The sequence below is a fragment of the Vicia villosa genome, linkage group LG6, assembly GCF_029867415.1.
Source record: "Vicia villosa cultivar HV-30 ecotype Madison, WI linkage group LG6, Vvil1.0, whole genome shotgun sequence".
Classification (NCBI taxonomy): Eukaryota; Viridiplantae; Streptophyta; class Magnoliopsida; order Fabales; family Fabaceae; genus Vicia; species Vicia villosa.
In genome coordinates, this window is record NC_081185.1 from 57,311,041 (window position 1) to 57,383,129 (window position 72,089).

Below are 72,089 nucleotides of genomic sequence, written 5' to 3' on the forward strand. Positions count from 1 at the left end.
GCTTTCAAGGAGAAGTATGGAAAACTTCTGCCTCTTCTCAGCACTAACATTGTGGATGGGATCCTTCCCACTTTGGTACAGTTTTACGATCCAACGTATCACTGCTTCACCTTTCCAGATTATCAACTCATGCCTACGTTAGAGGAGTACTCTCGTCTGATTGGAATACCCGTGTACGCGCAAGATCTGTACTCCGGTTTGGAAAAGAGTCCTGACGACATTATCATTGCTGCAACTACTCCTTTGAACATAGTCGACATCAGAACTCATATGGTGAGTAGAGGAGGAATTCAAGGATTACCCTCCAAGTTCTTGTTAGACCAAGCTCGGTACTTCGTCAACATCCAAGATATGAGCGCATTTGAAGAAATCTTAGCATTGCTTATCTACGGATTGTTTTTGTTTCCTAACATTAACGACTTCGTCGACATGAATGCAATTAAGATCTTTTTGATTGGAAATCCAGTTCCAACCTTGCTTGCAGATGCTTATCACTCTGTGCATTCAAGTGTCATACCCTAATTTTTGACCCCCCTGAGATGACATATCTTCAGGATTTTCATCAAGTCAAAGCAAGTACCCAGAGCAGCCTGACATTCAATCGAGGGTATTCAAAGACAAGAAAACTCAGGCAAAGGATCAATCAATAGAGGGATTAGTCTCTAATACAATCATAAGACTCAAAAGCCTCATTATTACACCTATGATTGATTAAGACACCCAGTCATCTAAGCACAGGATTACTCAGGTCAACAGACTAGGGTTTGGAGCCTATCAAGGACTAAAATCAGGGATCACTTTTGGGAAACCCTAAAAAGCCCTAGGGAACCATTCAAAGACATCAATCATCTTCAAATAACTCATATGACAAGATCCACTGGACATTACACCTCAGTTCAAAGTCTACAGTCATCATTGTCCTCTGGTCGACAATTAGGGTTTTTGACCTAATTCACCAAGATAGTTGACTTTTAATCAGGGCATGAATCCAAAACTCAAGACATGATTCAAGAATCTCTACTACCTCAATATAATCCATTTACATCATTCATTTGAGGATAAGATCTTGTTTCTACACAAAAGTCCAAAAATTCACTTTGTCAGGCAAAAGTCAACTGTATGGGATCACCTTTGACTTTTAAGGTTTTTGGTCAAAAAATGACTTTCAAAGATCAATATCATCAATATATGGATATTAAAGTCATTTGACCAAAGAAATTCAAAGAAATTCATCAAGGAGCAAAAAGTCGGGAATTAGGGTTTTTGAAGGCATGGTGAGAACTCAAAATTTCACCTACACAACTCAAAAAACTTCCAACATGAAAGTTGTAGATCTTGCAAAATAAAACAACATCTTACAAAGGAACTTTTTTCAAAAGATCAATCATTTATGAAGTTTTGGAAATTTTGAAGTTTAGGTCATAAACACTTAGAAATTTTTCTAAGTGTTTTAACCTAGTTTTCATCCAACTTTGGGCTCATTTTTCACAAATTTCCCAAATGATTATGAAGAAGACATAAACTAATGATTTAAAGTAGATGTTTAGGGCTTTCCAAATTGTGTTCAACCTTCTCCAAATTCAATTTGAGCTAAGAGTTATGCTTGTTCAAAGTTGGCCTCATGAAGTAAAATTATAGGTCATGGACACTTTTGGACTTTGCAAATTTTGTGCAAATAACCTCTCTTATGGATGTTACACGACCCATAACACATCTGAAACCATGCCATGCATTCATTTTCACCATGCCATAAGAATTGAGGAAGATTCCTAAAACAAGAACATGTGATTATGTAATGATTACATTTGAGAATTTATGGCAAATTGATGAATCACCCAAGGAATCTTCTCATCAACCAATTAGAGCTCACTTTGCATCTGAAATGTCCCCTAAGATCAGATAGAATCAATGGATAGGGGAAGCTAGCCCGAAAATGCATCATTGCATTTTGGAGATTCTTTGAATTTCTTCATGGCTAAGAAACCAAACTCACTACACTAAGCAAGCTCACCACAACCAATTGATCTGCATCCATTTGCCTATAAATACAGAGGCATTCCTCATTCAAAAACACACCAAAGCAACCATATTCCTTGCTTTCTCTTTCTCTTCTCATGTTCATTGTTTTTCAAAGTTCTTTGGCAAGAAGAATCGATTTCTTCAAACCAGAGCTCATCTTTGGGAAGTGAACATTCTAACATCTCAAGGGAGGTCATTTGAGGTGATCCAAGCACCTGGATCACTTCTGTAAGTGGAGGAACACCATTGTTGCTCTCACTTTGGAGCATTTGCAGTTGGAGGTCCATGGAGTAATTCAGGAGGTTCCGAGCCAAGCCAATCATCCAGGCACACTCCTCAGGTCATAGTGAAGCTAACCAGATGGCTGCAGCTCATCTGTAACTCAAGAATCAACACCCTCCATGTTCACTTGAAGCTGAAATCGAGGGAGGTCCATAGAACAATTCAGAAGGATTCAGGCTGCAATAAGCATTCAGTTAGCATCATTGAGTCTCAGGGAAGCTATTGAGATCATTCATTCAAGCCCAGGTGCTCTCCATCATCCTCACGACCTCCATTTTCAGAGGTAAGTTTCTGAACTCCACCTCTTTAATTTAAGCACTCTTTGTGGTAAAGCTCGATTCTATCTTGTTCAGCATCATCAGAGGATTGAAAACCCTCTATCATCATTCATTTATTCATCTTGTGCATCATTTAATTTTAAAATTAGGGTTTATGTGTTCTTCGTGTTCATAATGAAATTCGTTAGTTACACTTAGAATAAATGAATTCTGAGCCCATAATCATGTTCCTTGTCCAAAAACGAGTGAGATTGATGTTTACATCATGCCATTTAGTTGAGAAACCAGAGAGTTAGGAATTTGAAAATCTGAAGCTCGAGGAAGAAGATGAACATGGCGCGCGTAAAATTTGAATTTCCTGGCTTATCTGAAAATATAATATATTGAGTGTATATAGTTAACAAGCTGCGCGCGCAGCTCAGTTGGTTAAGTTTTGAAATGTGATCATGAAGGGCGTGGGTTCGAACCTCTCTAGGGCCAAACCAATTTTTTAGCATCCATTTTCATTCCTTTTTTATACAAACTTCACACAATTAATAAACTTATCAAATTAAATCATTTTCACTTCATTTTTCACACACTTGCTATTTAATATACCTACTTTGTGAATAATCAAAAAAATCATAAAAATATTATTTATTTCATGTATTTTAATTAGGTTTAAAATAGTATGTTTTAAATGTTCTCTTAAATACTTTAAAATATATATATTCATTTTGTTTTAACCTAATTACTTTGTGAATAATTTTATGATAAAACCCTAATTATTTAGGTCTTAATTGGGTATAGATTTCATCTTTGCCTTAATTAAGTTGACTTTTGTCAATATTCAAAACTGTTTTCAATCTCTGATTAAACAGATGATTAAGGTTTTCAAACAACGAAACCTTGCATCATTCCAAATCATTTTTCAAATTGCTTTTACACCAGTACTGTAAAGTACTGGGCCTCTAATAGAGTGTAAGTCCCAAAAACCTTCTCTTCTTAGCTTGTTTTCAAAACTGTATTTTCAAAATCTTCTTTCTGTTTTCAAAACATTCTTCTGGTATTTGAAGGGCATTATTCCCGGTGAAACTCTTCAGATACCTATGTGACCTTTGTCCATCTTCACTTCTTCTGTTTTCAAAAACCATTAACTGTTTATCATATATATATATATTCAACTGTTATCAACAAAACAACAAAAATTACTGTTGAGGCTCTGTACATACTTCTTCAAAGGCCTCCACTCCATCCAGGTTAGGCTTTACAAGCTTTCAATTTACAGTCTTTATTTAAATTACTGTCAAATATAAACTGTGCATATGTTAGTTTAGAACTACGTTTGAGTATAAACCTTAGGACAGTTAAACTATATATATATATTATAGGAATATGACCTAGGATTGAGAATGTCTTCCCGGTGAAGGCTCTTTCCTAATTAGAGATCTGTAGTTCAAACCCCCAAGATGAATTATTCCCGGTGAAACATCTTGGCAAAAACCTTAGAATCCAAATAATAGGACACATCCACCCAAAGAGGAATTATTCCCGGTGAAACCTCTTACCCATTTGCTTAGAGCCAAAATAAGTTCAAAACTATATAGCTTTCTCTTGTGCTATAACAAGGACCCTCGATTAGCCTCCTCTTGGGCTTTGTACAAGGACCCACAGGCTTCTTAAAAGCATTTCCAGCTTCCTCTTGAGCTTGTATACAAGGACCCATCAGGTTTCTTATAAACATAGGAACAGGTCTTTAGTCACCTTTTAGCCTACCCTGGTGAGTTTCTTCCAATTTAAACCAGACTTTAAACAAGCTAAGTTTGTCTCAATTCTACATTGAGCACATTTTTGGAATGAGAGACATGGACAGTCTCTGTCACCCTTATCTTCATCAATCTTCCTTAGCAGAGTCTAGGATCTATGTTTATTTTCTCCTCAGCATGTGTCAGCCTTCATCTTGGGCTTTAAACAAGAAGTCTCCATTAGATAATCTTTCTGCCATCATGTTAATAAAAACCCCTGGAAAGGGTTAGCCTCCAACACATTCCATCATTTCAATAAAATTCCCTGGAAAGGGTTAGCTTCCACACATTCTTTCATTTTTAATAAAAACCCCTGGAAAGGGTTAGCCTCCAAATCAATCCATCATTTCAATAAAATTCCCTGGAAAGGGTTAGCTTCCACACATTCCTTCATAAATCCCTGGAAAGGGTTAGCCTCCAAAGTCAATTAATAAAAAAATGTCAAAAAAATAAAGATTCATTTCTCTTAGGAGATAATTTCCCCAAAAAAAAAGAGTCAAAACCCCTGGAAAGGGTCAGCCTCCAAAAACATGATAAAAGTCAGTCTTTTAACAGACAAATTCACCAGCTGAGTCAAAATCCCTGGAAAGGGTTAGCTTCCAAAGAAAAAACAGTCTTTCAATAAATAAAACCTCCTCAGTAGAGTCAAAACCAACAAAAATAGTTAGCCTCAACCTTGGGCTTCATACAAGGCACCCAAACAATAAAACTCCCCTGTCAAAAGTCAGCCTCAACCTTGGGCATTGTACAAGGCAGATAATAGAGTCTCCCCAGTGAGTTCTTCATCATTCAGTAGCCACAACCTTGGGCTTTGTACAAGGCAGATAAACCATATTTTCATGTGTCAAAGATTCCTAACACCTAGGATCTTTTCCCTATAGAGTCATCCATACTTAGTTTATTTAAGAGTCTGCCACAACCTTGGGCTTTGTACAAGGCAGAAAATAATGTTTTCCCTAGCTAGAGTCAGCCACAACCTTGGGCTTTGTACAAGGCACATAAAATAGAGTCATTCATTCAATTATCCTCAACAATTAGCCACAACCTTGGGCTTTGTACAAGGCACACAAATAGAGTCTCCCTAAGTAGAGTCAGCCTCAATTCTGGGCTTTGTACAGAACACAAAAATACCCTGTAATTAATCCCCAGTAGAGTCATCTCCCAGAGTCAATAATAATTAATAAGTCAATCAAAAAGCCTCAAGCTTGGGCCTCATTCAAGCCAGCTAAAGTCAAATCTTTTATACAGTAGATAGACATAGCTTATCTCTATAGAGAGATATTTTTACTACTCTACCACATTCAAACAAACAAACATTTCAATTTCAATTTCATTCAAAGTCTCCCATTTAGGACTCTGAAAGACATGCTCTGGCACATCCCCAGACTTGTACACTTTCCCTAATTTGGATGAGCATCTTTCTTTCATTTTAGAGGCACGATGGCTGTCATACTTGATCAACCAAGTAGACTCCCCTCTTAATGAAACATCATTTTTTTTTAGCTTTTCTGTCACTTTCAAAATGTTTGTGGTAGAATAGTACTAATACCTCTCTGTAGAGATGATTTCATGTCTCTTTACTGTAAACAGAGCTTTAATTCCAAGCTTCAACCTTGAGCTTCAAGCAAGGCACGAAAAACATTTAATTTCCCTAGTTAGTTCCCCGAACTACATTAAGCTCTGACTTCCACTAGGGATATGTAGGCATGAGGTTCACAAGGAATCTCAGCGAGCTAATAAAATACCAAAAATAGTCAGTCTGTCTGTCTGTCTTTTCAAATCAATTCAATTCTCTCTCCTAACACAAAGGAGAAACTTTCCCAATCATTAGCAGCAAACACAATCACAATGACACAGAGAAGGTTCTTGTAGAGTACTACAGATATGTAGGGTGTTTAGACACTTCCCTATGTATAACCGACCCCCCGGACTCCAGAATTTCTAGTCTAGGTGAAATCCCCACACTTAGCAAACTCCTAGGGTTTAGTTGAGATCTTTTTTCCCCTTTCCTACTCGTAGGACCAATAAGAAAGTTCGTGTGATATCGTAGGAAGAACTGAAACAAAATTCATCCCACCACGGGCGCATTCTCCTTCCAAATTTCGCGTGAAGGGTCTAGCGTGTCGTCCTCCCAAGTGAAACGGGGAGGTAAAGAAAACGACACCACAGAAAAATGGCGACTCTGCTGGGGATATAAGTGTTAAAAACCTTGGTTTTTCATCCAAACCAATGGTTGACCTGTTGCTGGTCCAGCCCCAATGAGGAATTAGGGATGCCAAATTCCCCCTCAAACAAGAGAGGTCCAGCCTAACCTCTGTGTCATATCATGTGTTTGTTGCATATATATTTGTTTATTTTGTTTATTCTGTATCGGGAAAGGGCTTGATTCCCCCTTGTGGTGAGAAATCCTATACCCGGATTTGAGTGCAACATAAGATAGGATGGAGGATGTCTTCCCGGTGAAGGCCCTCTAATTTTGGTTTCCAATTCTACTCTTGGGATTTGCCTGGCTGGTTGTGATTAACTGCGCCACTGCATTCCGAGACTGATTTGTACCAGGAGGACCTAGAAACACATTAACCCCACTTAAAGCCTTTTTTTAGGACGTAGAGCGGTGATTATGGAAGTAATTGTCACGCAGATACTACACTCAGAGAAAACTCTCTTATAGATACCAATCAACGTATCTTTAAGGTTGAGCAAAAACTCTGAGACCCCTAGAACCCGTTCTACAGGTACAAAAATCCTTAACCTTAGTTTACCATTGGGGCGGGGATTGCGTTTGGACTTCATGACCACTATACCCTTCAACGCCATGTTTGTTTAAAAACTCTTGTGTGTGCATTCATGCATTCATGCATCATTCATTAATAAACAACTAAAAACAAAAAGAGTCTTTTTCGAGTCGTTTTTCAAGGAAACTAAATAACGAACGTTTTGAACTTCATAGAAAGAGAGAAACGGAGAAAGGACTTAAGGATCTATATTATGGATTACGGAAGAAAGAGAGCTAGGAAATACACCTTCAAGATTCCCCAGGTCGAGGAACTGGGAAAGCTCGGAAAACTGGTGGTCAACCCCCAGGCTTTCAAGGAGAAGTATGGAAAACTTCTGCCTTTGCTCAATACCAACATTGTGGATGGGATCCTTCCCACCTTGGTACAGTTTTACGATCCAACGTATCACTGCTTCACCTTTCCAGATTATCAGCTCATGCCTACGTTGGAGGAGTACTCTCGTCTGATTGGAATACCCGTGTACGCGTAAGATCCGTACTCCGGTTTGGAAAAGAATCCTGACGACATTATCATTGTTGCAACTACTCCTTTGAACGTAGTCGACATCAGAACTCATATGGTGAGCAGAGGAGGAATTCAAGGATTGCCCTCCAAATTCCTGTTTGATCAAGCTCGGTACTTTGTCAGCATCCAAGATATGAGCGCTTTTGAGGAAGTCTTGGCTTTGCTTATCTACGGATTGTTTTTGTTCCCTAACATTAACGATTTCGTCGACATCAACGCAATTAAGATCTTCTTGATTGGAAATCCAGTTCCAACCTTGCTTGCGGATGCTTATCACTCTGTGCATTCAAGAAACCTGCAGCGAGGAGGATTAATCACATGCTGCGTACCGTTGTTATACGAATGGTTCGTTTCACACCTGCCAAAGTCTAGCACTTTCTGGAATATGAGGGATGGCCTTTACTGGTCACAGAAAATCATGTCTCTCACTCATACAGACATTGATTGGTGTAGTCCTGACAACGACGAAACCAAGATCATCTTCAGTTGCGGAAGTTTTCCCAATATACCCCTTATTGGAACTAAGGGAGGAATCAGTTACAATCCAGCTTTAGCCCGTCGTCAATACAGCTATCCCATGAAAAATATACCAAGTAACATCCAATTGGAGGGTCTGTTCTTCAAGAACATCGACGATCATGGCAACATGCTGAAGAAGGAAATTGTCCAAGCCTGGCGTCTTGTTCACAGCAAAGGGAGAAGATTGTTAGGAAAACATCTTTGCATCTCCCTGGATCCTTACCTTCAATGGGTACGCGTCAGAGCATTCAAGCTCAGGATGCCATATCAACATCAAGAACCTATTCCCCTAAGGGAACCAATTTACCTTTTCTCCACTGATGTTGAAAAACTGCAAGCGGCATTAAACAAGGTATGCCAAGAAAGGAATGCTTGGAGGAACAAGTATCGAATTGTCAACACGGAAAATGTTGAAATTCAAAACATCCTAAGAAGGAAGGATGAGTTACTTGAAGTACTCAATCGACAAGTGACACAATCATCACTTTCTCATCATATCCCTCCTGCTTCCTGGATTATCGGTCAGCTCACGTCAGAGAACACTCAGCTCAAGAAACAGAAGAAGATGTTAGAACGTGAAGTCGGCTCATCATCAAAGTTTTAGAGTCCTTTCTCTCAGTTTCTCTGTATTTCCATTTTCAAAGTGTGTAAAAAACGGCGTTTTCGCTTAATTAATAAAAGTTTGATGTTTCATAACGTAATTATGGTATTTCCTTGAAAAATAATAACTTAATTGCATATCATGCATCGCTTTAGTCGTACGCACTGACACGAGAATTGTCGCGGATCTAAGAGTCACTTTCCTTTCTCCAGAAAGAGAGGAGGAGAAGGAGGTGAACCAAGACTTTCAAGCTGTCTCATCAATACAACACTCGTTCAAGTCGCAAGAAAAGAATGGAAGACTTTGAGCAAGAGAATGAAGAACTCAGAGAAGAGATTAATACTCTCAAAGGTACTGTTGAAAGACTCAATAGTATGGTAGAAGCCCTGGTAGTTGCGCAGAATCGACCAACGCCAGAAGAACCGCAAAGGACTGTGGTTTCCGAGATTGTTTCTACTCCTATTCCTCAGTATACCATGCCGCCTGATCGACCTTGGGGCATGCCGTATAACTTTACTCTAGAAGGGTACATACCCCCAGCTTCTGAAACTCCAAAAGTCACCATGGATATGCGTCCACCGGAGGGTTACAAACCTCTGGAAATTGAAGTTCCAAGAGCAACAGCAATGGGTTTCGCACAACAGAATGCTGAGATACCAAGATCTGCTGTCATGGCTTCTCCACGACTCATTATGCATACTTTTCCCCCGCAAGGCGGACAAGTATATCATCACGCTCCAAGTGAGGATGCTGGCGTGTATGAAAGATTGGACGAGTTCCAAGAACAGTTTCAGCAAATGCAGAAGGAACTCAAGACTCTCCGAGGACAAGATCTATTTGGAAAGAATGCTGCAGACCTCTGTCTGGTTCCAAATGTTAAGATTCCTCACAAATTCAAAGTACCAGAATTCGAGAAGTATAAAGGGAATTCATGCCCACAAAGTCATCTTGTGATGTACGCTCGAAGAATGTCAACTCAGACTGATAATCAACAATTACTCATTCATTATTTTCAAGACAGCCTGACTGGTGCTGCACTCAAATGGTACATGAACTTGGACAGTTCAGAGATTCGTACTTTTCGAGACCTCGGAGAGGCCTTCGTCAAACAGTATAAGTACAATCTGGATATGGCTCCCGACAGAGATCAACTCCGGGCCATGACTCAAAAGGATAGAGAAAGCTTCAAGGAATACGCTCAAAGATGGCGTGAAGTTGCTGCTCAAATTTGTCCACCACTTGAAGAGAAAGAGATGACAAAAATCTATCTCAAAACTTTGAGTCCATTTTACTACGGACGAATGGTTGCAAGTGCACCAAGTGACTTTACCGAGATGGTAAACATGGGTGTACGTTTAGAAGAAGCAGTTCGAGAAGGACGCTTGAACAAAGAACCAGAATCTTCTGTTGGTCCAAGGAAGTATGGAAGTTCTTTCCAGAAGAAAAAGGATCAAGATGTCAGCAATGTCTTGCACAAAATTAAGAAGAAATTCCAACCTCAAGTTGCAACAATAACTCCGGTTGTTAACTCAGCGCTAGCTTATCAACCTCAGGTCTCGCAACAACAAATTCAACAAAGGTCGCAGCAACCTCAGCAGCAGGTTCGACCTCCAAATTACAACAATCGGGCTCCAAGGTATCCTGCCTTTGACCCTGTACCAATGCCGTATGCAGAATTATTTCCAACATTACTGGCAAAAGGACTCATTCAGACAAGGAGTCCTCCAAATCCTACAAACAGTTCCTCACCATGGTATAAGGCTGACCAATCTTGTCCCTATCATCAGGGGGCACCAGGTCACAATATTGAGAACTGTTTATCTTTCAAGATTGACGTCCAACGATTAGTGAAAAGCGGAATGCTATCCTTCAAAGATACTAATCCAAACGTCCAAGCAAATCCTTTGCCGCAGCATAAAGAAGCTTCAGTAAATCTGATAGACCAACACCCCAACGTCATTCAAATCTACGACATTCGTCAGATAGGGGAAAATCTTGTCAAGATGCACGCTAGACAAGCTGGGTACGGTCATGTACCACCTCACAACTACTTCACATGTGAAATTTGTCCAAGGAATACTCAAGGATGTGCCGTAGTTCAAGCTGCATTACAAGAACAAATGGACTTGGGATGGATTCAACATATCCGAGTCAGAACTGAACATGACATCAACATGGTTCAAGGATGTCCAGGAGAATACAAAATCTACCAAGTTGAAGACCTTGAAGGATCGGTAGTCAGGTTCCACAAAACTTTAAATGGACTTGCCTACTTTGGCACAGATTTCCACGCTTACAGTAGATGCGAAATCTGTCGAAGAAATTCACGAGGATGTTTGCGTGTTCGCAACGACATTCAAAAGCTGATGGATGACAATACCATTACTGTTCTTGCCAACAGAGAAGATGACGAAGTCTTTACCGTATCTCCTCAAATTAATCAAGATGAACCTATGCAAGTTAAGTATGATAGCAGGAAGACAACAGTTGCACCACTAGTCATCTACTTACCAGGTCCTGTACCGTATGAGTCCAGCAAGGCTATACCATACAAGTACAACGCTACATTCATTGAAAATGGTAAGGAAATACCATTACCGTCTGTTGTCAACATTGCTGATGTTAGTCGAGTCACCAGAAGTGGACGAGTCTTCAACAGAACAACAGAAAATATGGAGAAACCTTCGGAGGAAGTACCACATAGGCAAGACAACCATCCGACCAATGCTGTTCAAGCGAAAGAAAATGATGAGATCTTGAAGTTAATCCAGAGGAGTGAATACAACATTGTAGACCAATTACTACATACTCCATCTAGGATTTCTGTTCTTTCCCTGCTATTGAGTTCTGAAGCTCATAGGGAAGCTCTACAGAAAGTTTTGGAACAAGCTTTCGTAGAACCAAGTGTTACTATAAGCAAATTCAACACCATCGTTGCCAACATCTCCGCCGGAACTAACCTAAGTTTCTGTGATGAAGATCTTCCTGAAGAAGGAGTGGACCACAATCTTCCACTTCACATCTCAGTTGGCTGCATGGGTGATACACTCACAGGAGTCCTAATAGACAATGGATCCTCACTCAACGTCATGCCTAAATCAACATTATCAAGATTATCTTTCGAAGATTACCCTCTAAGAAAAAGTCATGTCATCGTCAAAGCATTTGATGGATCAAGAAAGTCAGTTTTCGGAGAAGTAGATCTTCCCATAACTATTGGACCTCAGACGTTCAAAATCACTTTCCAGGTTATGGACATTCCAGCACAATACAGTTGTTTGCTAGGTCGCCCATGGATTCATGAGGCTGGGGCAATTACTTCAACACTTCATCAGAAACTGAAGTTCATAAGAAATGACAAATTGGTAACCGTATGTGGAGAACGAGCTCTGATCGTCAGCAACCTGTCATCATTCTCCGACATAGAACCAAAAGAAGTTGTTGGAACTAAATTCCAAGCACTTTCCTTGGACAAAGGAAAGGAGAAAGCAACGTCTATCTCTTCATACAAAGATGCAATCCAAGTTGTAAAGGATGGCACTACCAGTGGTTGGGGACACATTAATATTCCTACCAACAACAAGAACAGAACAGGAATTGGATTCTTTCCGACATCATCAAGGGCTATTCCAGGGATTGAAGTAGTTCTCCCTATTCAAGAAACTTTCTGCAGTGGAGGTTTTCTTCAACCTGTTCAACAAACAGTCAATACCATCGGTACGGAAAACACCGATGAAGAGGAATGGTTATCCTATCTTAACAAAGCAGGATATATCTCCCTACCAGAGTCTGATTCACCTTGCTGTTATCCGACTAGAGGATCTGAAAGTAAGACTCAACCAAGCAGTGATGAAGTTACTGACAGCTTCACCACCAGAAGTCATGGTTCATCAGAAGAAGTTCCTCCTATCCCCGAAGAGACTTGGGATACATTAGGAGAACCAAGCGGAAAGTTCGACTACATGGTGAAATACTCCGCTCCTGAAAGTTCAAGAATCTCTCTTGAAGACATTGTTCCAACTGGATGGAACATTGATTATGAGTACCTCTCTCAGCCAAAAGAGATGTATATGTTAGAACAAGATTTGTTCTGATCAATTATCTTAGTTTTGATGATAACAATAATATGAATTTTGCTTAAGATAATATGGTACTCTAATCCAATGCAATTTCCTTTTTAGGAAATATATAAAGAGTACGCATAATTCAGCGCTCAGAAGCTTTGTCTCAAAGGGTTCAGCATGCAACATCAGAACATGGTCTGGCAAGACATCAGAAGATGGTCGAAGCAGAATCAGAACATGGGTCTATGGAAGCATTAGAAGAACAAGAGAACAGAAGCACTGAAGTTCTGATGGTATCACGCTCAGAAGCACTTCAAGGTCAGAAGATCAGAAGATGCTATGCACCAAGCTGTTTGACTCTGATGATATTCAAACGTTGTATTCACAAACATCAGATCAGAAGGAAGTACAAGTGGCAAGCTACGCTGACTGACAAAAGGAACGTTAAAAGCTATTAAAGGCTACGTCAGTAGACACAGCGTGAACAAGGCTCGAGGTAGTTGACAAAAGCGTATAACATTAAATGCGATGCTGTACGGAACACGCAAAGCATTAAATGCACTCAACGGTCATCTTCTCCAACGCCTATAAATATGAAGTTCTGATGAGAAGCAAGGTTAACGATTCTGCACCAAAACAACTCATATTAACTTGCTGAAACGCTGTTCAAATTCAAAGCTCAGAATCTTCATCTTCATCAAAGCTCACTACATTGCTGTTGTAATATATTAGTGAGATTAAGCTTAAACGTTAAGAGAAATATCACAGTTTGTGATTATCGCTTTTAAGAAGCAATTGTAATACTCTTAGAATTGATTACATTAAGTTGTAAGGAACTAGAGTGATCGTGTGGATCAGAATACTCTAGGAAGTCTTAGAGGTTATCTAAGCAGGTTGTAACTAGAGTGATCGTGTGGATCAGTATACTCTAGAAAAGTCTTAGAGGGTATCTAAGCAGTTGTTCCTGGAGTGATCAGTGTGTGATCAGAAGACTCTGGAAGACTTAGTTGCTGACTAAGTGGAAAACCATTGTAATCCGTGCGATTAGTGGATTAAATCCTCAGTTGAGGTAAATCATCTCTGCGGGGGTGGACTGGAGTAGTTTAGTTAACAACGAACCAGGATAAAAATAACTGTGCAATTTATTTTTATCTGTCAAGTTTTTAAAGCTACACTTATTCAAACACCCCCTTTCTAAGTGTTTTTCTATCCTTCAATTGGCATCAGAGCGCCGGTTCTAAGGTGCAAGCACTTAACCGTGTTTAGAAAAGATTCAGGAAGAGAAAAACGCTTCAGTAAAAGATGGTTGATGAAAGTGAAAAGTCTACACCTGCATCTACATCTGGCTCTGCTGAGCAATACAACGGTAACAATGGTTATACTAGACCGCCGGTATTTGATGGTGAAAACTTTGAATACTGGAAAGATAAACTGGAAAGTTACTTTCTTGGTCTAGATGGTGATCTATGGGATCTTCTGATGGATGGTTACAAACATCCAGTAAATGCCAGAGGCGTAAAGCTGACAAGGCAAGAAATGAATGATGATCAGAAGAAGCTTTTCAGGAATCATCATAAATGCAGAACTGTTTTGCTGAATGCTATCTCTCATGCTGAGTATGAGAAGATATCTAACAAGGAAACGGCCTATGACATATATGAGTCCTTGAAAATGACTCATGAAGGAAATGCTCAAGTCAAGGAAACTAAAGCGCTAGCTTTAATCCAGAAGTATGAAGCCTTCAAGATGGAGGATGATGAAGACATTGAAAAGATGTTTTCAAGAGTTCAAACTCTTACTGCTGGATTGAGAGTTCTTGACAAGGGATACACCAAGGCTGATCACGTAAAGAAGATCATCAGAAGCTTACCCAGAAGATGGGGTCCTATGGTGACTGCATTCAAGATTGCAAAGAATCTGAATGAAGTTTCTCTGGAAGAGCTTATCAGTGCCTTGAGAAGTCATGAAATAGAGCTGGACGCAAATGAGCCTCAAAAGAAAGGTAAGTCTATTGCATTAAAATCCAATATCAAGAAATGCACTAACACTTTTCAGGCTAAAGAAGAAGATCCTGAAGAATCAGAATCTGAAGAAGAAGATGAACTGTCTTTGATCTCCAGAAGGCTAAATCAACTCTGGAAGACCAAGCAAAGGAAGTTCAGAGGCTTCAGAAGTTCAAAGAAATTTGAACGTGGAGAATCTTCTGATGACAGAAGATTTGACAAGAAGAAGGTCATGTGCTATGAATGCAATGAGCCTGGACACTTCAAGAATGAATGTCCAAATCTTCAGAAGGAAAATCCCAAGAAGAAGTTTCATAAGAAGAAAGGTCTTATGGCAACCTGGGATGAGTCAGAAGATGATTCAAACTCTGAAGATGAGCAGGCCAACTGTGCGCTGATGGCGACAGAAGATGACGGATCAGAATCTACATCAGAATCAGATTCTGCAGAGGTATTTTCTGAACTTACTAGAGATGAGTTAGTTTCCGGTCTAACTGAACTTCTGGAACTCAAGTCTCAGATTAGTCTCAAATACAAAAAGCTGAAAAAGCTATTTGAATTTGAAACAAAGAAGCTTGAGTTGGAGAATTCTGAATTAAAAGAAAAACTTTTAAAATTATCCAATAATGTTGGATCTCCTTCTGATTCAGAAAAATCCACTCCTAGTCTAAACCATATTCTGAAAGAATATGATTTAAGTTTCAGGAAGTTCTTATCTAGAAGTATTGGCAGAAGTCAGCTAGCTTCTATGATATATGCTGTGTCTGGAAACAAAAGAGTCGGCATTGGTTTTGAGGGTGAAACCCCATACAAACTTGAACCTGTTGATGAAATGAAATTCACATACAAGCCATTGTATGATCAGTTCAAGTATGGCCACTCCCATGATATTAGGCACACTTCACATGCTCAAAGTTTTCACATAACACACACCAAAAAGCATGTGACACAACCTAGGAAATATCATGAAACTCACATTAAAAATTATCATGCTGTTCCTCCTATTGCTTACAATGTTAAACCCAAGTTCAATCAGAACTTGAGAAAATCTAACAAGAAAGGACCCAAGAAAATGTGGGTACCTAAGGATAAGATTATTCCTATTGCAGATATCCTTGACTGCAAAAAGGACAAAGCACAACATGTCATGGTACCTGGACTCTGGATGCTCACGACACATGACAGGAAGAAGGTCTATGTTCCAAGACCTGGTGCTTAAGTCTGGAGGAGAAGTCAAGTTTGGAGGAGATCAGAAGGGCAAGATAATTGGCTCTGGAACTATAAAGTCTGGTAACTCTCCTTCCATTTCTAATGTACTTCTTGTAGAAGGATTAACACATAACCTCTTATCTATCAGTCAATTGAGTGACAATGGTTATGCTATAATCTTTAATCAAGAGTCTTGCAAGGCTGTAAATCAGAAGGATGGCTCAATCCTATTTACAGGCAAGAGGAAGAACAACATTTATAAGACAGATCTGCAAGATCTTATGAGTCAGAAGGTGACTTGTCTTATGTCTGTTTCTGAAGAGCAGTGGGTCTGGCACAGAAGATTAGGTCATGCTAGTTTGAGAAAGATTTCTCAGATTAACAAACTGAATCTTGTCAGAGGACTCCCTAATCTGAAATTCAAATCAGATGCTCTTTGTGAAGCATGTCAGAAATGCAAGTTCTCCAAACCTGCATTCAAGTCCAAGAATGTTGTTTCTACCTCAAGGCCATTAGAACTCTTGCACATTGATCTGTTTGGCCCAGTCAAAACAGCATCTGTCAGAGGGAAGAAATATGGATTAGTCATCGTAGATGATTATAGCCGCTGGACGTGGGTAAAATTCTTGAAACACAAGGATGAGTCTCATTCAGTGTTCTTTGATTTCTGCATTCAGATTCAATCTGAAAAAGAGTGTAAAATCATAAAGGTCAGAAGTGATCATGGTGGTGAATTTGAGAACAGATCCTTTGAAGAATTCTTCAAAGAAAATGGTATTGCCCATGATTTCTCTTGTCCTAGAACTCCACAGCAAAATGGGGTTGTAGAACGAAAGAATAGGACTCTGCAAGAAATGGCCAGAACCATGATCAATGAAACCAATATGGCTAAGCATTTCTGGGCAGAAGCAATAAACACTGCATGCTATATTCAGAATAGAATCTCTATCAGACCTATTCTAAATAAGACTCCTTATGAATTGTGGAAGAATAGAAAGCCCAACATTTCATATTTCCATCCTTTTGGATGTGTATGCTTTATTCTGAACACTAAAGATCATCTTGGTAAGTTTGATTCCAAAGCACAAAAATGTTTCCTTCTTGGATATTCTGAACGCTCAAAAGGCTACAGAGTATACAATACTGAAACATTGATTGTAGAAGAATCAATCAATATCAGGTTTGATGATAAGCTTGGTTCTGAAAAACCAAAGCAGTTTGATAATTTTGCAGATTGTGATATTGATATATCAGAAGTTGTTGAGCCAAGAAGCAACGCATCAGAAGCAGAGCTTCTCAGAAGCAAAGAATCTGAAGATCAAGTATCAGCTTCTCTGGAGAATCTAAGCATTTCTGAAGAACCATCTGTCAGAAGATCATCCAGACTCATCTCTGGTCATTCAGAAGATGTCATTCTTGGAAAGAAGGATGATCCAATCAGAACAAGAGCATTCCTTAAGAACAATGCAGACTGTCAATTAGGTCTTGTATCTTTGATCGAGCCAACTTCTGTTGATCATGCTCTAGAAGATCCAGACTGGATAATTGCTATGCAAGAAGAACTGAATCAGTTTACAAGGAATGATGTTTGGGATCTTGTTCCTAGACCAGATGGATTCAATATAATCGGCACAAAATGGGTCTTCAGAAACAAGCTCAGTGAGAAAGGTGAAGTGGTAAGGAACAAAGCCAGACTGGTGGCTCAGGGTTATAGTCAGCAAGAAGGGATTGACTATACAGAAACCTTTGCACCAGTGGCCAGGTTAGAATCTATTCGTCTATTAATTTCATTTGCCACTCAACATAACATCACTCTCTATCAGATGGATGTTAAGAGTGCCTTCTTAAATGGTTATATAGATGAAGAAGTTTATGTCCATCAACCTCCTGGTTTTGAAGACTCTATGTCTCCTAATCATGTTTTTAAACTAAAGAAATCATTGTATGGATTGAAACAGGCTCCCAGAGCTTGGTATGAACGCTTAAGTTCTTTCCTTCTGGATAATGGTTTCACTAGAGGAAAAGTGGACACTACTCTCTTTTGTAAAACCTTTAAAAGGGATATTTTAATTTGTCAAATATATGTAGATGATATTATTTTTGGAACATCTAATGCTACACTTGGGAAGGAGTTTGCTGAGTCTATGCAGGCTGAGTTTGAAATGAGCATGATGGGAGAACTCAAGTATTTCCTTGGAATACAAATAAATCAAACATCAGAAGGAACGTATGTTCACCAAACCAAGTATGTGAAGGAACTTCTGAAGAAGTTTAATCTTCTAGACTGCAAAGAAGCCAAAGCTCCTATGCATCCAACATGCATCCTAGGTAAGGATGAGGTAAGTAAGAAGGTAGATCAGAAGTTATACAGAGGTATGATTGGATCTCTTCTATATCTGACTGCTTCTAGACCTGACATTCTGTTCAGTGTTTGTTTGTGTGCTAGATTCCAATCAGATCCTAGAGAATCTCATTTAACTGCTGTTAAGAGAATTCTAAGGTATCTGAAAGGTACTACTAATGTTGGCTTAGTTTACAGAAAATCTAAAGAATACAACTTAGTAGGATTCTGCGATGCTGACTATGCTGGAGACAGAATTGAAAGAAAGAGTACTTCAGGAAGTTGCCAATTTCTTGGAAGTCATTTGATCTCTTGGTATAGCAAGAAGCAAGCAACTATTGCTCTATCAACAACAGAAGCAGAATATGTCGCTGTTGCTGGTTGCAGTACACAGATGCTCTGGATGAAGAGTCAGTTAGAAGATTATCAGATATTTGAGAGTAACATTCCTATATTCTGTGATAATACTTCTGCTATATGTTTATCTAAGAATCCTATTCTTCATTCAAAAGCTAAACATATTGAGATTAAACATCATTTCATAAGGGACTATGTTCAGAAGGGTGTTATATCTTTAAACTTTGTGGATACAGACCATCAATGGGCTGATATCTTTACAAAACCCCTGGCTGAAGATAGGTTTAAGTTCATTCTGAAGAACATCAGTATGGATTTATGCCCAGAATGAGAAGATGAGAAGTTCTTACGTATGAGTATCTTCTGAAATGAAAATGGACTATTTTTTTAATCAGAAGTTCTGATTGAAATATTTTAGAAATTATGATTCGGTTATTACTAACGTTTCATTGTCTAAGTTGATTCAGAACCTCTTTTAAAGCAAAACAGCTGTAACGTTTTATCTCGGGATGGTAAACCTGTCGTTACTATTCATGGATAAGCGCGCGTGCAGTTGAAGGGACGCTGTTGCACCCCAAAATTTGCCCACCCAATTTTATTTATAACTGGCTTCAATTTCTCATTCATTTGCATACCTCCACTAAGTCATCTAACATTCACATATCATTAATAAATAAATCAAGCATGGGATCAAAGTTCATGGAACAAATTGAAGGTCTCACTTGATTTTGGAGTTCTATACTTTACAAGCTTGGTCCAACTGGAATGTTGTTAACACGTAAATTAAGGGAATCGTGGTCTTGACTTATGGTCACGTGGATTAAGATATTCATATGACAAACGAGGAGTTTCTCCTACGGAGTTGGAATCAATAATGAATGTGTACAAAATTGAATTGTACATGATGTTGTGGCAGATTAGTTCCACTGTGCGGGCTACTTGATAAAAGGATTGATTTTTGGCTTCTTCCACCTTATGCTTTGGTTTATTTAAGAGTGTAAAGAGTTAAATCTCAAATTTGAAGCCTTGGAGGAAAATATTCACTCAAGATTCAAGACTTTATTCGTTAGTATTTCAAGTCTAACATAAAAGTATACACTACTATTCAAGACAAAGTCCAATTCCATTACAAAGTTTCACAAATATGCATCCATCAAAGACTATTCCTTATTACAGAATCCAAAAAGTGCTTTATAAGTAAAATACATTGAAAACCAGACATTGAACCATTCAAAACTCATCCACATTTATACAATAACCAAGTATGAGTTATTACATTACATTCCATCAAAGTTTGAACAAAGAAAAAGAAATCCAAGTTTATGCTACAAGGGCCAAGCTCCACTAATCTTCATCATGAGCCCAAGCTTTAACTCCAATCCAATTACCTGCAACAAACCCAAACCACACAAATCAGTTCAGCTCATACAAATTCCTAGCCCAATACATCCTGTAACCTCACTGTCCACCAAAAGCTACAGCACCATTAAAAATTCACTAACAGGCCCTATACACAAACTAACAGCATAACTGTTATAACAACCTTAAACAGTCCCCTAACTAACTCTGTAGCATCCTAACTGTTTCATACAACTAACCTATAACTGTCAAAACCCCTTTACAACTAACTGAAACAGATTTCTAACTGACATAACCAATTTGTAACCAACCAATCCCATAACAGAATTAGTAACTAACTTTTAAACTGCAAGTAACCAACTCTCTCAGCTCTAATCCTCACCATTCACCTCTAACTACCTTTTAATCTCTTAACAGAAATTAACAGAGTCATAACAGAATGTAACAGAAAAGGAAAAGAGAACTAACCTGAGAAATCTCTATATAACAGAGCATCTCTCCATTCCTCATCTTCCTCTCTTTCTTCACTCTCTGAACCCCTTGAATCCTTCACTTCCATCTCTCATCATTCACCAACTCCACCATTCCATAACTCTTCTCCCTCAATCTTCGCAGGACCTCCATTCTCTAATCTTCACACTACATCAACCTTCAATCTTCATCTTCATCGCATCACCATCACAAAATCAACCGGCACAAAAAGAATCATCACCACCAAAAGAACTCTCTTCAATATCCATCGATAATCTTCCATCTCAATTTGCATCGGTCTTTTCAATCTGAAAAGGGAAACAAGAAGAATCAGAAAGCAACCGCTCAATCTCGATTCAATCTTCTTCACTTTCATTCACGATCCAAATTACCATAACCTCCATGACACAAATCGGCAAAGAATAACAACGAATCTTCATCATCCTCACGATCCATTACTTCAATCCTTCAAGAACTTCGCAAATCTCCAAAAGGAAAATTGATACTAAGAAGGAAGAGCGAGATTAATATGGTGTTGCGGTCATAAACGACGGTGCGCGTCTAGTCGGAGAAGAAGCTTCCTCCACCGTGCGCCGCTCGCGTTTTGTGAGGATAGGTTCTGAAGCCTCCGTCGCGATGATAAGAGATTGAGAACGGAGATGTGAAGGGGATTATTGAGCAATTGAATCAGAGGGAAGAAGCAAAGAGATTCTCGCCGGAGATGTGTTATCGGCGCCGTCGCGTTTGAATGTGAGTTTGAGGAGAAGAGGAACGTGAAGTCTGATAGCCACAAGAAGAACCCTAATTCTTCTTTCAAGTTAGTTTTTATTTAATGTAAATTGATTAATTGAGTTTAGCATAAGGTCTATTGTTTTAATTAACTGAATCAATTGATAAAAATCTGATAATCTAAAATTGAATAAGAGAAAATTCTAAAATCACTCTTGGGCCTTGTTGCGAAATTCTATCTGCACACCCCCTGAGGCCCAGTGCTGCACTTTTTTGGCTAAACACATGCTGCAACAAAAACGCCTTTTGGGCCTGTCCACCTGGCCCTACGCCCAGTTTTCTATTCACCATCATGACTTCAATTCTCACCCCCGTTTTACATTTGTATTTTAGATTTTAATTAGATTTCTTTACCATTTCTCTTAGACATTAAAAATACTAATCTTTCTCATGCATTTTAAACCTTTAACACAATCTTTTGTCATATAAAAATAATCACTAAAAAATATTAGTTTAGGCTATTATTGTATTTCTTGTGCTTGATTAGAATTCTTGTTTTTGTCAATAAAAATCAACAAAATAATAGTATTTTAAATTCGATTTTTGTACTATTTTGCATTGTTCACTTTCATGTCTTGTACCATATTTTCAAGTGTTTATGTTAGCCACTTTGCACTAATTTTTGTATCGTTATTTACCTGTATTTCACTTGTAATTTCGATCTCCGCTTATGCTTATATCTTCATGCCATTAGGATCTAGAATTCCCATCGTAATATTAGGCTAGTTGATCATTTTAGGCTAGTCTTCCTTCTTTTCTTTTCAACTTTTAAAATACTTAATAAATATCGATGAAGATCATACCGCTACTATGTTTCATAGTAGGAAAGAAATGATTGGGGTGTAGGCCCCGATGTATGTTCTTTCCTACTTAGCGGAGAAGAAATGATTGAGGTGTGAAGCCTCGATGTATTTCTCAACCGTTGTTTAGAGAAACGATCGTGGTGTAGGCCTCGATGTGCATTCTCTAAACATTCACAAAAGAACTCTTTTTGTGTCTCCTTTACTTAGCGGAGAAGAAATGATTGAGGTGTGAAACCTCGATGTATTTCTTAACCGTTATTTAGAGAAACGATTGTGGCGTAGGCCTCGATGTGCTTTCTCTAAATATGCAAAACAAAACTCTTTTTGGTATGATCTAAGTCACAAATTAATTTCCCTTAAAAGACACCTAAACAAAAACACTTCAAAATACCTAATAAAGGCTCAGAGCTAATCAAAGTGAGGAAGTGATGCGATGCCTTGTAGTAGGTTTTCGTCCATCATGGAATCACACATAAAAAACACAAACCAATCTCTTTTTCTCTCTTGCCTCCGAGGCATTTCTTTCTCTTGCCTTCAGGGCATTCTTTCTCCTAATCGGACACGTTACTTCCGCTCCATTCCCAGCTTAAGACTCCAGAGGTCGAGCAGCGGAGTGCGAATGTAACTGTTCAACTAAAAAACACAAAAACAAACAAAAACTAAAGAGCCGAACTACGGCGCTCTGATTCCTGAAAAGGATACGTAGGCATTAGGTCGCGGGGCCTAAGCGAGCACAATTATTTAAAAACCTTATTTTCCCCGTGTTTCTTTTCTTTCATTTGCATGCATTCCCTTAGTAATTAAGCTTTAGATTTATACACCCTTTAGATAGAAATAAACATAGGTGGATACCATCGAGTACGATGGGCGTGAGGGGTGCTAGTACCTTCCCCTCGCGTAACCGACTCCCGTACCTTATCTCTGGTCGCAAGACCTTCTCTTATCCTTATTCTAGGTTTTCTGATATTCCTTTCCCTTATGGGATAAATATATTGGTGGCGACTCTGTTCATTTTCGCGAGCGTGCGTCAGCTGGCGACTCTGCTGGGGAAGAATGTATCGATCCTAGCTTGTGTTTGCTTTCTTTTCTATGGGTGTTCATTTATTGATTTATTGCTTTATTGCTTTACTGCTTTATTGCTTTACTTCTTTATGCCTTGCATATCATGACTATTTATTGCCTGCATATCATGTTTATTTTCTCGCATCCTGGATTATATTATGGGTCCCCGTGGGGGCCACATATTTTCTATGTTTGCAGGTTGGGTGGGATTTCTATGAGGTAAAAGGCCCAATACCCAGGCCAGAGTGATACCTTAGGAACTAGGAATAGAGTGGCCATGACGGACAGAAGACGTATGTCTGATTGATCCGATCATGTATCCACGGACAGAGCTTGGTTGAACGAGGCAATATCGTATGATAGCGCCTACTTTCAATCCTCTGTTGGCTTTTTGACCTACCATATACTAGATCCTACCTGTGAGAGGGGTTGGAAATTTTGTTTTGCAGGAAAACAAGCCTCCATCCCACCCTATGCCCGTTCAGACTATCTATCATAATCAACGTCGAACCTCTGAATCTGGAGGGTTCGACCTTATGTGACTTATGCAAGGTTATCTATCAGAATCAACGTCGAACCTCTGAATCTGGATGGTTCGACCGCCTTTGACTTATGCACAAGCTATTTATCCAGAAAGCAACGTCGAACCTCTGAATCTGGAGGATTCGACCATATCTTATTGTCCATGAGAGGATGTTATCCAAGAGGCCTTGATCCTTGATCCTGATTTATGATACATTTGCATTTTCATTAACATTTTTGCATTCATGCATGTGCATCCATGGTTACCAAGACTCTTACCTTCTTCCTCTCCACATTCAGACAAGACGATTCCTCGACACCGATACATGACAAGAGACAATAAACAAAGAATCATGGGGAATTACAAACAAGATCAAGCTATTATCAGAGAACTCCATGCCCCCTAAAGGGGGCACCTTCCACCAATGGAGCCTAAAGACTTTGTGTTTGTCAGAGAACATTTCATTTGCATCAAAATAAGGCCAAGCTTGCCATTGTATAGATTTCTCAAGTATTTTCAACTGCATTACTTTTGTTGTTATCAAGTACTCCTCATTGTAAGAAACTCATTCTGTTTGAATAAATAAAAATAATGCAATATACATGTTTTTCTCAAATCATTCCATCTTTGTCATTATGTTCATTGATACTCCACTCATTTGTCTTAAGCAACTAAAAAAAGGAGGATGATGAAAAATCAAAAACACATGAACTACTAATTGTATGCCTTTGGAACAAGATCCTGCTGACGATGTACAGGCATTGTTTCCATTCCTAAACACCGGAGTTATAAGGAAGTAAAACCTTCGTCAACCCCTTTTGAGCCAAAGGAGTAGTAGTTTCTTTTCAAAAGATACAAAACCCTCAATCTTAACCAAGGGGCAGGGTAGTCTTCAGTTAGTGCAACCGAGCGCTCAACCTTCAGGTATTCCATCAGAGGATCAATCATATCTCATATCCTACAACAAAAGAGCACAATCCACAATGGATGTCTCTCAATCACTGAGAAGAAGGCAGTCACAAACTTTTCTTCAATTCAATCACAAAAGTCATACAACTTGTTCCCGAACGAGGCAAAAAGAGAATGAAAAGAAAGTATTGAATCATGATCAAAAAAGAAAGAAGCAATAGCCCGCTAAGTCAAAAAGAAAAGCTTTGAAGCGAATGACTTAGGCAAAAACTGGGGCATATCCCGCTGGACAACAAAAACCAAAATCAAAAGAAACTTTCTGTCCAGGCAAAAGTTAGGGAAAGCAAAAGACAAAAGCAAAACAAAAATCCTCCAAGGGACAAGTTGTTGTGACCATCAATAAAAGCACCAAAGGGTGACTGCCACCTCCATCAAAGCTACAAAGGATCCTCATCCATCACAATCCTTCCTGAAAGATGAACACTCGTGTCAAACTAACTGAACGTAGGACTGGAGGACATCATGAAGAGGGGTGGGTTAAGTAGAACTTGAGCCTTTATCCTTTGTTTCTCAAACCGTGAACCCGGCCACGTTACAACCCTCAAAAGTCCTAATTGAAGCAGGGTTCGTTCTGAAAGCATACAAACTGTGAAATCATGTCAAAACTGACTCCTAATGTTGCTTGTCATTTGTGTTAGTATCAATATAACATTGTGACAAATAAAAACTTTTCTTTTGAGATTAACATGTGCATTGCATTCTCATTATCCTTTTCAAAACAGAATTGTCTCCAACTCGAAAGTAAGTACTTGATACCAAGGAAAGTTCAACATTGAAATCCCATCGAGTAGTCTTACAAAGGCAAAGGTTGGTCATCCGCCGAGCAAATACCTCAAGCATCCATTTGGTGGAAGAGTTCCTTTCAATCTGGGGCATTCATTTCAAAATCAACACTGGGGCAGACCATTGCAATCTCCATCATTCAAGCACTATCAAAAGTTCTATCTCAAAAGATCACGCAGGCTGGAGCAAGCTAGTAGTAATTCATTTCTTCATTTTCAAGCAAGTGTCAGATATTGAGACAAGTGTCCAGGAGTCAAGCCAAACACATCACCTTCACAAGTTCTATCCTTCAAGCAACAACCTTTCCGCAAAGGCATTCACCCACTCCTTGTATCGTGGAAACAATCATGTCATTCATAATCATACATGCATCATGCATATCACTGCATTCTCATAAATCAATAATCCAATCATCAACAAATCAAGGGCATCCACCCCACCTTGATTCTTAAGCAGAGTTTCAGAACTCCACCTAATCTACACCATACAAAGCAGAAACCCCAATCAATCAATACACTGCATATAGAATCCATAGCATTGCATCTCCAAAAGTGCATCAAATAAATCAAACATTGCATGTGAAGCATAAGTCAAGTTACTCATCAGATGAGGTCCCTACAAAGTATTCAAGTTGATATTCCACTGGATCACTCAGAGTTACCATTGTGGTGTCACCTTCCAAAGTCAATCATGTCCATCTTTCTTCAACTCGGAGTTGATGTTTTTGTGTTCGACCCAGAGTTGATTCTCCTTTCATCTTCTAACCCCGAGTTAATTATCTCTTCCCACTCAACCCAGAGTTGACGGTTATCTCTTTTCTTTTCCCGCTCAACCCAGGGTTGACGCTTATCTTTTATTCAACCCAGAGTTGATCCCTTGTCTTTTCCCACTCAACCCAGAGTTGATGGTTATTCTTTATCCTTTTCCCCACTCAACCCAGAGTTGATGGTTGTCCCTTATTCAATCCAGAATTGATTCCTTTCCCTCTCAACCCAGAGTTGATGGTTGTCCCTTATTCAATCCAGAATTGATTCCTTTCCCTCTCAACCCAGAGTTGATGGTTGTCCCTTATTCAATCCAGAATTGATTCTCTTCCCACTCAACCCAGAGTTGACGATCATCTTTTCCCCTTTCCCACTCAACCCAGAGTTGACGGTTATTTCTTCTCCTTCCCACTCACCCAGAGTTGACGGTCACCTTTTATTCAACCCAGAGTTGACGGTTTTCTTTCTTTATTTTCTTCTCAACCCAAAGTTGACGATCATCCCTAATTGTTCTTCTTTCCTTTTCTCAACCCAGAGTTGATATCCTCGTCTTATCTTCGACCCAGAGTCGATGTCCTTCTCTCCCTTCTCGATCCAGAATCGATGTTTATCTTTTTATTTAACCCAAAGTTGACGGTCATCCTTTATTCAATCCAGAATTGATCCTTTTTCCCATTCAACCCAGAGTTGACGGTTATCTTTTGTCTTTCCCACTCAACCCAGAGTTGACGGTTATGTCTTATTAATATCCTTTTCCCACTCAACCCAGAGTTGACGATTATTTCTAATTGTTCATCTTTCGACTTTCAACCCATAGTCTTTATCCAATTACTTTCTCTCAACCCAGAGTTGATTTCCTTTCTTTCTTTCTCGACCTCGAGTTGACTTCCCTTTATTCTTCGACCCAGAGTTGACCCACTTTTTCTTTTTCAACCCAGAGTTGATTTCATTTCTAACTCAGAGTTAAGTTGTTCGACCCAGTGTTGGTACGATCTTCCTCAGTGGATTTAACACCATTCTTTTCTCTAATGGATCCTATCTTATCAGGCAAATTTTCAGGTTCACTTGGTATTTAATCTTCTTCTACCTCGAATGCTCGAAAGGCTAGCGCCAATCTCACCTTCAGGTTTAAGATGATTAAATAGGGGCAGCTGTTGCACCCCAAAATTTGCCCACCCAATTTTATTTATAACTGGCTTCAATTTCTCATTCATTTGCATACCTCCACTAAGTCATCTAACATTCACATATCATTAATAAATAAATCAAGCATGGGATCAAAGTTCATGGAACAAATTGAAGGTCTCACTTGATTTTGGAGTTCTATACTTTACAAGCTTGGTCCAACTGGAATGTTGTTAACACGTAAATTAAGGGAATCGTGGTCTTGACTTATGGTCACGTGGATTAAGATATTCATATGACAAACGAGGAGTTTCTCCTACGGAGTTGGAATCAATAATGAATGTGTACAAAATTGAATTGTACATGATGTTGTGGCAGATTAGTTCCACTGTGCGGGCTACTTGATAAAAGGATTGATTTTTGGCTTCTTCCACCTTATGCTTTGGTTTATTTAAGAGTGTAAAGAGTTAAATCTCAAATTTGAAGCCTTGGAGGAAAATATTCACTCAAGATTCAAGACTTTATTCGTTAGTATTTCAAGTCTAACATAAAAGTATACACTACTATTCAAGACAAAGTCCAATTCCATTACAAAGTTTCACAAATATGCATCCATCAAAGACTATTCCTTATTACAGAATCCAAAAAGTGCTTTATAAGTAAAATACATTGAAAACCAGACATTGAACCATTCAAAACTCATCCACATTTATACAATAACCAAGTATGAGTTATTACATTACATTCCATCAAAGTTTGAACAAAGAAAAAGAAATCCAAGTTTATGCTACAAGGGCCAAGCTCCACTAATCTTCATCATGAGCCCAAGCTTTAACTCCAATCCAATTACCTGCAACAAACCCAAACCACACAAATCAGTTCAGCTCATACAAATTCCTAGCCCAATACATCCTGTAACCTCACTGTCCACCAAAAGCTACAGCACCATTAAAAATTCACTAACAGGCCCTATACACAAACTAACAGCATAACTGTTATAACAACCTTAAACAGTCCCCTAACTAACTCTGTAGCATCCTAACTGTTTCATACAACTAACCTATAACTGTCAAAACCCCTTTACAACTAACTGAAACAGATTTCTAACTGACATAACCAATTTGTAACCAACCAATCCCATAACAGAATTAGTAACTAACTTTTAAACTGCAAGTAACCAACTCTCTCAGCTCTAATCCTCACCATTCACCTCTAACTACCTTTTAATCTCTTAACAGAAATTAACAGAGTCATAACAGAATGTAACAGAAAAGGAAAAGAGAACTAACCTGAGAAATCTCTATATAACAGAGCATCTCTCCATTCCTCATCTTCCTCTCTTTCTTCACTCTCTGAACCCCTTGAATCCTTCACTTCCATCTCTCATCATTCACCAACTCCACCATTCCATAACTCTTCTCCCTCAATCTTCGCAGGACCTCCATTCTCTAATCTTCACACTACATCAACCTTCAATCTTCATCTTCATCGCATCACCATCACAAAATCAACCGGCACAAAAAGAATCATCACCACCAAAAGAACTCTCTTCAATATCCATCGATAATCTTCCATCTCAATTTGCATCGGTCTTTTCAATCTGAAAAGGGAAACAAGAAGAATCAGAAAGCAACCGCTCAATCTCGATTCAATCTTCTTCACTTTCATTCACGATCCAAATTACCATAACCTCCATGACACAAATCGGCAAAGAATAACAACGAATCTTCATCATCCTCACGATCCATTACTTCAATCCTTCAAGAACTTCGCAAATCTCCAAAAGGAAAATTGATACTAAGAAGGAAGAGCGAGATTAATATGGTGTTGCGGTCATAAACGACGGTGCGCGTCTAGTCGGAGAAGAAGCTTCCTCCACCGTGCGCCGCTCGCGTTTTGTGAGGATAGGTTCTGAAGCCTCCGTCGCGATGATAAGAGATTGAGAACGGAGATGTGAAGGGGATTATTGAGCAATTGAATCAGAGGGAAGAAGCAAAGAGATTCTCGCCGGAGATGTGTTATCGGCGCCGTCGCGTTTGAATGTGAGTTTGAGGAGAAGAGGAACGTGAAGTCTGATAGCCACAAGAAGAACCCTAATTCTTCTTTCAAGTTAGTTTTTATTTAATGTAAATTGATTAATTGAGTTTAGCATAAGGTCTATTGTTTTAATTAACTGAATCAATTGATAAAAATCTGATAATCTAAAATTGAATAAGAGAAAATTCTAAAATCACTCTTGGGCCTTGTTGCGAAATTCTATCTGCACACCCCCTGAGGCCCAGTGCTGCACTTTTTTGGCTAAACACATGCTGCAACAAAAACGCCTTTTGGGCCTGTCCACCTGGCCCTACGCCCAGTTTTCTATTCACCATCATGACTTCAATTCTCACCCCCGTTTTACATTTGTATTTTAGATTTTAATTAGATTTCTTTACCATTTCTCTTAGACATTAAAAATACTAATCTTTCTCATGCATTTTAAACCTTTAACACAATCTTTTGTCATATAAAAATAATCACTAAAAAATATTAGTTTAGGCTATTATTGTATTTCTTGTGCTTGATTAGAATTCTTGTTTTTGTCAATAAAAATCAACAAAATAATAGTATTTTAAATTCGATTTTTGTACTATTTTGCATTGTTCACTTTCATGTCTTGTACCATATTTTCAAGTGTTTATGTTAGCCACTTTGCACTAATTTTTGTATCGTTATTTACCTGTATTTCACTTGTAATTTCGATCTCCGCTTATGCTTATATCTTCATGCCATTAGGATCTAGAATTCCCATCGTAATATTAGGCTAGTTGATCATTTTAGGCTAGTCTTCCTTCTTTTCTTTTCAACTTTTAAAATACTTAATAAATATCGATGAAGATCATACCGCTACTATGTTTCATAGTAGGAAAGAAATGATTGGGGTGTAGGCCCCGATGTATGTTCTTTCCTACTTAGCGGAGAAGAAATGATTGAGGTGTGAAGCCTCGATGTATTTCTCAACCGTTGTTTAGAGAAACGATCGTGGTGTAGGCCTCGATGTGCATTCTCTAAACATTCACAAAAGAACTCTTTTTGTGTCTCCTTTACTTAGCGGAGAAGAAATGATTGAGGTGTGAAACCTCGATGTATTTCTTAACCGTTATTTAGAGAAACGATTGTGGCGTAGGCCTCGATGTGCTTTCTCTAAATATGCAAAACAAAACTCTTTTTGGTATGATCTAAGTCACAAATTAATTTCCCTTAAAAGACACCTAAACAAAAACACTTCAAAATACCTAATAAAGGCTCAGAGCTAATCAAAGTGAGGAAGTGATGCGATGCCTTGTAGTAGGTTTTCGTCCATCATGGAATCACACATAAAAAACACAAACCAATCTCTTTTTCTCTCTTGCCTCCGAGGCATTTCTTTCTCTTGCCTTCAGGGCATTCTTTCTCCTAATCGGACACGTTACTTCCGCTCCATTCCCAGCTTAAGACTCCAGAGGTCGAGCAGCGGAGTGCGAATGTAACTGTTCAACTAAAAAACACAAAAACAAACAAAAACTAAAGAGCCGAACTACGGCGCTCTGATTCCTGAAAAGGATACGTAGGCATTAGGTCGCGGGGCCTAAGCGAGCACAATTATTTAAAAACCTTATTTTCCCCGTGTTTCTTTTCTTTCATTTGCATGCATTCCCTTAGTAATTAAGCTTTAGATTTATACACCCTTTAGATAGAAATAAACATAGGTGGATACCATCGAGTACGATGGGCGTGAGGGGTGCTAGTACCTTCCCCTCGCGTAACCGACTCCCGTACCTTATCTCTGGTCGCAAGACCTTCTCTTATCCTTATTCTAGGTTTTCTGATATTCCTTTCCCTTATGGGATAAATATATTGGTGGCGACTCTGTTCATTTTCGCGAGCGTGCGTCAGACGCCGACCATAGGTAACTGTGCTAGTCACCTCATTTGTCTTTATTATCTCTCCTCACGTCATGTAACATTAAATGCTTTTCTTCATTTACTCTCTTTCAGTTTTTCTTTATATTCTTCAAACACTTCTCCCTCCCTCTCATATTTTCTCTATTCACTCTATCTTTTTGCATTCATATCAAACCCTAGCTGTTCATTATCTGCAAATCCATCATGAACTCTTCATCAAGCCCAGGAAACCATGGAAAAGATCAAAACAAAAAGAGGAAAGCTGTTGAAACATCTCCCTCCAAACCCAAAAAGATAAAGATCACCTATGACCCTCTCAAGGTGAATCCATTCGAAGCAATGTTATCTGGAAACTATTCTAGACGTGTGTTTCAACCCCCTGGTGAAAGCCCTCCATCATCTCCATCTTCTTCCTCATCTTGTTTCCTTCTAGACTCAACTTCCTCTTCATCTAACCTTTCCTCTCCCTCAACCCATTCCGAAGAAATCTCTTCATCTTCACCCGCTGAGAATGTTGTCTCTGATAAAGATTGTGGAAGATCTGCATCAGAACCAAGTCTCCCTGACCCCTCGCCTGGAAGTCCAAGAAGCAGTCAATGAGGCGCTTCACTCCTTCATGGCATGCTGGCACAGATTCTGTCTTAGCTAGGGTCTTAGGCTTTGGTCTTAGTAGTTTTCTTTCCTTGTTGCATCTGCTTGTTAAACATCTTCTCATGTAATCTGTTTTGATTATCAATGAAAAGTTTCCTTGATTTACATTCCAGTGATTTTATTTGTCGTTTTATTCATCTGAATCTTTTGAAATATTCTTTTTGATGTTATGACAAAAAGGGGGAGAAGATAAATGATAAATGATTTGATTAATCTATCAGTTGCTGGGTAAAGCTCCCACACATTCACTAACAAGAACTGCAAGTTCTATATGGTTTAAGTGTTTTGCAGGTATAAAGAAGTGAAGAGAATCTTCAAAGCAAACACAAGAAGCAAAACCATGGAAACTGAAGCAAGCTGAGTGCTATCAAGCTTCAGAAATCAGAAGCAAGAAAGAAGAATAAATCAGAAGCACTGATAATAGAATTTGATCCATATTTGTCTATTTGATCTGACAAAATTCTATTTGCTCTGATACATTATTTTAGCCTATATGGCTCTGATACATATAATGTGTTCTAATATACATTTTATGTTCTGACTCGTTCATGCTGACTTTTGTCGTTTAGTTTTTTGTTCTGTAACATTTCAGGATGTAGAGATGCTCAGATGATGCTCTGGTACATTCAACAATGTTCTGATACAAATCTAGCATGAAGTGATGTTGTTAGAAATTCAAAGCTCTGAAGCTATCCGAGGGAAGCAGAAATCAGAAGTTGTGAATGTTCTAAAGATCCAGAAAACTCAAGTTCTGAAGCTGTCCTAAATGGAAGCAGAAATCAGAAGCTGTGAATATTCAGAAGATCAAAGAAATTCAAGTTCTGAAGCTGTCCTAGATGGAAGCAGAAGTCAGAAGTTGTGAATGTTCAGAAGATCAAAGAAATTCAAGTTCTGAAGCTGTCCTAGATGGAAGCAGGAATCAGAAGCTGTGAGTGTTCTAGGGATCTAAAGTAATTCTAGTTCTGAAGCTGTCCAATGGAAGCAGAAGTCAGAAGCTAGGAATTCTCTAAAGACAGAAGCTTATATGATCGTCTCTACCGAAATAATCAGGGAAGTCTTTTATTAAAGTTCTTCGAGTATTTATTTCAGGGGGAGATTATTTATCTCAGGGGGAGATTGTTAATCTCAGGGGGAGACATATTCATATGCTTATGCTATAGCTGTGTAATTTGTCTTTTGCCGTCTGTTCTTTCTGATCGCAAATTCATATTATTTATATATGTTTTTGTCATCATCAAAAAGGGGGAGATTGTTAGAACAAGATTTGTTCTGATCAATTATCTTAGTTTTGATGATAACAATAATATGAATTTTGCTTAAGATAATATGGTACTCTAATCCAATGCAATTTCCTTTTCAGGAAATATATAAAGAGTACGCATAATTCAGCGCTCAGAAGCTTTGTCTCAAAGGGTTCAGCATGCAACATCAGAACATGGTCTGGCAAGACATCAGAAGATGGTCGAAGCAGAATCAGAACATGGGTCTATGGAAGCATTAGAAGAACAAGAGAACAGAAGCACTGAAGTTCTGATGGTATCACGCTCAGAAGCACTTCAAGGTCAGAAGATCAGAAGATGCTATGCACCAAGCTGTTTGACTCTGATGATATTCAAACGTTGTATTCACAAACATCAGATCAGAAGGAAGTACAAGTGGCAAGCTACGCTGACTGACAAAAGGAACGTTAAAAGCTATTAAAGGCTACGTCAGTAGACACAACGTGAACAAGGCTCGAGGTAGTTGACAAAAGCGTATAACATTAAATGCGATGCTGTACGGAACACGCAAAGCATTAAATGCACTCAACGGTCATCTTCTCCAACGCCTATAAATATGAAGTTCTGATGAGAAGCAAGGTTAACGATTCTGCACCAAAACAACTCATATTAACTTGCTGAAACGCTGTTCAAATTCAAAGCTCAGAATCTTCATCTTCATCAAAGCTCACTACATTGCTGTTGTAATATATTAGTGATATTAAGCTTAAACGTTAAGAGAAATATCACAGTTTGTGATTATCGCTTTTAAGAAGCAATTGTAATACTCTTAGAATTGATTACATTAAGTTGTAAGGAACTAGAGTGATCGTGTGGATCAGAATACTCTAGGAAGTCTTAGAGGTTATCTAAGCAGGTTGTAACTAGAGTGATCGTGTGGATCAGTATACTCTAGAAAAGACTTAGAGGGTATCTAAGCAGTTGTTCCTGGAGTGATCAGTGTGTGATCAGAAGACTCTGGAAGACTTAGTTGCTGACTAAGTGGAAAACCATTGTAATCCGTGCGATTAGTGGATTAAATCCTCAGTTGAGGTAAATCATCTCTGCGGGGGTGGACTGGAGTAGTTTAGTTAACAATGAACCAGGATAAAAATAACTGTGCAATTTATTTTTATCTGTCAAGTTTTTAAAGCTACACTTATTCAAACCCCCCCTTTCTAAGTGTTTTTCTATCCTTCAGTATAACCCTTGCTATTCATCATCAGCATCTGGTGAAATCATCATTGAGGATTATATCCCCAAGTCACCCTCCGAGGCTACGGATATAGAGTTCACATATCTAGTCAATGCCATCTTGGGAGAAGAGCAAGACCAAAATACAGAAGAGGACGATCTCGAAAGTGTCTCCGACAACGAGTCTCTCCATTTAGAAGATTGGAAGTTTCCTCAAAAGAAAGTCCGACATACTCCACTTGGAAATGGGTATGCTCACACCGCTCAGTCTGCTGAAGTAGAAGAAGATCGTCTGAGTGTTGCAAAGACAGTGGTTGGTAAATCAAGACCTACCACAGGCCAGCTTAAGCCTAAGGTTCCAGATTACTTAGTGCACAATGGGGTTCGCCACTACTGGACAGTTGTTGAAGTTTCAACTGTTGTTCGCACTCCTAAGTAGGAACTTTCACCGTTATTTTGTCCTCTCACCATAGCCCAGGGTGAAGAGATGTTTCATAGGGCTTTGCATTTTACTATTTCTTAGGAAAATGTCCCTCTTTGCTTCGCCCAAAGCAATAGAGTTTTGTTTTATAGGGTCTTTGTTTCAAAAAATGACTGTCCATAAATAAAAATGTCATTCTGTTCCTTCGTTTAGTTTTTCCTTTTCTTTTTTCGGAAATTGGTAATCCTAAAAAACACCCTTAAAAAAACATCAAATATTCCATTAACTGCATACACCGAGTCTTCCCTCGTTGTCTAAATAAAACTTATCACACATATGCAGATTAATCATAAAATACCCCGTTGAAACGTGCGACCGTATGACTTCTCCAAGCTTCGAGTTTCCTGTATTCGAGGCAGAGGAAGAAGAAGACGAAGAAATATCAAAGGAAATTTCACGGTTACTTCAACAAAAGGAAGAGGCCATTCAGCCATACAATGAGCCTCTAGAGATCATTAACCTTGTTTCCGATGGAAACAAAAAAGAGGTTAAGATTGGAGCTTCGCTCAGTTCAGAGATCAGAGAGAGTTTGATACAGCTGCTCAAAGAATTCTCAGATGTCTTCGCTTGGTCTTATCAAGATATGCCAGGGTTGGATACCAGTATAGTGGAGCATCACTTGCCATTAAAAGCAGAATGCCCTCCGGTCAAGCAAAAATTAAGAAGAACTCATCCGGAGATGGCCATGAAAATCAAAGAGGAAGTTCAAAAGCAGATCAACGCAGGTTTCCTCGTCACTTCAGAATACCCTCAGTGGTTAGCTAACATTGTTCCCGTTCCTAAGAAAGACGGAAAAGTCCGCATGTGCGTCGACTACAGAGATTTGAACAAAGCTAGCCCTAAGGATGATTTTCCTTTACCACATATTGATATGTTGGTAGACAGTACAGCAAAATCCAAAGTTTTCTCATTCATGGACGGATTTTCAGGATACAACCAAATCAAAATGGCACCTGAAGACATGGAAAAAACAGCTTTCATCACCCCCTGGGGCACGTTCTGCTATCGAGTTATGCCTTTTGGACTAAAGAACGCAGGGGCAACTTATCAAAGGGCCATGACTACAGTTTTCCACGACATGATGCATAAGGAAGTGGAAGTCTATGTGGACGACATGATTGCCAAATCAGAAAATGAAGAAGATCACATACAGAATCTGACAAAGTTATTTCAACGCTTACGGAAGTTTCAGCTTCGCCTGAACCCCAACAAGTGCACCTTTGGTGTCTACTCAGGAAAACTCCTTGGTTTCATTGTCAGCAAACGAGGAATTGAAGTAGATCCAGACAAAGTCAAGGCAATTCAAGAAATGCCTTCACCCAGAACCGAGAAACAAGTTAGAGGATTTCTTGGACGTCTGAATTACATCTCGAGATTCATATATCTCATGACTGCAACTTGCGCTCCTATTTTCAAACTTCTACGAAAAAATCAAAGTTGCGTCTGGACAGACGATTGTCAGAAAGCGTTCGACAGCATTAAGGAATATCTGCTCGAACCACCCATCTTGTCTCCTCCAGTGGAAGGAAGACCTTTGATAATGTACTTAACCGTCTTAGAAGACTCCATGGGTTGTGTCCTTGGACAGCAAGACGAGACAAAGAGAAAAGAGCATGCCATTTACTACCTGAGCAAGAAATTCACTGACTGTGAATCCCGCTACTCCATGCTCGAGAAGACGTGTTGTGCTTTGGCCTGGGCTGCCAAGCGTCTCCGCCAGTACATGATTCGACATACTACTTGTTTGATCTCTCATATGGATCCAATCAAGTACATCTTTGAGAAGCCTGCTTTAACCGGGAGGATTGCCCGTTGGCAGATGTTGTTATCAGAATATGACATTGAGTATCACGCACAGAAAGCCGTGAAAGGAAGCATTCTAGCTGAGCACCTGGCTCACCACCCACTCAATGGTCATGAATCAACCAGTTTCGACTTTCCGGACGAGGACGTCATGTACCTCAAGATGAAAGATTGCGACGAGCCACTACCAGACGAAGGACCTGAGATAGGATCCCAGTGGGGCTTAATCTTTGACGGAGCTGTCAATGCTTATGGACGAGGAATTGGGGCAATCATTGTTACACCTCAGGGTACCCATATTCCATTTACTGCCAGATTAACTTTCAAATGCACAAACAATGAGGCCGAATATGAAGCTTGCTTCATGGGTCTCGAAGAAGCCATGGATCTAAGAATCAAACACTTGGATGTATACGGAGATTCTGCTTTGGTCATCAATCAAATCAAAGGAGAATGGGAAACACGCCAACCAGGGCTAATTCCTTACAAAGACTACGCGAGAAGATTATTACCATTCTTCGACAGGGTAGATTTTCATCACATTCCTCGTGAAGAAAACAATTTGGCTGATGCATTAGCCACACTCTCTTCCATGATTAGGATAAATCATTGGAATGACATTCCTCGGATCGATGTTATGCGCCTGGATAGGCCCGCTCATGTGTTCACAGTAGAAGCAATCATCGACGACAAACCGTGGTATCACGACATCAAGAACTTTCTTCAAAAGCAAGAGTACCCTCTTGGGGCATCAAAGAAAGATAGAAAGACTTTGAGAAAGTTAGCTTGTAGATTCTTCTTGAATGAAGATGTTCTGTACAGGAGAAACTTCGACATGGTTCTGCTCAGATGCGTTGACAGAAAAGAAGCAGAAGTACTCATGAGAGAAATACATGAAGGTTCCTTTGGTACTCACACCAATGGACATACCATGACAAGGAAAATACTGAGAGCAGGATATTATTGGCTGACGATGGAGTCAGATTGCTACCAGTACGCAAAGAGGTGTCACAAATGTCAGATCTACGCCGATAGAATTCATGTGCCACCATCTCTTCTCAACATACTCTCTTCCCCTTGGCCTTTCTCCCTGTGGGGAATCGACATGATTGGAATGATCGAACCAAAAGCGTCCAACGGACATCGCTTTATCTTGGTAGCCATAGACTATTTCACCAAATGGGTTGAAGCAGCTTCATATGCAAACGTTACAAGACAAGTTGTCGTCAGGTTTATCAAGAATCACATCATCTGTCGCTACGGCGTTCCTAGCAAGATAATCACTGACAATGGGTCAAATTTGAATAACAAAATGATGAAGGAGCTTTGTGAATAATTCAAGATTAAGCATCACAACTCATCTCCTTACAGACCAAAGATGAATGGAGCTGTAGAAGCAGCTAACAAAAACATCAAGAAAATCATTCAGAAGATGGTCATCACTTACAAAGATTGGCATGAAATGCTCCCGTATGCTCTTCATGGTTACCGTACATCAGTACGTACTTCGACTGGAGCAACTCCTTTCTCCCTTGTATATGGCATGGAGGCAGTCCTACCAATAGAGGTTGAGATTCCATCAATGAGAGTCTTGATGGAAGCAAAATTAACAGAAGCCGAGTGGTGTCAAAGCAGATTCGATGAATTGAACTTAATCGAAGAAAAGCGCATGACAGCTTTATGCCACGGACAGCTATATCAACAAAGAATGAAGAAAGCTTTCGACAAAAAGGTTCGACCTCGCACAATCAAAGAAGGCGACCTTGTACTAAAAAAGATTCAATCTTTTCTCACAGATTCAAGAGGGAAATGGACTCCCAATTATGACGGCCCCTACGTGGTCAAGAGAGCTTTCTCAGGAGGAGCCTTAATACTCACGACTATGGATGGAGAAGAATTCACCCGTCCTGTGAACGTCGACGCAGTCAAGAAATACTTCGCCTAAATAAACAAAAAGAACAGCTCGCTAAGTTGAAAACTCGCAAAGAGCGGCTTAGGCAAAAAAGAGCGTCTCGGTGAATCGAAAACCCGAAAGGGCGATTCAGGCAAAAATTAGAGGCATAAAAAAAAATATATTAATCAATCCCGGTAGACTTAAAACCCGAAAGGGGTAGTTTACGCAAAAGTTAGGGATATATGGCAAGTAACTGTGTTCAGGACAAACTTGATCATTCAAAATCCATAGCGGAGTATTCATCAGCAGTAGGTCATCTTCTACGAAGCACGAATACAGCGCAACTCGGAGTGGAAGGGAAAGATAACGGTCGTCACGTTTCATCGTAGCCCTTTTCCCGAAAATTACCAATTTCCAACTTTGTAAATACTCCATAGAATCAAGCATTTGGCTGATTACCATTCCATATATAATAATTTGAGCCTTGTGCTTTTCCTTTGCAATCTAGTCTTATTCAGTTTTTTGAAATGCATTTTAAGTTTAAACAGTCATTTTCTTGAAACAGATGTTTTCATAAAATAAAATGAATTTACTTGCAAAAATAAAGGTGAAATTTCTTTCTAAGGTTTACAAACAATAGGAAGAATGCAAACAGTTGCTCCGAGAACGGTTGAGACTCCGGGAACCAATATTTCCCCATGAGGTCGCTTTGCGAACATCTCCCGATGACAGATCTTTACTTCAATTCATATTACTCACTTCGGACAGCGGACAGCTGATAACCAGATATTCCCAACAGAGTTCGAACTACAAGAGGAGGACATCTTCTGATCAACAAGAATTCAAGTCGTATCTTAGGATTTTCCATCCGCGACAATTCTATCCACATTCACATTACATTTTATCATTGTCATAATATTCATGCATACATTACGTCATAATTGCATAGTCGAGTCAGGCTTTGATCCTGTGAATGCCTAAGTCATTAAGGCATGAACTCAAGTTTCCCCTGCAAGTTCCGAAGAAACTTTTTCCTTCGAAACAACAGTTCATACACAAGGATCTCACCAAGCAAGTCAACAGATGGTAGTCTCCCTCAAAGAGATAGTTTGTTCACTTTTGGAATTCCTCAGCCGAGAATCTCCTGCAGAGCGACGTTCGACAGTCTTCTTCAGATAAAATAGTCTGCTTCACATTTTGGAAATCTCTAGAGGTTTGGTATTTCCCCAGCAGGGTCAAGAGGTGCCACTTCTTGTCAAAGAAAAATTCAGAATCTCCCAGCAGATCGACAAATGATTCCCCAGCGGAGTCAGCGAATGATAGTCTTCGTCCAGAAGATAGTTCAGATTCCCCAACAAAGTCAGCAAATGGCAGTCTCTTTCAGCAGAAGACAGTTTGCTCACTTTCTATCACAACAAAGTCAGCAAATGGCAGTCTCTTTCAGCAGAAGACAGTTTGCCCACTTTCTATCATAACAGAGTCAGCAAATGGCAGTCTCTTTCAGCAGAAGACAGTTTGCTCACCTTCTATCATAACAGAGTCAGCAAATGGCAGTCTCTTTCAGCAGAAGACAGTTTGCTCACTTTCTATCACAACAAAGTCAGCAAATGGCAGTCTCTTTCAGCAGAAGACAGTTTGCTCACTTTCTATCATAACGAAGTCAGCAAATGGCAGTCTCTTTCAGCAGAAGACAGTTTGCTCACTTTCTTTCATGACAGGGTCGACAAATGGCAGTCTCTCCCAGTAGAAGACAGTTTGCTCCCCTAGCAATTGGCAAATAGCAGTCTTTTCCCAAGAAAAGACAGTTTGTCTGTTAAATACTCAAGAGATCGACAAATGGCAGTTTCTTCGAACAGTTTGTCTGTTTCTGGGATGTTTAACTCCCCACAGAGTCGATGAATGGCAGTTTTCCTCTTAGGAAAACAGTTCGTTGATTCCCCAGGCATCAGTTGACGAATGGCAGTTTTCACCCCGAAAACAGTTCGTCCGCCTTCAAACAAAGTCATTAGCCCCTCAAAAGATCATGAGGCCATATGACATTCTTTCAAAGACGTCAAGTCAAAAGGGAAGATGGTGAAGTTTCTTTACAACCGTCAAATGGCATCTTATCTCCAAGCGCTGATAAGAAGTTTGACGAGGAAACAAACCTTTGAAGTTTCTTTACAGCCGTCAAATGGCATCTTACCTCCAAGCGCTTGTAAGAAGTTTGACGAGGAAACAACCCTTGAAGTTTCTTTACAGCCGTCAAATGGCATCTTACCTCCAAGCGCTGGTAAGAAGTTTGACGAGGAAACAAACCTTTGAAGTTTCTTTACAGCCGTCAAATGGCATCTTACCTCCAAGCGCTGGTAAGAAGTTTGACGAGGAAACAAACCTTTGAAGTTTCTTTACAGCCGTCAAATGGCATCTTATCTCCAAGCGCTGATAAGAAGTTTGACGAGGAAACAAACCTTTGGAAATTTTCTCTTTATCTGAGATATTTTCCAAACGCAACTGAGACCAGTTTCGAGATTTGGACATCCGGAACGAGAGGAGGTTGTTTACCTTTTTCTAAGTATCAACACTTAGTTAAAGAAGATGGATTGCGCATCCTACATTGCCATCCATTCACCAGAATCCACATCAAGTATTTCTGCAGGAGTTTGTCTCCTCATCCCCCGCCAAGCGCGACAAAGGGATCAAGTCATGCAAGGATTTTATCATCTCAGGAGCGCCCAAAATTCGGGCATTCTTTGATATTTAAGTCTCTTTTACGCAGGAGAGATCGAGATCTCAATCTCTCTCCCTCCAGATAAAAGAAACTTAAACAGGGGCATCTGTCATACCCTAATTTTTGACCCCCCTGAGATGACATATCTTCAGGATTTTCATCAAGTCAAAGAAAGTACCCAGAGCAGCCTGACATTCAATCGAGGGTATTCAAAGACAAGAAAACTCAGGCAAAGGATCAATCAATAGAGGGATTAGTCTCTAATACAATCATAAGACTCAAAAGCCTCATTATTACACCTATGATTGATTAAGACACCCAGTCATCTAAGCACAGGATTACTCAGATCAACAGACTAGGGTTTGGAGCCTATCAAGGACTAAAATCAGGGATCACTTTTGGGAAACCCTAAAAAGCCCCAGGGAACCATTCAAAGACATCAATCATCTTCAAATAACTCATATGACAAGATCCACTGGACATTACACCTCAGTTCAAAGTCTACAGTCATCATTGTCCTCTGGTCGACAATTAGGGTTTTTGACCTAATTCACCAAGATAGTTGACTTTTAATCAGGGCATGAATCCAAAACTCAAGACATGATTCAAGAATCTCTACTACCTCAATATAATCCATTTACATCATTCATTTGAGGATAAGATCTTGTTTCTACACAAAAGTCCAAAAATTCACTTTGTCAGGCAAAAGTCAACTGTATGGGATCACCTTTCACTTTTAAGGTTTTTGGTCAAAAAATGACTTTCAAAGATCAATATCATCAATATATGGATATTAAAGTCATTTGACCAAAGAAATTCAAAGAAATTCATCAAGGAGCAAAAAGTCGGGAATTAGGGTTTTTGAAGGCATGGTGAGAACTCAAAATTTCACCTACACAACTCAAAAAACTTCCAACATGAAAGTTGTAGATCTTGCAAAATAAAACAACATCTTACAAAGGAACTTTTTTCAAAAGATCAATCATTTATGAAGTTTTGGAAATTTTGAAGTTTAGGTCATAAACACTTAGAAATTTTTCTAAGTGTTTTAACCTAGTTTTCATCCAACTTTGGGCTCATTTTTCACAAATTTCCCAAATGATTCTGAAGAAGACATAAACTAATGATTTAAAGTAGATGTTTAGGGCTTTCCAAATTGTGTTCAACCTTCTCCATATTCAATTTGAGCTAAGAGTTATGCTTGTTCAAAGTTGGCCTCATGAAGTAAAATTATAGGTCATGGACACTTTTGGACTTTGCAAATTTTGTGCAAATAACCTCTCTTATGGATGTTACACGACCCATAACACATCTGAAACCATGCCATGCATTCATTTTCACCATGCCATAAGAATTGAGGAAGATTCCTAAAACAAGAACATGTGATTATGTAATGATTACATTTGAGAATTTATGGCAAATTGATGAATCACCCAAGGAATCTTCTCATCAACCAATTAGAGCTCACTTTGCATCTGAAATGTCCCCTAAGATCAGATAGAATCAATGGATAGGGGAAGCTAGCCCGAAAATGCATCATTGCATTTTGGAGATTCTTTGAATTTCTTCATGGCTAAGAAACCAAACTCACTACACTAAGCAAGCTCACCACAGCCAATTGATCTGCATCCATTTGCCTATAAATACAGAGGCATTCCTCATTCAAAAACACACCAAAGCAACCATATTCCTTGCTTTCTCTTTCTCTTCTCATGTTCATTGTTTTTCAAAGTTCGTTGGCAAGAAGAATCGATTTCTTCAAACCAGAGCTCATCTTTGGGAAGTGAACATTCTAACATCTCAAGGGAGGTCATTTGAGGTGATCCAAGCACCTGGATCACTTCTGTAAGTGGAGGAACACCATTGTTGCTCTCACTTTGGAGCATTTGCAGTTGGAGGTCCATGGAGTAATTCAGGAGGTTCCGAGCCAAGCCAATCATCCAGGCACACTCCTCAGGTCATAGTGAAGCTAACCAGATGGCTGCAGCTCATCTGTAACTCAAGAATCAACACCCTCCATGTTCACTTGAAGCTGAAATCGAGGGAGGTCCATAGAACAATTCAGAAGGATTCAGGCTGCAATAAGCATTCAGTTAGCATCATTGAGTCTCAGGGAAGCTATTGAGATCATTCATTCAAGCCCAGGTGCTCTCCATCATCCTCACGACCTCCATTTTCAGAGGTAAGTTTCTGAACTCCACCTCTTTAATTTAAGCACTCTTTGTGGTAAAGCTCGATTCTATCTTGTTCAGCATCATCAGAGGATTGAAAACCCTCTATCATCATTCATTTATTCATCTTGTGCATCATTTAATTTTAAAATTAGGGTTTATGTGTTCTTCGTGTTCATAATGAAATTCGTTAGTTACACTTAGAATAAATGAATTCTGAGCCCATAATCATGTTCCTTGTCCAAAAACGAGTGAGATTGATGTTTACATCATGCCATTTAGTTGAGAAACCAGAGAGTTAGGAATTTGAAAATCTGAAGCTTGAGGAAGAAGATGAACATGGCGCGCGTAAAATTTGAATTTCCTGGCTTATCTGAAAATATAATATATTGAGTGTATATAGTTAACAAGCTGCGCGCGCAGCTCAGTTGGTTAAGTTTTGAAATGTGATCATGAAGGGCGTGGGTTCGAACCTCTCTAGGGCCAAACCAATTTTTTAGCATCCATTTTCATTCCTTTTTTATACAAACTTCACACAATTAATAAACTTATCAAATTAAATCATTTTCACTTCATTTTTCACACACTTGCTATTTAATATACCTACTTTGTGAATAATCAAAAAAATCATAAAAATATTATTTATTTCATGTATTTTAATTAGGTTTAAAATAGTATGTTTTAAATGTTCTCTTAAATACTTTAAAATATATATATTCATTTTGTTTTAACCTAATTACTTTGTGAATAATTTTATGATAAAACCCTAATTATTTAGGTCTTAATTGGGTATAGATTTCATCTTTGCCTTAATTAAGTTGACTTTTGTCAATATTCAAAACTGTTTTCAATCTCTGATTAAACAGATGATTAAGGTTTTCAAACAACGAAACCTTGCATCATTCCAAATCATTTTTCAAATTGCTTTTACACCAGTACTGTAAAGTACTGGGCCTCTAATAGAGTGTAAGTCCCAAAAACCTTCTCTTCTTAGCTTGTTTTCAAAACTGTATTTTCAAAATCTTCTTTCTGTTTTCAAAACATTCTTCTGGTATTTGAAGGGCATTATTCCCGGTGAAACTCTTCAGATACCTATGTGACCTTTGTCCATCTTCACTTCTTCTGTTTTCAAAAACCATTAACTGTTTATCATATATATATATTCAACTGTTATCAACAAAACAACAAAAATTACTGTTGAGGCTCTGTACATCTTCAAAGGCCTCCACTCCATCCAGGTTAGGCTTTACAAGCTTTCAATTTACAGTCTTTATTTAAATTACTGTCAAATATAAACTGTGCATATATTAGTTTAGAACTACGTTTGAGTATAAACCTTAGGACAGTTAAACTATATATATATATATATATTATAGGAATATGACCTAGGATTGAGAATGTCTTCCCGGTGAAGGCTCTTTCCTAATTAGAGATCTGTAGTTCAAACCCCCAAGATGAATTATTCCCGGTGAAACATCTTGGCAAAAACCTTAGAATCCAAATAATAGGACACATCCACCCAAAGAGGAATTATTCCCGGTGAAACCTCTTACCCATTTGCTTAGAGCCAAAATAAGTTCAAAACTATATAGCTTTCTCTTGTGCTATAACAAGGACCCTCGATTAGCCTCCTCTTGGGCTTTGTACAAGGATCCACAGGCTTCTTAAAAGCATTTCCAGCTTCCTCTTGAGCTTGTATACAAGGACCCATCAGGTTTCTTATAAACATAGGAACAGGTCTTTAGTCACCTTTTAGCCTACCCTGGTGAGTTTCTTCCAATTTAAACCAGACTTTAAACAAGCTAAGTTTGTCTCAATTCTACATTGAGCACATTTTTGGAATGAGAGACATGGACAGTCTCTGTCACCCTTATCTTCATCAATCTTCCTTAGCAGAGTCTAGGATCTATGTTTATTTTCTTCTCAGCATGTGTCAGCCTTCATCTTGGGCTTTAAACAAGAAGTCTCCATTAGATAATCTTTCTGCCATCATGTTAATAAAAACCACTGGAAAGGGTTAGCCTCCAACACATTCCATCATTTCAATAAAATTCCCTGGAAAGGGTTAGCTTCCACACATTCTTTCATTTTTAATAAAAACCCCTGGAAAGGGTTAGCCTCCAAATCAATCCATCATTTCAATAAAATTCCCTGGAAAGGGTTAGCTTCCACACATTCCTTCATAAATCCCTGGAAAGGGTTAGCCTCCAAAGTCAATTAATAAAAAAATGTCAAAAAAATAAAGATTCATTTCTCTTAGGAGATAATTTCCCCAAAAAAAAAGAGTCAAAACCCCTGGAAAGGGTCAGCCTCCAAAAACATGATAAAAGTCAGTCTTTTAACAGACAAATTCACCAGCTGAGTCAAAATCCCTGGAAAGGGTTAGCTTCCAAAGAAAAAACAGTCTTTCAATAAATAAAACCTCCTCAGTAGAGTCAAAACCAACAAAAATAGTTAGCCTCAACCTTGGGCTTCATACAAGGCACCCAAACAATAAAACTCCCCTGTCAAAAGTCAGCCTCAACCTTGGGCATTGTACAAGGCAGATAATAGAGTCTCCCCAGTGAGTTCTTCATCATTCAGTAGCCACAACCTTGGGCTTTGTACAAGGCAGATAAACCATATTTTCATGTGTCAAAGATTCCTAACACCTAGGATCTTTTCCCTATAGAGTCATCCATACTTAGTTTATTTAAGAGTCTGCCACAACCTTGGGCTTTGTACAAGGCAGAAAATAATGTTTTCCCTAGCTAGAGTCAGCCACAACCTTGGGCTTTGTACAAGGCACATAAAATAGAGTCATTCATTCAATTATCCTCAACAATTAGCCACAACCTTGGGCTTTGTACAAGGCACACAAATAGAGTCTCCCTAAGTAGAGTCAGCCTCAATTCTGGGCTTTGTACAGAACACAAAAATACCCTGTAATTAATCCCCAGTGGAGTCATCTCCCAGAGTCAATAATAATTAATAAGTCAATCAAAAAGCCTCAAGCTTGGGCCTCATTCAAGTCAGCTAAAGTCAAATCTTTTATACAGTAGATAGACATAGCTTATCTCTATAGAGAGATATTTTTACTACTCTACCACATTCAAACAAACAAACATTTCAATTTCAATTTCATTCAAAGTCTCCCATTTAGGACTCTGAAAGACATGCTCTGGCACATCCCCAGACTTGTACACTTTCCCTAATTTGGATGAGCATCTTTCTTTCATTTTAGAGGCACGATGGCTGTCATACTTGATCAACCAAGTAGACTCCCCTCTTAATGAAACATCATTTTTTTTAGCTTTTCTGTCACTTTCAAAATGTTTGTGGTAGAATAGTACTAATACCTCTCTGTAGAGATGATTTCATGTCTCTTTACTGTAAACAGAGATTTAATTCCAAGCTTCAACCTTGAGCTTCAAGCAAGGCACCAAAAACATTTAATTTCCCTAGTTAGTTCCCCGAACTACATTAAGCTCTGACTTCCACTAGGGATATGTAGGCATGAGGTTCACAAGGAATCTCAGCGAGCTAATAAAATACCAAAAATAGTCAGTCTGTCTGTCTGTCTTTTCAAATCAATTCAATTCTCTCTCCTAACACAAAGGAGAAACTTTCCCAATCATTAGCAGCAAACACAATCACAATGACACAGAGAAGGTTCCTGTAGAGTACTACAGATATGTAGGGTGTTTAAACACTTCCCTATGTATAACCGACCCCTCGGACTCCAGAATTTCTAGTCTAGGTGAAATCCCCACACTTAGCAAACTCCTAGGGTTTAGTTGAGATCTTTTTTCCCCTTTCCTACTCGTAGGACCAATAAGAAAGTTCGTGTGATATCGTAGGAAGAACTGAAACAAAATTCATCCCACCACGGGCGCATTCTCCTTCCAAATTTCGCGTGAAGGGTCTAGCGTGCCGTCCTCCCAAGTGAAACGGGGAGGTAAAGAAAACGACACCACATCAAGAAACCTGCAGCGAGGAGGATTAATCACATGCTGCGTACCATTGTTATACGAAGGGTTCATCTCGCACCTGCCAAAGTCTAGCACTTTCTGGAACATGAGGGATGGCCTTTACTGGTCACAGAAAATCATGTCTCTCACTCATACAGACATTGATTGGTGTAGTCCTGACAACGACGAAACCAAGATCATCTTCAGTTGCGGAAGTTATCCCAACGTACCCCTTATTGGAACTAAGGGAGGAATCAGTTACAATCCAGCTTTAGCCCGTCGTCAGTACGGCTATCCCATGAAAAATATTCCAAGTAGTATTCAATTGGAGGGTCTGTTCTTCAAGAACATCGACGATCATGGCAACATGCTGAAGAAGGAAGTTGTCCAAGCCTGGCGTCTTGTTCACACAAAAGGGAGAAGATTGTTAGGAAAACATCTTTGCATCTCCCTGGATCCTTACCTTCAATGGGTACGCGTCAGAGCATTCAAGCTCAGAATGCCATATCAACATCAAGAACCTATTCCCCTAAGGGGACCAATATACCTTTTCTTCACCGATGTTGAAAAATTACAAGCGGCATTAAACAAAGTATGCCAAGAAAGGAATGCTTGGAGGAACAAGTATCGAATCGTCAACACAGAAAATGTTGAAATTCAGAACATCCTAAGAAGGAAGGATGAGTTACTTGAAGTACTTGATCGACAAGTGACACAATCATCACTTTCTCATCATATCCCTCCTGCTTCCTGGATCATCGATCAACTCACGTCAGAGAATGCCCAGCTCAAGAAACAGAAGAAAATGTTAGAGCGTGAAGTCGGCTCTTCGTCAAAGTTTTAGAGTCCTTTCTCTCAGTTTCTCTGTATTTCCTTTTCAAAGTGTGTAAAAAACGGCGTTCTCGCCTAATTAATAAAAGTTTGATGTTTCATAACGTAATTATGGTGTTTCCTTGAAAAATAATAACTTAATTACACATCATGCATCGCTTTAGTCGTACGCACTGACACGAGAATTTTCGTGGATCTAATCGTCACTTTCCTTTCTCCAGAAAGAGAGGAGGAGAAGGAGGTGAACCAAGAATTTCAAGCTGTCTCATCCATACAACACTCGTTCAAGTCGCAAGAAAAGAATGGAAGACTTTGAACAAGAGAATGAAGAACTCAGAGAAGAGATTAATACTCTTAAGGGTACTGTTGAAAGACTCAATAGTATGGTAGAAGCCCTGGTAGTTGCGCAGAATCGAACAACGCCAGAAGAACCGCAAAGGACTGTGGTTTCCGAGATTGTTTCTACTCCTATTCCTCAGTATACCATGCCGCCCGATCGACCTTGGGGCATGCCGTATAACTTTACTCCAGAAGGGTACATACCTCCAGCTTCTGAAGTTCCAAGAGTCACCATGGATATGCGTCCACCGGAGGGTTACAAACCTCTGGAAATTGAAGTTCCGAGAGCAACGACAATGGGTTTCACACAATAGAATGCTGAGATACCAAGATCTGCTGTCATGGCTTCTCCACAGCCTATTATGCATACTTTTCCTCCACAGGGTGGACAAGTATATCATCACGCTCCAAGTGAGGATGCTGGCGTGTATGAAAGATTGGACGAGTTCCAGGAACAGTTTTTGCAAATGCAGAAGGAACTCAAGACTCTCCGAGGACAAGATCTATTTGGAAAGAATGCTGCAGACCTCTGTCTGGTTCCAAATGTTAAGATTCCTCACAAATTCAAAGTACCAGAGTTCGAGAAGTACAAAGGGAATTCATGCCCACAAAGTCATCTCGTGATGTACGCTCGAAGAATGTCAACTCAGACTGATAATCAACAATTTCTCATTCATTATTTCCAAGACAGCCTGACTGGTGCTGCACTCAAATGGTACATGAACTTGGACAGTTCAGAGATTCGTACTTTTCGAGACCTCGGAGAGGCCTTTGTCAAACAGTATAAGTACAATCTGGATATGGCTCCCGACAGAGATCAACTCCGGGCCATGACTCAAAAGGATAGAGAAAGCTTCAAGGAATACGTTCAGAGATGGCGTGAAGTTGCTGCTCAAATTTGTCCACCACTGGAAGAGAAAGAAATGACAAAAATCTATCTCAAGACTTTGAGTCCATTTTACTACGGACGAATGGTTGCAAGTGCACCAAGTGATTTTACCGAGATGGTAAACATGGGTGTATGTTTAGAAGAAGCGGTTCGAGAAGGACGCTTGAACAAAGAACCAGAATCTTCTATTGGTCCTAGGAAGTATGTAAGTTCTCTCCAGAAGAAAAAGGATCAAGATGTCAGCAATGTCTTGCACAAAATCAGAAAGAGGTTTCAACCTCAGGTTGCTACAGTAACTCCGGTTGTTAACTCAGCGCCAGCTTATCCACCTCAGGTTTCACAACAACCATTTCAGCAAAGGTCGCAGCAACCTCAGCAGCAGGTTCGACCTCCAAACTTCAACAACCATCGGGTTCCAAGGTATCCTGCCTTTGATCCCGTGCCCATGCCTTATGCGGATTTGTTTCCAACTCTACTGGCGAAAGGACTCATTCAGACAAAGAGCCCTCCAAATCCTGCAAATGAATCATCACATTGGTTCAAGGCTGACCAATCTTGTCCCTATCATCAGGGGGCACCAGGTCACAACATTGAGAGATGTCTCAATTTCAAGGCCGACGTTCAAAGGTTAGTAAAGAGTGGAATGCTGTCCTTCAAAGATACTAATCCTAACGTCCAGGCAAATCCTTTGCCGCAGCATAAAGAAGCTTCAGTAAATCTGGTAGATCAACACCCCAATGTCATTTAAATCTACGACATTCGTCAGATAGGGGAAAATCTTGTCAAAATGCACGCTAGACAAGCTGGGTACGGTCATGTACCACCTCACAACTACTTCACATGCGAAATTTGTCCAAAGAATAATCAAGGATGTGCCGTAGTTCAAGCTGCATTACAAGAACAAATGGACTTAGGATGGATTCAACACATTCGAGTCAAAACTGAACACGACGTCAACATGGTGCAAGGATTTCCAGGAGAATATAAAACTTACAAAGTTGAAGATCTCGATGGATCGGTAGTCAGGTTCCATAAGACTTTAAATCGACTTGCCTACTTTGGAACGGATTTCCATCCTTACAGTAGATGCAGAATTGGTCGAAGAAATTCACGAGGTTGTTTGCGCGTTCGCAACGACATTCAGAAACTGATGGATGAAAATACCATTACAGTTCTTGCCAACAGAGAAGATGACGAAGTCTTTATCGTATCTCCTCAAATTAATCAAGTTGAACCAATGCAAGTCAAGTATGACAGCAGGAAGACAGCAATTGCTCCGTTAGTCATCTACCTACCAGGTCCTGTACCGTATGAGTCTGGCAAGGCTATACCATACAAGTACAATGCTACATTCATTGAAAATGGTAAGGAAATACCATTACCATCTGTTGTCAACATTGCTGATATTAGTCGAGTCACTAGAAGTGGACGAGTCTTCAACAGAACAACAAAAAATATGGAGAAGCCTTCGGAAGAAGCCCTACATAGGCAAGACAATCATCCGACCGATGCTGTTCAAGCGAAAGAAAATGATGAGATCTTGAAATTAATCCAGAGGAGTGAATACAACATTGTAGACCAGCTGCTACATACTCCGTCTAGGATATCTGTTCTCTCCCTACTATTGAGTTCTGAGGCTCATAGGGAAGCTCTACAGAAAGTTTTGGAACAAGCTTTTGTAGAACCAAGTGTTACTGTAGGACAATTCAACAGTATCATTGCCAACATTTCCGTAGGAACTAATCTGAGTTTCTGTGACGAAGATCTTCCTGAAGAAGGAGTGGACCATAACCTTCCACTTCACATTTCAGTCAGATGCATGGGTGATGTTCTCACAGGAGTCCTAATAGACAATGGATCCTCTCTCAACGTCATGCCTAAATCGACATTATCAAGATTATCCTTCAAATATTATCCGCTAAGGAACAGTCATGTCATCGTCAAAGCATTTGATGGATCAAGGAAGTCAGTTTTTGGAGAGGTAGATCTTCCCATAACTATTGGACCTCAGACGTTCAAAATCACTTTCCAAGTTATGGATATTCCGGCACAATACAGTTGTTTGCTAGGTCGCCCATGGATTCATGAGGCTGGGGCAATTACTTCAACACTTCATCAGAAACTGAAGTTCGTAAGAGATGACAAATTAGTAACCGTATGTAGAGAACGAGCTTTGATCGTCAGCAACCTGTCATCATTCTCCGACATAGAACCAAAAGAAGTTGTTGGAACTAAAATCCAAGCAATTTCCTTGGACAAGGAAAAAGGAAAGGAGAAAGCAGCGTCTATTTCTTCATACATAGATGCAATCCAAGTTGTAAAGGATGGCACTACCAGTGGTTGGGGGCACATTAATATTCCTACCAACAACAAGAACAGAACAGGAGTTGGATTTTTTCCAACATCATCAAAAGTTATCCAGGGATTGAGGTAGTTCTCCCAATTCAAGAAACTTTCCGCAGTGGAGGATTTCTTCAACCTGTTCAACAAACAGTCAATACCATCGGTACGGAAAACACCGATGAAGAGGAATGGCTATCCTATCTTAACAAGGCAGGGTACATATCCCTATCAGAGTCTGATTCACCTTGCTGTTATCCGACTAAAGGATCTGAAAGTAAGACTCAACCAAGCAGTGAAGAAGTTACTAACAGCTTCACCACCAGAAGTTATGGTTCATCAGAAGAAGTTCCTCCTATCCCCGAAGAGACTTGGGACACATTAGGAGAACCAAGCGGAAAATTTGACTACATGGTGAAATACTCCGCTCCTGAAAGTTCAAGAAACTCTCTCGAAGACATTGTTCCAACTGGATAGAACATTGATTACGAGTACCTCTCTCAGCCAAAAGAGATATATAACCCTTGCTATTCATCATCAGCATCTGGTGAAGTCATCATTGAGGATTATATCCCCAAATCACCTTCCGAGGCTACTGATTTAAAGTTCACATACCTAGTCAATGCCATCTTGGGAGAAGAGCAAGGCCAAAATACAGAAGAGGATGATCTCGAAAGTGTCTCTGACAACGAGTCTCTCCATTCAGAAGATTGGAAGTTTCCTCAAAAGAAAGTCCGACATACTCCACTTGGAAATGGGTATGCTCACACCGCTCAGTCGGCTGAAGTAGAAGAAGATCGTCTGAGTGTTGCAAAGACAGTGGTTGGTAAATCAAGACCTACCACAGGCCAGCTTAAGCCTAAGGTTCCAGATTACTTAGTGCACAATGGGGTTCGCCACTATTGGACAGCTGTTGAAGTTTCAACTGTTGTTCTCACTCCTAAGTAGGAACTTTCACCGTTATTTTGTCCTCTCACCATAGCCCAGGGTGAAGAGATGTTTCATAGGGCTTTGCATTTTACTATTTCTTAGGAAAATGTCCCTCTTTGCTTCGCCCAAAGCAATAGAGTTTTGTTTTATAGGGTCTTTGTTTCAAGAAATGACTGTCAATAAATAAAAATGTCATTTTGTTCCTTCGTTAGTTTTTCCTTTTCTTTTTTTGGAAATTGGTAATCCTAAAAAACACCCTAAAAAAAACATCAAAAATTCCATTAACTGCATACACCGAGTCTTCCCTCGTTGTCTAAATAAAACTTATCACACATATGCAGATTAATCATAAAATACCCCGTTGAAACGTACGACCGTATGACTTCTCCAAGCTTTGGGTTTCCTGTATTCGAGGCAGAGGAAGAAGAAGACGAAGAAATATCAAAGGAAATTTCACGGTTACTTCAACAAATGGAAGAGGCCATTCAGCCATACAATGAGCCTCTAGAGATCATTAACCTTGGTTCCGATGGAAATAAAAAAGAGGTTAAGATTGGAGCTTCGCTCAGTTCAGAGATCAGAGAGAGTTTGATACAGCTGCTCAGAGAATTTTTAGATGTCTTCGCTTGGTCTTATCAGGATATGCCAGGGTTGGATACCAGTATAGTGGAGCATCACTTACCATTAAAAGCAGAATGCCCTCCGGTCAAGCAAAAATTGAGAAGAACTCATCAAGAGATGGCCATGAAAATCAAAGAAGAAGTTCAAAAGCAAATCAACGCTGGTTTCCTCGTCACTTCAGAATACCCTCAGTGGTTAGCTAACATTGTTCCCATTCCTAAGAAAGACGGAAAAGTCCGCATGTGCGTCGACTACAGAGATTTGAACAAGGCTAGCCCAAAGGACGATTTTCCTTTACCACATATTGATATGTTGGTTGACAGTACAGCAAAATCTAAAGTTTTCTCATTCATGGATGGATTTTCAGGATACAACCAGATCAAAATGGCACCTGAAGACATGGAGAAAACAGCTTTCATCACCCCCTAGGGCACGTTCTGCTATCGCGTTATGCCTTTTGGACTAAAAAACGCAGGGGCAACATATCAAAGAGCCATGAGTACACTTTTCCACGACATGATGCATAAGGAAGTGGAAGTCTACGTGGACGACATGATTGCCAAGTCAGAAAATGAGGAAGATCACATACAGAATCTGACAAAGTTATTTCAACGCTTACGGAAGTTTCAGCTTCGCCTGAATCCCAACAAGTGTACCTTTGGTGTCTACTCAGGAAAACTCCTTGGTTTCATCGTCAGCAAACGAGGAATTGAAGTGGATCCAGACAAAGTCAAGGAAATTCAAGAAATGCCTTCACCCAGAACCGAGAAACAAGTTAGAGGATTTCTTGGACGTTTGAATTACATCTCGAGATTCATATATCTCATGACAGCAACTTGTGCTCCTATTTTCAAACTTCTACGGAAAAATAAAAGTTGCGTCTGGACAGACGATTGTCAGAAAGCGTTCGACAACATTAAGGAATATCTGCTCGAACCACCCATCCTGTCTCCTCCAGTGGAAGGAAGACCTTTGATAATGTACTTAACCGTCTTAGAAGACTCCATGGGTTGTGTCCTTGGACAACAAGACGAGACAAAAAGAAAAGAGCATGCCATCTACTACCTGAGCAAGAAATTCACTGACTGTGAATACCGCTACTCCATGTTCGAGAAGACGTGTTGTGCTTTGGCCTGGGCTGCCAAGCGTCTCCGCCAGTACATGATTCGACATACTACTTGTTTGATCTCTCATATGAATCCAATCAAGTACATCTTTGAAAAGCCTGCTTTAACTGGGAGAATTGCCCGTTGGCAGATGTTATTATCAGAATATGACATTGAGTATCACGCACAAAAAGCCGTGAAAGGAAGCATTCTAGCTGAGCACTTGGCTCACCATCCACTCAATGGTCATGAATCAACCAGTTTTGACTTTCCAGACGAGGACGTTATGTACCTCAAGATGAAAGATTACGACGAGCCACTACCAGACGAAGGACCTGAGATAGGATCCCAGTAGGGCTTAATCTTTGACGGAGCTGTCAACGCTTATGGACGAGGAATTGGAGCAATCATTGTTACTCCTCGAGGTACCCATATTCCATTTACCGCCAGATTAACTTTCAAATGCACAAACAATGAGGCCGAATATGAAGCTTGCATCATGGGTCTCGAAGAAGCCGTGGATCTAAGAATCAAACACTTAGATGTATACGGAGATTCTGCTTTGGTCATCAATCAAATCAAAGGAGAATGGGAAACACGCCAGCCTGGGCTAATCCCTTACAAAGACTACGCGAGAAGATTGTTACCATTCTTCGACAGAGTAGATTTTCATCACATTCCTCGTGAAGAAAATAACTTGGCTGATGCATTAGCCACACTCTCTTCCATGATTAGGATAGATCATTGGAATAACATTCCTCAGATCGATGTTATGCGCCTGGATAGGCCCGCTCATGTTTTCACTGTAGAAGCAATCATCGACGACAAACCGTGGTATCACGACATCAAGAACTTTCTTCAAAGACAAGAGTACCCGCTTGGGGCATCAAAGAAAGATAGAAAAACTTTGAGAAGGTTAGCTGGCAGATTCTTCCTGAATGAAGATGTTCTGTACAAGAGAAATTTCGACATGGTTCTGCTTAGATGCATTGACAAGAAAGAAGCAGAAACACTCATGAGAGAAATACATGAAGGTTCCTTTGGTACTCATACCAATGGACACACCATGACAAGGAAAATACTGAGAGCAGGATATTATTGGCTGACGATGGAGTCAGATTGCTACCAGTATGCAAAGAGGTGTCACAAATGTCAGATCTACGCCGATAGAATTCATGTGCCACCATCTGTTCTCAACATACTCTCTTCCCCTTGGCCTTTCTCCATGTGGGGAATCGACATGATTGGAATGATCGAGCCAAAAGCGTCCAACGGACATCGCTTCATCTTGGTAGCCATAGACTATTTCACCAAATGGGTCGAAGCAGCTTCGTATGCAAACGTCACAAGACAAGTTGTCGTCAGGTTTATCAAGAATCACATCAAGAAAATCATTCAGAAGATGGTCATCACTTGCAAAGATTGGCATGAAATGCTCCCGTTTGCTCTTCATGGTTATCGTACATCTGTACGCACTTCGACTGGAGCAACTCCTTTCTCCCTTGTATATGGCATGGAGGCAGTCCTACCCATAGAGGTTGAGATCCCATCAATGAGAGTCTTGATGGAGGCAAAATTAACAGAAGCCGAGTGGTGTCAAAGCAGATTCGATGAATTGAACTTAATCGAAGAAAAGCGCATGACAGCTTTATGCCACGGACAGCTATATCAACAAATAATGAAGAAAGCTTTCGACAAAAAGGTTCGGCCTCGCACAATCAAAGAAGGCGACCTTGTACTCAAAAAGATTCAATCTTTTCTCACAGATTCGAGAGGGAAATGGATTCCCAATTATGACGGCCCCTACGTGGTCAAGAGAGCTTTCTCAGGAGGAGCCTTAATACTCACGACTATGGATGGAGAAGAATTCACCCGTCCTGTGAACGTCGACGCAGTCAAGAAATACTTCGCCTAAATAAACAAAAGAACAACTCGCTAAGTTGAAAACTCGCAAAGAGCGGCTTAGGCAAAAAAGAGCGTCTCGGTGAATCGAAAACCCGAAAGGGCAATTCAGGCAAAAGTTAGAGACATAAAAAAAATATATAATAATCAATCCCGGTAGACTTAAAACCCGAAAGGGGTAGTTTACGCAAAAGTTAGGGATATATGGCAAGTAACTGTGTTCAGGACAAACTTGATCATTCAAAATCCATAGTGGAGTATTCACCATCAGTAGGTCATCTTCTACAAAGCACGCATGCAGCGCAATTTAGAGTGGAAGGGAAAGATAACGGTCGTCACGTTTCATCGTAGCCCTTTTCCTGAAAATTACCAATTTCCAACTTTGTAAATACTCCATGGAATCAAGCATTTGGCTGGAATCAAGCATTTGTGCCTTTTCTTTGCAATCGAGTCTTATTCAGATTCTTGAAATGCATTTTAAGTTTAAACAGTCATTTTCTTGAAACAAATGTTTTCATAAAATAAAATGATTTTACTTGCAAAAATAAAGGTGAAATTTCTTCCTAAGGATTACAAACAATAGGAAGAATGCAAACAGTTGCTCCAAGAACGGTTGAGACTCTAGGAACCAAGATTTTCCCATGAGGTCGCTTTGCGAACATCTCCCGATGACGGATCTTCAATTCAAGTCATATCACTCACTTCAAAACAGCGGGCAACTGATAACCAGATATCCCCAACGGAGTGCGTCTCTCAAGAAGAAGACATCTTCTGATCATCACGAAATTCAAGTCGTATTATAGGATTTCACATCCGCGACAATTCTATTCACATTCACTTTACATTTTATAATTATCATAATATTCATGCATACATCACATCATAATTGCATAGTCAGCATAGTCTAGTTGGGCTTTGATCATGTTAATGCCCAAGTCACTGAGGCATGTACTCGAGTTTCCCCTGCAAGTTGTGAAAGAACTTTCTTCTTCAAGACGACGGTTCATACACAAGGATCTCCCCGAGCAAGTCAACAAATGGCAATCTCCTTTAAAGAGATAGTTTGTTCACTTTTGGAGTTCCCCAGCTGAGATTCTCCCGCAGAGTGACACTCGACATTTTTCTTCAGATAAGATAGTTTGTTTCGCATTTGCCTTCCTCACAAAGTCGGTGAATATCCCCAGCAAGGTCAATGTATACAGTTTGCATCAGGAAAATAACTCTGATTCCCCGGCAAAGTTGAGAAGCGACAAGTTTTCTCCCAGGGAGATGCTTCAACAAATCCCCAGTGGAGTCAGTGAATGATAATCTTCTTCAAGAAGATAGTTCAAATTCCTCAGCACGAGTCGATGAACGACAAGTTTTCACCTCAGAAAACAATTTGTTTCCACCCCAGCGGATCGACCAAAGATGGTCCTCCTTCGGAAAACAGTTCATCCGCCTTCAAGCAAAGTCATTAGCCCCTCAAAAGGACAAATGATCATATGGCATTCATTCAAGAGCTTTGAATTAAAAGAAAGCATGATGAAGTTTCTTATCAATCATCAAATGGCGTCTCTCCAACAAGCGCTGGTGAGAAGTTTGGTGAGAAAACAAACCTTTGGAAATTTTCTCTTTATCTGAGATATTGTCCAAATACAACTGAGACCAGTTTCGAGATATGGACATCCGAAACGAGGGGAGGTTGTTTATCGTTATTATAACTGAGACCAGTTCCGAGATACAGACATCCGGATCGAGGGGAGGTTATCACAACTGAGACCAGTTTCGAGATATGGACATCCGAAACGAGGGGAGGTTGTTTATCGTTATTATAACTGAGACCAGTTCCGAGATATAGACATCCGGATCGAGGGGAGGTTATCACAACTGAGACCATTTTCGAGATATGGACATCCGAAACGAGGGGAGGTTGTTTATCGTTATTATAACTGAGATCAGTTCCGTGATACAGACATCCGGATCGAGGGGAGGTTATCACAACTGAGACCAGTTTCGAGATATGGACATCCGAAACGAGGGGAGGTTGTTTATCGTTATTATAACTGAGACCAGTTCCGAGATACAGACATCCGGATCGAGGGGAGGTTATCACAACTGAGACCAGTTTCGAGATATGGACATCCGAAACGAGGGGAGGTTGTTTATCGTTATTATAACTGAGACCAGTTCCGAGATACAGACATCCGGATCGAGGGGAGGTTATCACAACTGAGACCAGTTTCGAGATATGGACATCCGAAACGAGGGGAGGTTGTTTATCGTTACCAACTGAGACCAGTTTCGAGATATGGACATCCGAAACGAGGGGAGGTTGCTTACCTTTTTCTAAGTATCGACACTTAGTTGAAGAAGATGGATTGCGCATGTTACTTTGCCATCCATTCACCCGAATCCACATAACATGTTTCTACAGGAGTTTGTCTCCCTATCCCCCGCCAAGTGCAACAACGAGATCAAGTCATGCAAAGATTTTAATCACTATTACATCTCAGAAGCGCCCAAAATTCGGGCATTCTTTGGTATTTAAGTCTCTTTCACTCTGAAGCAATCGAGATATTAATCTCTCTCCCTCCAGATGAAAGAAACTTAAATAGGGGCATCTGTCATACCCTAATTTTTGACCCCCTGAGATGTCATATCTTTTAAACTTTTCATCAAAGACAAAATAGATACTCAGAGCAGTCACTTGTTCATCTGATACCCAGTCTAGGGTTTTGAGCCCCATCAAGGACTAAAATCAGGGATCACATTTGGGAAGCCCTAGAAAACTCCAGGGGATCACTCAAAGGCATCAATCATCTTCAAATAACTAATATGACAATATCCATTGGGCATTACAATCCAATCCAAGATCCACAGTCATCAATTTCATCTGGTCGACAATTAGGGTTTTTCTGACCTAATTCACCAAGAAAGTTGACTTTTAATCAGGACATGGATCCAAAACTCAAGACATGGTTCAAGGACTTCTACTACCTCAATATAATCCATTTACATCACTCATTTGAGGAGAAGATCTTGATTCCACACAAAAGTCCAAAATCTCACTTTTTTCAGGAAAAAGTCAACTGTATAGGATCACCTTTGACGTTTAAGATTTTTGGTCAAAACATGACTTTTAAAGATCAATATCATCAATATATGGTTATTAAAGTCATTTGACCAAAGAAATTCAAAGAGATTCATCAAGGAGCAAAAAGTCAGGAATTAGGGTTTTTGAGGGCATTGTGGGAACTCAAAATTTCACCTACACAACTCAAAAAACTTCCAACATGAAAGTTGTAGATCTTGCAAAATAAAACAACATCTTACAATGCAACTTTTTTCAAGAAATCAATCATTTAATAGATTTGGAATTTTCAAGCTTTAGGTTATAAAAACTTAGAAATTTTTCTAAATTTTCATCCAACTTTGGGCTCATTTTTCACAATTTTCCCAAATGATTCTGAAGAAACCATAAACTAATGATTTGAAGTAGATGTTAAGGGCTTTCCAAATTGTGCTAAACCTTCTCCAAATTCATTTTGAGCTAGGAGTTATGCATGTTCAAAGTTGGCCTCATGAAGTAAAATTATAGGTCATGCATCATTTTGGCACTTTGTAATTTTGTGCATGTAACCTCACTTATGGATGCTACACGACCCATAACACATCTGCAAACATGCCATGCATTCACTTTCACCATAACATGAAGATTGAAGAAGATTCCCAAAACAAGAACATGTGATTATGTAATGATTACATTTAGGAATTTATGGCAAATTGATGAATCATCAAAGGAATCTTCCCACCAACCAATTAGAGCTCATTCTGCATCATAAATGTCCCCTAAGATCAGATGGAATCAATGGATAGGGAGCTAGCTCGAAAATGCAATGATCACACTTGGATATTTTCAAACTTTCTTCATGCTTAAGAAACCAAAATGACTTCACTAAGCAAGCTCACTCCTCTGCAACTATACTGAACCATTTGCCTATAAATACAAGTGCTATCCTTCATACAATTCACACCAAAGAAACCTTATTCCTTGCTTTCTCTTCTCATGCTTATGGTTTTTCAAAGTTCTTTGGCAAGAAGAATCGTTTTCTTCAAACCAGAGCTTCTCTTTGGAAAGTAAGCATTCTAACATCTCAAGGGGGCTCATTTGAGGTGATCCAAGCACCTGGATCATTTCTGTAGGTGGAGGAACACCATTGTTGCATTCACTTTGGAGCTGTTGCAGTTGGAGGTCCATAGAGCAATTCAGAAGGTTTCAAGCAAAGCCAAGCATCCAGACACGTTCATTAGGGCATAGTGAAGCTGTTCAGATGGCTGCAGATCATCTGTAACTAAAGATTCATCATCCTCCATGTCTACTTGAAGCTCAAATCGAAGGTGTCGGGTAGAGCAATTCAGAAGGATTGAAGCCACAATAAGCATTCAGTTAGCATCACTGAGTCCCAAGGAAGCTTTCAGGATCACTCACACAAGCCCAGGTGTTCCTCATCATCCTCACGACCTCCATTTTCAGAGGTAAGTTTTTGAACTCCACCTCTTTAATTTAAGTACTCTTTGTGATAAAGCTCGATACTATCTTGTTCAGCATCATCAGAGGATTGAAAACCCTCTATCACCATTCATTTATTCATCTTGTTTGTCATTTAATTTTAAATTTAGGGTTCATACATTCTTCGTATTTTCTGAGAAATTAGGTAGCTATAGTTAATATAAATAAATGTTAGTTACATATCTGGATTCGTGAGGAAATTTAGAGCAAGATTGATGTTTACATCATGCCATTTAGTTGAGAAACCAGAGAGTTAGAAATTTGAAAATCTTTGAGCTCGAGGAAGAAGATGACTATGGTGGCGCGCGAAATTCAAATCTATGGGCTAGGTTTATTTTATTTTGAATGGTTTGCGTTTTATAAACGAATTCATCGTTTGCCCTAGTGGCCTCACATGCGCTCTTAGTCTCCTCATGCCATAAGTCTGGGGTTCGAATCCCCCTCGCCCCAGACTTTTTGTTTCTTTTATTTTTCAATGATTTACCACTTGTTTGGAAACATAGTGAACTGGGTGTGTGTTATAAACACCAAGCGCGCGTTGGCCCAGTGGTGTTATTTTGAGTTAGTGACTTGGAGGGCGTGAGTTCAATCCCTCTAGGTGACAAGACCTTATTTTTTTATCACTTTTTCCATTTAATTTCTTCACAGCTTTAACCAATTATTTAACCTATCAAGTTAATTCATTTTGACTTCATTTTTTACACACTTGTTGATTAATATACATATCTTATGAATAACTAAAAAAATCACAAAAATATTATTTATTTTGTATATTTTTATTAGGTTCAAAATGGTGTTGTTTTAAGTAGTTTAAAATATGTTTTAATATATGTTTTCACTAAGAAAAAACCTAATACCTCATGAGTATTTTTGTGGAAAAAAATAAAATCCTAACCATTTAGGTCTTAATTAGGGATAAATTTTGTCTTTACTTTAATTAAGTTGACTTTTGTCAAAATTCAAACTATTTTCAAATTTCAAAGTAAACAGACGATCGAGGTTTTCAAACAACAGAACCTCGTATCTTTCCAACTGTTTCTCATAAACAGTAAATCATTTTCAATGGGCCTCTAATAGAGTGTAAGTCCCAACACCTTTTTCTTTTCTTAGTTTGTTTTCAAAAACTGTATTTACAAAATCTTCTTTCTGTTTTCAAAACATTCTTCTGGTATTTGAAGGGCATTATTCCCGGTGAAACTCTTCAGATACCTATGTGACCTTTGTCCATCTTCACTTCTTCTGTTTTTTCAAAACCCTTAACTGTTTATAATAAATATTCAACTGTTATCAACAAAAATTGCTGGTGAGGCTTTGTACATACTTCTTCAGAGGCCTCCACTCCATCCAGGTTAGGCTTTACAAGCTTTCAATTTACAGTCTTTATTTAAATTACTGTCAAATATAGAACTGTATATATATTTGTTTAGAACTACGTTTGAGTGTAAACCCTAGGACAGTTAAACTATATATATATATATTATAGGAATATGGCCTAGGATTGAGAATGTCTTCCCGGTGAAGGCTCTTTCCTAATTAGAGATCTGTAGTTCAAACCCCCAAGATGAATTATTCCCGGTGAAACATCTTGGTAAAAGCCTTAGAATCCAAACTAGAACACATCCACCCAAAGAGGAATTATTCCCGGTGAAACCTCTTACCCATTTGCTTAGAGCCAAAATAAGTTCAAAACCACATAGCTTTCTCTTGTGCTATAACAAGGACCCTCGATGACCCTCGATTAGCCTCCTCTTGGCTTTGTACAAGGACCCACAGGCTTCTTAAAAGCATTTCCAGCTTCCTCTCGAGCTTGTATACAAGGACCCATCAGGTTTCTTATAAACATAGGAACAGGTCTTTAGTTACCTTTTAGCCTATCCTGGTGAGTTTATTCCATTCTTTAAACCAGACTTTAAACAAGCTAAGTTTGTCTCAATCTCATATTGAGTACACCTTTTGGAATGAGAGACATGGACAGTCTCTGTCACCCTTATCTTCATCAATCTTCCTTAGCAGAGTCTAGGATCCATGTTTGCTTATCCTCAGTCAGTGTCAGCCTTAATCTTGGGCTTTAAAACAAGAAGTCTCCACTAGACAATCTTTCTGCCATTTTAACAAAAACCCCTGGAAAGGGTTAGCCTCCAAATCATTCCTTCATTTTAACAAAAACCCTTGGAAAGGGTCAGCCTCCAAAATCACTCCTTCAAATCCAAAGATTCACTTTTTTTTAAAAGATAAATTCCCCAAAAGAGTTAAAACCCCTGGAAAGGGTTAGCCTCCAAAAAAACATGATAAAAGTCCAGTCTTTTAATAGACTATTTCTCCAGCTGAGTCAAAATCCCTGGAAAGGGTTAGCTTCCAAAAAACATAAAAAATAAATTAGTTTGTTAAAACCTCTAGCAAAAATAAAACTCTCCCAGTGAGTCTTTCATTTTGGTAGCCACAACCTTGGGCTTTGTACAAGGCAGATAAACCACATTTCCTGTGTCAAAGATTCCTAATATCTAGGATCTTTTCCCCATAGAGTCTTCCATAATCAGTTTCTTTAAGACTCCGCCACAACCTTGGGCTTTGTACAAGGCAGAAAATAATCTTTTCCCTAGCTAGAGTAGCCACAACCTTGGGCTTCATACATGGCACAAATTAAATAACTTTCACAGTTAAGAGTCAGCCACAACCTTGGGCTTTATACAAGGCACAAATTAAATAACTTTCACAATTAAGAGTCAGCCACAACCTTGGGCTTTGTACAAGGCACACAAATAGAGTCATCCATAGTCTTAAAAAAAAACTCAATTATCCTCAGCAGTTAGCCACAACCTTGGGCTTTGTACAAGGCACACAAAAATAGAGTCTCCCTAAGTAGAGTCAGCCTCAATTCTGGGCTTTGTACAGAACACCAAATAAAATCCATCAAATAAACACTTTCCAACTAGAGTCAGCCTCAATTTTGGGCTTTGTACAGAATACAAAAACTCTTTAGTTTAAATTCTCCCCAGTAGTGTTATCTTTCAAATAAATCAATCAAAAGCCTCAAGCTTGGGCCTCATTCAAGCCAGTAAAAAATCAAATCTTTTATACAGTAGATAGACATAGCTTATCTCTATAGAGAGATCTTTCTTCTATCTCACCACATTCAAACAAACAAACATTACACATTTCAATTTCAATCAAAGTCTCCCATTTAGGACTCTGAAAGGCATGCTCTGAGGCAAACAAACCCAGACTTGTACCCTTTCCCTAATTTGGACGAGCATCCTTCTTTCATTTAAGAGATACTAGCATACTTGCAAACACACAAGTAAGATCACTCTCTTAATGAAATGAATTCAGTTATTCTGTCATTCTTTTAATGTTTGTGGTGGAATAGTAGAAATACCTCTCTGTAAAGATGATTTCATGTCTCTTTACTGTAAACAGAGATTTAATTTAAAGCTTCAACCTTGAGCTTCAAGCAAGGCACCAAAAGTAATTAATTTCCCTAGTTAGTTCCCCGAACTACATTAAGCTCTGACTTCCATTAGAGATATGTAGGCATGAGGTTCACAAGGAATCTCAGCGAGCTAATAAAATACCAAAAATAGTCAGTTTGTCTGTCTGTCTGTCTTTTTAAATCAATTATATTCTCTCTCCTAACACAAAGGAGAAACTTTCCCAATCATTAGCAATAAACACAATCACAATGACACAGAGAAGGTTCCCGTAGAGTACTACGGATATGTAGGGTGCTTAAACTCTTCCCTATGTATAACCGACCCCCCGAACTCCAAAATTTCTAGTCTAGGTGAAATCCCCACACTTAGCAAACTCCTAGGGTTAATTTGAGATCTTTTTCCCCTTTCCTACTCGTTAGGACAATTAAAAAGTTCGTGTCATATCGTAGGAAGAACTGAAACAAAATTCATCCCATCCCGGGCGCATTCTCCTTCCAAATTTCGCGTGAAGGGTCTAGCGTGCCGTCCTCCCAAGTGAAACGGGGAGGTAAAAAAAAAACGACACCACAGTCTCTTTTACGCTTCCTTTTAACGCTGTGACGTAATCCATACTCCCCTGAGTGCTTTCCTTCTTCTAATCGTTCGTTAGCCTAGGTCACCACCGTTTAATTTCAATTTCATGTCATTTAGGGTTTCGAGATTTGGTTAGATGTAGAAAGAATCAAGTGAAATATGAGAAAGCTAAGGGAAATTTGGAAGAGAGAGAGTGGAGGTGATTCTTTTGGTACGTTCAATTTTGAGATTAGGGAAGCTCCGCCGCCTCCGGCGCGGCGGAGCGATTTCCGGCGAGAGTGAGATACGATAGTGAGGGAGAGAGTCTGAGTTGAGCTGAAACGTCACTTTCTATCCCCTTTATTTATTTTTTCTTTTTTTATTAACTGATTATTTGAATTAATTAGAATTAATTAAGTAAAACCAAATATTAATTATCATTAGTCTGAATAATTGGTGATTAATTGAATAAAATCTGAGTAATTGGATCATTACAATCCCTTTGGGCCCATGTTTCCCTTTTTGGCAAAAACTGTACAAAAAACGCTCCCTGGGCTGTTCTACTGTAGCGCACCCCCTTGGCCCATAAGATGCTTTTTTTCTTGTACCAAATCAATTACAAAAAACGCCCTTTGGGCCTCTCTGTCTGGGCCTGCGCCCCGTTTGCTATTCAAAATGCCACAATTCCAGCCTGCACCCCCTCTGACACACAAAATTACTAGAATTTTAGGTCTTTTTACTTGGATTTTTCCCACTCTCTTTATGCAATAAAATGCTAATTTTCTTTTAGACCTATAATACATGTTTTGACATAGAAAAACACCTAAAAAATATTAGTTTTAGGCTATTTGTTTTAGTCTTTTACTTGTTTAGAGTTCTTTTCTCTTTCATAAAAATCAATAAAAATAGTAGTATTTCTAGTTCATTTTTGTACAATGTTTTTGACTTGCTACTTCATGCTTTTGATAATTTTGTACCATTGTATCCTTACTCAATTTTGCTCATGATGTGACTTTAATTTTCATACTTCCTTAATTCCTAACATTAGGTAGAAACCATGATAATATTAGGTAGAAATTCCCATTTTGACACTTAGGCTAGTTACTCGTATTAGGCTAGTTTTCATTTAGGCTAGTTTCTTTTCTTTTTCAACTTTAAAACACTTAACAAATGCTTGATTTTAATTCCCTTAAATGATACAGAGAAAACACCTTAAAAAATGACTAATAAATGCTTGACTAATAAAAAGGGAAATAGAAACTCTCGTCTCCCTTGCTTAAGGGAATCACTTGACTGAAAATTCCCAATCATAAAAGACACAAACCAAAGAGTAACTCGAGTCTCCCTTGCTTAAGGGTTTCACTCGAAACACTCAAACTCTCTTCTCTCTCTTGCCTTCAGGGCATTCTTTCTCCTAAACAGACATGTTGCTTCCTTTCGATCGCAGACTGGTAACGCATAAAACTCCACTCAACGAGCTGCTATCCTGATGCTAGATTGCGAATGTAACTCCGTCCACTTAAAAACACAAAACAAACAAAAACATGTGAGCCGAACTATGGCGCTCTGATTCCTGAAAAGGATACGTAGGCATTGGGTCGCGAGGCCTAAGCGAGCACAACTATTTATAAACCTTATTTTCCCCGTGTTTCATTTTCTTTCATTTGCATGCATTCCCTTAGTAATTAAACTTTAGATTTATACACCCTTAGAATAGAACAAACATAGGTGGATACCATCGAGTACGATGGGCGTGAGGGGTGCTAGTACCTTCCCCTTGCGTAACCGACTCCCGTACCCTATCTCTGGTCGAAAGACCTCATTCTTATTCATCTTAGGTTTTTTGATATTCCTTTCCCTCTTTGGAATAAATATATTAGTGGCGACTCTGTTCACATTTCGCGAGCGTGCGACACTCATGCAGATAAAGTCATACATGAAGTCGTTTATGCAGCTGAAGCTCTTGACATCCCGGCTGCCCAAACACTCCATCCATCGAGTAGCCCCTGTCCTTAGAGCTGAAACAACTCCATGAAAACCCGAAATATGCTTATTTGGAGAGTAATGAAAAAATCTCGGTTATAATTTCTTCTGACCTTGATTTTGATCAAGAAAATAAGCTTTTGCAAGTTTTGAAGAAGCATAAGCAGGCGATTGGGTGGACAATGGCCGATATTATCTCGTCCATGATTTTGCATATAGTCTTAATTGAAGTGGGAGATGAAACAAAAATAGTGAGGCAGCCCCCCCCATATTTTGATCTCTGAGGTTGTGGAAAAGAAGATCACATGCCCATTCGACACTTTTACTTATCGAAGATTCTTCTTTGATCCTGGAATAAAAGGCGAAGGCACTAATAAAAATTCCAAGTTCAATGGACATTACCCAAAGCTACTCCATGAGAGCCCCACTTTGAAAGAAGAGAATGTCGGAGATCTCTCCTTGGGAAAGGCTGCTTATGTGATCACTTATCCTCCTTAACTCCTCAGATGTGTTCTTTCCTTTCTCTCACTCCTATTTTATATTTATGTTCTTTCATTGAGGAAAATGTATGTCTTAAGTGTGGGGGAGGGTGTGACAACCGGATCGAAATCATCTAGATTAAAATCAATGAAGTCGATATCGATTGTTTATTTATCCCAAGAGAAGGGAAAGGAAAACATCGAGTAAAACCTACAAGGAAAAAAAACAGAGGTCTTATGACCCAGAGAAAAGGGTAAGAGTGTCGATTACGCAAGGAGAAGGGGTTATCACTCCTCACGTCCGTCGTACTCAACGGGATCCGCTCTTATTAGTCTAAATCTAAGGGTGTTATCTAAAAGTCTAAAGCGAAAGGCTAAATGGAAACGCACAAAGAAAAAGAGAAAAGAAACACGGGGAAAAGAAATATATATATATATATATATATATATATATATATATATATATATATATATATATATATATATATATATATATAAGATTGTACTCGTTCAGGCCCCGTGACCCAATGCCTACGTATCCCCTTTAAGGAATCAGAGCAGCCGTAGTTCGGCTTACAAATTTTGATGTGTTTTTTAAACGAACGATGTTAAACGTCGCATTTCACTGCTGCTCGACCTTTGGAGGCTTACACAATTGTCGTGGAAAGGAATTAACATGTTCTTAAAGAAAAAGCTAAATGGAATTGGTTGGTATTTTTTGATATAAATAATGTTGAATTAAATCCCAATGCAAGGATACTCACCCTTCTCTACTTTTTAAGAATCTAAAATTTATTAGGTGTATTAAGTGTTTTTTTTTTGTTGGGTATTTTTAAGGGGGGAATGTAGATAATTATGAATTAAATTCCAATGCAGGGATACTCACCGTTCTCTACTTTTGATATTTATTAAGTGTTTTAAAAGTTGAAAAGAAAAAAAGAAACTAAATGGAATGAAAATGACTAAGGGAAAAATTCTAAATCCTAAGATTTCAATGTACAATTCTACCTAATATTAATCTAAAATAACTAATCTAATTTTTTTTTGGGATTTTTAAGAAGGAAAATGAAATCTAAATTTAAAAGCATTTTTTTTATTTTTGAAACAATTAAAAATTAAGCCAAATAAAACAATTAACAAACTAGACAAACATAAAAAGGAAATAAAATAAGCTGGGGAGGTGCTAAATAAAGAAAAGGGTGTACATCAAGGTAACAAATGGATTGGGCCATCGGTGCAAGCCCAAGATCAAAGAAAATAAACCCCAGGCGGGGGTGTGACCGCAGCATAGGGGATGTTCATGGTGGAATTTCGTTGGGCTAGTATAGTTAGGCCCTAAGTCACTTGAAGACTTAGTTCAAGGGTGGTGAGGATCAAAATAGGGTGATGACATAGCAAATCGGATTGGGCCTAAATACAACAAGCTCGTATCACACTTAAACACAAAACCCTAATAACAACAAAAAGATATGCCTCTCTCTATCCATCTCTTTCAACTAGGGGTGGCAAAACGGGCCGCCCGCTCCGCCTTAAGCCCGCCAAGTGAAATGGGCATAAAAATCATGCCCGCCCCGCCAAGATGGCGGGTTGGCGGGCTTGCCCGCTTATCTTTATTTATATCTTTTAATAGATTAATAGATTTTTTTTACCTATTAATTAAATTCTTCACTTATTTTTAAAATAATTTTTTATAAAAGCAACTTTTTAACAAATTTTACTTAAAAAAAATTACATATATTTACAAATAAATATATATAATAAACCATCAAGAATTGGAATTACTATAATTAACTAAAAAAGAGAGAATTTTGGAGGAGGGGCGGGCTTTGGCGGGCGGCAGGTTTTGGCGGGGCGGGTGGCAAGTTTTGGCGGGGCGGCATTTGGCGAGCAGCATGCCTAAAATCCCAACCCTACCCGCCATATTTTGGCGGGTGCGCGGGCCGGCCTGGCGGCCCGTAGCCCATTATGCCACCCCTACTTTCAACGCTCATCCCTCACCTCTTTGCCTCACGATCTCTGCTACTCTTCTCTCACAAAAATCTCTCAACGGTTTCCTCTCAACTCCTCTCTTTTGTTCTCTATCAAACTATGTTCATCAATTCTACCAATCATGAACCAAACAAAACTCGCCTCACCAATCAGACACTCTATCAATAACCAAATAACATCAAGTATCCACTACAAAAAAAGGGTAAATTGTGGCGGTTTATTTAGGTCGGTTGCAAGAACCGCCCCAATTTACTGAAAATTAGGTCGGTTTGACGAAATGACGTAATATATTTCATTTTCGGCGGTTTCAACCGCCATTTTTAACATAATTTAATCCTATTTAATATATACCTCTAAATTTCTTATATACGCGAGATATTTTTACTCTAACTATATTAATCTATTATCACTCTCACTTTTTTTCATTGTCCCTATTTTTACTATAATTATATACTAAATTAATATTTTTTATTTGATAGACATAAATTTTTTTACATTAATATTTACTTTTAAGATGACTAAATTGATATGATTATTTTTGAAAAAAAGCCAACACATTCTACTTTGAACCCCACGATATCTCTCTCCACGAAACCCTATCCCAATTCAACATATTCTACAAATTGAAATGAGTTGAAACCTTCCACCAAGAGACCTACTCCGTCATTTCTCAACCATTGCCCCTTAAACTTCCCTCACTTGTTTTCCATGAATCTCACCACCGCTGTGAACTTCACTATCACCTTGAACCTCGCCGTTTCAGTTTTCCTTCTGCTACACTTTAGAAATTATTCTCGGCATCGATTTGTGAAGTAATGATATCAGATCTATGATGTCTCTTTCTCTGATTTTTTTCTAGGTTTTCTGGTTGTATCATCATCCCTTTTCCATTATCATGATTTCTTTTAAACTATGTGCATTTTATAATCTACTTTCTGATTGGATTTTATTTAATTTTTAGGTCAAATTAATATTTGGATTCATATTAGTACTAGTTAAAATTTTAATCAAGTCTTAAATTTTCTATTTGAATAATTCAGAGGGTAGGTGAAGCTTTAGTGATTACCTTTTTCATTCAGAGGGAGCCTCTAGTTCAGCCAATATGGTCCACTTGTTGGGCATTTCAACATACTGTATAGAAATGGAAAGAATGTGTGAAGTTAATCATAGCAAAAGAAACTAAATTTGTTGTTACAAATAGTTCATCTTAACCTTTGTATAGTTTCAAAATAAGATTTTGGTGTAATAATAAACATTGAAGATAATGTTAAACCCATCAACTGTTGACCCTTGTAACTCAACAACAATGTAAAGTGGAGCTTCTATAATTTTGATTTCAGGGAAGATAGCCCAAGTTATGGTAACAACAGGGTTGAAAAGTCATCCATAGATATGACCAACCGAGTTGAAAAGTCCTCCATAGAAATGACCAAAAGAGTAACCCATTATTGTTAGAACCAAACCCTAAGTGATACATATTCCTGTAAATGTTATGAGCCATATATTTTATCCACTGCTACAGCCCCACACCCTACAAATATAAGAAAATATGTCCCAATATATAACTTTTTCTATAACCTTTTGTATTAAGGTTGAAAAATGTTTGATGAACAAAGTTTCAAGTTGGAATGGTTGCCTTGATGTATGATTGCCATTGATGCTAATTTCTTAAATCACATGTAAATAGTAAGAAAGGTGCATTATATATACATAAGTATTGTTATACATATATACAGAACTTGATGGAGGAACATATTACACATATGTAGGATTGGAAACTTTTAATAAATAGGTACATCTCTGTTTTCTATTTAATTCATTTTAGTCTTTTTAATATGAAGTTGTTTATGTTTAGATACATTGATGAAAAACTGAGTTGAACAATAGATTGGAGTGTAAAAAGCACATTCAGAGTAAATATCAATTCCGATTGATATTGCCCAAACATGTCAAAATCTATTTTGCATATGTTTGGAACTTCAGTGGGTTTTCATTTCTCGCATTCCAAAACATTGTGTACAGTGGTTCCATCGAAGCTACAAAGTGTAACTTCAAATATGAAGCGCGTCTAACAAATTTCAACCGCAAAAACAAACATGCAAATAGTGTCTGAAATCAATTTTGACTCCTACTTCGTCGTTTAGTACTTTGTAACTGAACCTTCTAATTTATCACCGTTGCTAAATGCAATGTCTTTCTAGAAATACTAACATTGTGTGTTGATGAAATTTATAATCTTCAGATGTGTAAATGAGTTATTTAATTGGAAATTTTTTGTATGCAGAATCTAAACAAAAGATAAAGGCCTGGTTGTGAGAAAGGAACTGGTATTTATAGAGAAGGATGAATATGACAAAGTAAATTTATGTTACATATTCTTTATTAGCTTATTTTATGAAACGTTCCTGAGAAGCTGAAATATCTACTCTTTCTTGCAATCAGAGTTCCTTTACTAAAAGATTCAGGGATATCATGACAGGGTTTCAGCTATTTTAATCTGAAAATGGATGTGCATTACCACTGTGCCTTTCACTGTTCCACCTCTTCTTCTTTAAAGGTTTGGCTGACCATTTTGATTAGTTTGTTGCTTCTGTTTTACCTTGTTTGTTGATTGCATAAGGATGAATTGATAATGCTGGCGGGAATGCCCTAGTGTGTTGAAGTTGAATGCAATATTTCATAGACATTATGCAATAATAATT

The 72,089-nt window shown here is 39.0% G+C and overlaps 2 long non-coding RNA genes across 2 annotated transcripts; both read right to left on the reverse strand.

The window, feature by feature from the left end:
* Nucleotides 1-19,840: 19,840 nt before the first annotated feature.
* On the reverse strand, nucleotides 19,841-21,466 carry LOC131611562 (uncharacterized). Its single transcript, XR_009286995.1, has 2 exons — nucleotides 20,587-21,466; nucleotides 19,841-20,147 (listed from the first exon to the last, which is right to left on the reverse strand). It is a non-coding gene; the product is annotated as an uncharacterized LOC131611562 (long non-coding RNA).
* Nucleotides 21,467-27,950: 6,484 nt separating this feature from the next.
* LOC131611563 (uncharacterized) lies at nucleotides 27,951-29,576 on the reverse strand. Its single transcript, XR_009286996.1, has 2 exons — nucleotides 28,697-29,576; nucleotides 27,951-28,257 (listed from the first exon to the last, which is right to left on the reverse strand). It is a non-coding gene; the product is annotated as an uncharacterized LOC131611563 (long non-coding RNA).
* Nucleotides 29,577-72,089: the final 42,513 nt, after the last annotated feature.